At 40.6% G+C, this 72,089-nt stretch overlaps 1 protein-coding gene and 1 long non-coding RNA gene across 2 annotated transcripts; one reads left to right on the top strand and one right to left on the bottom strand.

Annotated features, from left to right (window-relative positions):
• Window positions 1-12,766: 12,766 nt before the first annotated feature.
• LOC123028859 (interleukin-23 receptor-like) lies at window positions 12,767-69,433 on the top strand. The gene is made up of 15 exons (XM_044441158.1): window positions 12,767-12,817; window positions 17,610-17,735; window positions 20,612-20,904; window positions 22,156-22,279; window positions 23,740-23,909; window positions 26,758-26,903; window positions 27,300-27,459; window positions 33,041-33,123; window positions 33,666-33,882; window positions 35,809-36,006; window positions 56,667-56,750; window positions 58,780-58,836; window positions 62,525-62,630; window positions 64,030-64,120; window positions 68,810-69,433. The coding sequence occupies exons 2-15, from the start codon at window positions 17,647-17,649 to the stop codon at window positions 69,431-69,433; spliced, it is 2,442 nt and encodes an 813-aa protein (XP_044297093.1). The 5' UTR covers window positions 12,767-12,817; window positions 17,610-17,646.
• Window positions 41,963-54,824, bottom strand: LOC123028871. The gene is made up of 3 exons (XR_006415785.1): window positions 54,720-54,824; window positions 45,000-45,004; window positions 41,963-42,034 (listed from the first exon to the last, which is right to left on the bottom strand). It is a non-coding gene; the product is annotated as an uncharacterized LOC123028871 (long non-coding RNA).
• Window positions 69,434-72,089: the final 2,656 nt, after the last annotated feature.

The following is a 72,089-nucleotide window of genomic DNA, read 5'->3' as shown; positions in this document are numbered from 1 at the left end:
GATTCCCAGAGAAGGGCATCCGTTGCTGATCACAAGGGGCGGGAGGGCATATATGGGCGCAAGCGTTCCTTTAGATATCCAGGTCCCAAGGCGTTTAGGGCTTTATAGGTCATAACCAACACCTTGAATTGGGCCCGGACTTCAATCGGGAGCCAGTGGAGCTGACGGAGAACTGGGGTTATATGAGAACAATGCCCAGTCCTCATCAGCAACCTGGCAGCTCTATTCTGCACCAATCGAAGTATCCGGACCGTCTTCAAGGGTAGCCCCACGTAGAGCGCGTTACAGAAATCTAATCAGGAAGTTACCAGCGCATGTGTCACTGTCGCCAGGCAGTCATTCTCCAGGAAGGGACGCAGCTGATGTATCAGCCGAAGCTGAAGGAAGGCGCTCCTCGCCACCACCGTCACCTGAGCTTCTAGAGACAGCTCAGGGTCGAGGAGCACTTCTAAGCTGCGAAGCCTGTCCCTCAGAGGGAGTGCAACCCCATTTAGGACAAGGCCCAAGTCCCCCATCCTGAGGCCCGAGCCACCCACCAACAGGACCTCCGTCTTGTCTGGATAGAGCTTCAGTTTATTGGCCCTCATCCAGCCCATTACCTCGGCCAGACACCGCTTCAGCACAGCCACTGCCTCACCTGGATTGGTGGAAAATGAGAAGTAGAGCTGGGTATCATCAGTATACTTATGATTCCGCAGCCCACACCTCTTGATGACCTTTCCCAGCGGTTTCATGTAGATGTTAAATAGCAAAGGGGACAAAATGGACCCCTGCGGAACTCCATGGCATAATTGCCATGGAGCAGAGCCATAGTCCCCCAGCACCACCTTCTGAAATCGGCCATTGAGATAGGAGCGGAACCACCGCCACGACTGCCTGGCGATGGTGCCAGTACGACTGCCTGACGATGGTGACACACGCGCTGGTGACTTCCCGCCTTGACTTCTGTAACGCGCTTTACGTGGGGCTTCCCTTGAAGACGGTCCAGATACTTCAGTTGGTTCAAAATAGAGCTGCCAGGTTGCTGACGGGGATGGGGCATTATGTTCACATGACTTCAGTCCTCCGACAGCTTCACTGGCTTCCCATTGAAGTCCGGACCCAATTCAAGGTGTTGGTTATGACCTATAAAGCCCTAAACGGCTTGGGTCCTGGTTACCTGAAGGAGCGCTTACATCCATATATGCCCAACTGCCTCTTGAGATCTGCGGGAGAGGCCCTTCTCTGGGAACCCTCCGTGAAAGAAATTAGGAGGGTAGGTACTCGGAGGAGGGCTTTTTCTGCGGTGGTGCCCAATCCATGGAATGTGCTCCCCAGAGAGGTCCGCCTGGCGCCATCGTTATTTGTTTTTCGGCGCCAGGTGAAGACATTTTTATTTAAATGTCATTTTAATTGTTAACAATATTCACTTATTCATCTGGCCAAGGCGACTTCTTTTCTTTCCTTTTCTTTTCTTCTTTTCTTTTCTTTTATAACTTTTCTTTTATAACTTCTTTTATATTTTTTATTTATTTATTTTATATTATTAATTTTAAATTTATTTTGTTATTTTTGTATTGTATTGTATTTTATTGTGTTGTAAGCCGCCCCGAGGCTTCGGAAGGGGCAGCATAGAAATGTTCTAATAATAATAATAATAATAATAATAATAATAATAATTAACCATCTGTCCCTCCTTTTTCTATGCTGACCCGTTAGATCCCCCAATGCCATAACTCCCATTGCCCATCACCACCCCGATGGTGGCAGCCCCGCGCTCCCCAAGCAACATCATAATAAAGCATGAGATGCACCAATTAAAAACAATCTAAAACCAACAATTAAAACCATTTAAACATCTTACTGTCCTCCACCTAGACCACCACTAGCCCACAAAGCGCTCGGCCCCCCGAATGGCCCCCCCAAACAGCGACCGCCCTTAGGCCACTGGCCCCAGCCACTGCCAGCGCTTTGTGGCCCACAGGGCCCCTCCCCGTGCCCCACCCCTTCCCGGCGCGTCTCTCACATGCGCCAGGGGAAGCAGGCTGGAGCAGGGTCCTGGCCTGGTGGTCCTGGCCTCTGCAGCAGGGCAGTGGCAGCAGTAGGCAGCAGCGGGCGGCGGAGCAGCGGTGGGGTCTGGGCGGCGCGGGACCCCGCCGCTGTAGCAGCAGCAGCAGCATCATCATCAAAAACAACCAAATGGTTTATTAATACTTAAAAACAAACAGAAAAATAAAACAGGTTTATAAATACATATATCATCACTACCAAGTGTAACAGGAATACAAACGTTGTTTTCCAGATCAGTTTTTCCGATAGAACCAAAGGTGATAGCTTTCCCATACAAGCAATCACCTTTCCAGCTTTGGACAAAAACTTCCAGCTTTGGACAAAAACAATGGAGAATTACTTTCAAGAATCCTTGTAAGCTACACTGGTACAAAAATGCCACCTGTAGATCACTTTTATTGAACTTTCCATAGTATGTGCGGCAGTTGATTTTAGCAGATGGGCAGACCAATTTTTTTTGCCACTTTTTATCATTTATTTCATGCACTAGATTGTGTTCCCAGGCTAACTTAGTTTATAATTAGCAACATCAAGGAGGTATTTGTGGAGAGTCCAAGATATAACAAGTACATTTCAAATTGTGTAAACGGTCTTGTAGCTTGCCGTTCAACATATGCAACCTTTAAAAATGAGTATTTGGTAGACTTGAAGCCATGTATTAGAGATATTAGAAATTCTGTCCTTGTTGTCCTGTTAAATAGAAACTCTTTGTAAAGAAATTTAACAGCTTATGTAAATCACATTGTTCCTAGCCAGCAAACTGAGCTATTTTATCTGGATGGAAAAACAGGGGATGGATCAAAAAATGTATAAGTGGGAAAATTTGTGCCATTTATTTCAACTATGTAAAGTAAATTTCAAAAAGGAATTTTGTAATGTAGCTATCTGTCTATCAGGGTTGGGCAAAAAGAAAAAAATGTCCACTTTGTAGTGGCATCTGCTTTAATTTCTTTCAGTGAAAGGCACCCCCCTTTTTATTTCTCAGGCCTCTTAGATGTTGCAATTTTTAATTCTGTGCTCTTTTTAATCTTAATCTGTTTATTTTAATGATGCATCACATTTTATCATATTACTCTGTTGTTACTTTTTAAAATCCTGATTTTTAAAAGAAATTCTGAAAGCAATCCTGAGAACTTTTTTAAGAGGTGTGGTCTGTATGTATTGAAAATGAATAAATGACTTATATAACACTGTCCCAAAGCAGCATCAGGGATCCATATCTGGTTTATATCTCAGATAGCCAGAAAGTATTTTTTCCCCAAAAAATGGAACGAAGGGCACAATCTAATGTACGTTTAGACAGACAAGTACAACTCTCAAAATTCCAAGTCAGCCATATGAAGTGGGCAATGTGTGTAGGAGGGGCCAGTGGCAATTCCGGAAGTTATTCACCCTGGCACTTCCCCTTCAGAGGCAACAGGTACATTTATTTTTTTCTTTGGTTATATCTGACAGCTGTCAAACTGCAAACTGTCAGATACAGCCAAAGGCATGAAAAATTTTTGCTTTTGAAATGGGAATGGTGATCCATTCACCCTCTTGTGGCAAGTATCATGTGTGAGCACCATGGCAAGGTTCCAGAGTGTGCACAAATGGTTTATAGCCCTGATGGGAATTCAAGCTCAGACAATGAAGATAAGATTGTTGTGGATTCTTCGCAAACTCCAGTATCAGATCAAGGCTAGAGAATGGCTGGGAGCAAGGAGAAGAGGTGTCCAAGCCGATGCAAGTGATGGGCAACCGTTGGCCCATGGGAGTGGGGTGGCAGCACAACAGGGGGGTACAGTTGACAGTCAGGTCTGATGAGAGTCCTGGTCTACCAGCGCCAGAATAGGAGGAGAAGTCAGGATCTGGGCAGGAATTGCATAGTCCACCTGGCACAGGTTCCAGCCCTTGAGGAGGTGATGCCAGTTGCTAGGAGAAAGCACAGGCAGCTAAGAGCATCACAGAAGACCAAGGTTTCAGAGCACCCTGCCTGCTGGGGTGCACAGGAAAAAGCGGTATAAGGAAGTTAGAGACCAAGGGATGTTGGAGGTGGGGCACAACACTTCATTCTGCGTGAACTCGGAGATACAGAACAATTACGTCTTGTGGAAGAGCAACTTGGGAGTAGCATGCTTACTCAAGAGGAAAGCCACACTTCACAATATCAAGAACCTTGTGGTTTGGCATATTTGGATTCATGCTCAAAGGATACTCTCATTTTTGCACTTGTCCCCAAGATTTCACCGCTTTGGAAATATGCAAAATTTGAGCCACCCCAACTACAGGTATACTTTGACAGCAGTCAGAGTTTGAACTCCATTGTTTAAAAGGGATGTAGAAAGAGCATAGTCTAATTTTTTTTCAGAGCCCAATTACCCAAGCAGTGCTTTGCAAGGAATTGGCACTGGTGATTGCCTGGCAGCTGTCTGACAAAAGCAGCCAAAGTATTTAGTCCCTCTTGCCAAGCAGCCCCAGAGCAGATTTCCTATGCCCACAATGTAGCATTTTAAAAGGCATACATGAAGGAAGCTGAATGCTCCTCCATCCCCTGCCTGATCCCTCGGTACTCTGTGGTTACACAGACTTTACTTCTAATATGACATTGATTACAGATGTGGGTAGGACTGAGGGAAAATGTGGCAGAAGCAATGGAATGCGGAGTTTTAAAGAAGGAAAGAGAAGGCTTTGACTCTTCTTTCCTATACAGGTCCTTTCATACCAAAAGAAAGCAAACCTCCATTTCACTCATTCCTTTTCATGTAGGTGAGGTAGACACAGAGAGCATAGGGCACATGGCATCACTATTACATGAACAGGGGCCATTCCTCTTTGGATCATTTCTTAGCTCTTTGGATGCTTCAGCAATGGATTCTAGATAGCATAGACATACTAATCATTTTGAAAAACAACTTTTCAGAGAATTACATACCAAGGACAACATGACTGTACTGTTAGTGAATGCAATAACTTTATTTACAGGAATAAATCTGGAAGCATAATGGGAAAAGGGCAGTAAAGATGGACTGTCTTCATGTGAGCTATTTGTATTCTGCGATGCAGCTAGATTTGATTGTATTTGATTGTTAAGATCCATATAAGAGCAAGTTATACCTTTTTGTAAAGGAGAAACTGGTTAGACATTTACCTTTGGCAAGGCCTTGCCCAGTGCCTTGACAGTAAGGAGTTTGCCCTAGTTTTACAACCAGAGGGAAAGGTCAAATTCATGTATAGAACCCTCAGGGGGGGATGAAACTACAGCATATATAGATGGCAGGATGATTTCATTGTGTCCTACTGTATATGTCAGGGGTGGCCAGACTTGCTCAACAGATGAGCTACATACAGGAAATGTCAGATGCTTGAGAGTGCAAGCGAGTGCCTGAGGGTGGCAGCAGTGGTCAGCAAGTGGAGGAAGCTGTGAGCAGCAAGCCCTAAAATAAACTCGAAGAGCTCCATGCAGCTCCCATGCCTCAGTTCGGCCACCCCTAGTATATATGAACAAGACACTCGGCATGGCCTAGTTTGCAGGCGACATTGCCACGGCATTTTTATTCTCTTTTGCACTGATTTGCATATTTAAATTTTCAGGAAAACTGCACATCCAGGCATATCTATGTACATACACAAGCTTGAGAGGCATCTTGCACCTCAATCTGTACATTGGGATTTGCAAACTTACCCTTAAAAATCTAATCAATAATAACTCATTCACTAAGCTTTAACTGAAAGTCACCAAGCCTTCACAAAACAGTGGGGGGAATGTTTCAAAGCTGAATCCTAACTGTTCTTCAATTCTTACCTCAATCATATCATATTTACTCAGGCTTTTCTTCTCGTACTGCTGCATAACATTAAGTTTGACCGTTACTCTCTGGCTCATGTCTTTGTTCATTCCCTAAGGAGAAAAGGATTGAGGCTTTCTTTAAAGAAAATAAAATTTAGAAAGAAGGGGAAATGATGAAAAGGAGTAAATGCAAAGTGGGGGGGGGGGTTGGAGGGGGTGGACAGTGTAGCATTCCTGACATTTGGCCATGCAGGTTAAAGTCCAAAACATCTGAAGATATACCTTCTGTCCACCTCTGCCATAGACAAACTGGTTTGCCAACATCTGAATTAACTGCAGTTTATCTATCTGACACCATATTCATTAATTAATAGGAACAATTGTGCAGGTACTATAGTGCTGAAATACAGCCACCCCAAGGTAGTGATTTTATTTAAAAGTATTGTCCAAACTTGTGACTGGACAATAACAAAGTCCACATTGTGTCTGAAATCAGTCAGCAGTGGAAAGAAGTCAGTTACACTTACATTTTTCATCAAGGAATACATTATCATATGAGGATGAACAAACACAGTTTTTAGCATACGGTGTTCTTAACTGTTGTGACAATATGGAGTGGCTGGCACATAAGAACTATAGAATTTAGCACATAAAGTGAAACGAAGAAAGAACCTAGGCTCTTTTTCAGGCTAGGTGTAGCATTACTAAGGGCTTGACCTTGCCATGGCCTCACAGTGATCACAAGTAAAGGAAGACCATTCTCTGTGATATAGGATGGAATTTGGTACATTGATAGTTTCTCATTTTTGCATAACCAGCTACACCTACTATATAGCTTTGGATAATGAGCAATATAAAAACAAAATAAGTAAATTCAAAAAACTTGTTTGTTTTAAATGCTGGGCTCCTGTCTTCCAATACATCTTTTCCACAAGCCACAAATAGTAACTCTGGTAACGCTCTCTATGTGGGTCTGCCCTTGAAGCCAATCCAGATACTTCAACTGGTTCAAAACAGAGCAGTCATGTTGCTAGCTGGGGCATGCATAATGCCAGTCCTGTACCATCTGCACTGGCTTCCAATTGATGTCTAGGCCCAATTTAAGGTGGTAGTGGTGACTTAAAGCCCTAAACAGCGTAGGAGCTGGATATCTGAAGGAGCACCTACTTCCATATATACCTGCCCAGCCTCTAAGAACTGGAGCACAGGTCCTTCTTTGGGATCCCTCTTTGAAGGAGATCAGAAGAGTGGCTACCAGAAGGAGGACCTTCTCTGTGGTAGCACCCTGACTATAGAATTGGCTCCCCAGTGAGGTGTGCCTGGCACTGATGCTTTTTTCATTTTGGCACCAGGCCAAAACCTCCCCCCCCCAGCATTTTAAATGTTAGCATTGTTTTTAGTATTGATTTGATATTTCATATGTGATGCTGTGTCCTGTTTATATTATCACCACCCTGAGACAAATCATACTCTGTTCTACTTATCGAAAACTGTCACCAATCACTAGCTGGTGTTTTTTATTGTTGGTATAATCTACTGTATTTCACATTTTACAATATTTTTATATAACTAGTTGCTCATACTGTTCTCTGCATCTTACATTCATTGTTTAATTGACATGATTTCAGTGATATAGTTACATACTTCCTGGTTCAACTTTTACCTGTTTTATTTTATGTCTCTGTGTTATCAGCAATGCTCGCTTTTTCAGATCTTTTATTGCATCCATTAAAGATTGTACCAAAATGTTTGGAAAAAGTTTGTAAGATGGGGTAACACTCATTTCTGGAGATTACTTGCCCTTCATTAATTTGTTTTTGGGTGCTTCATATGTGACTGTGAGTGACTAACCCATCAAATTTCAGTCATGTGGTAATGGTGACATAGGTAGCCAAAAAAGATCATCCCCACACCTCCCATTCTATAAGGTATGCTTTAAGAAACATACAATTATTTATAAAATTGTATACATTCAGGGAATTTCCTAATTGTTTGATGCATATAGAACAATGCCTCTTCTTATTAGAGGCATTGGAGTGCTTTGTGCCAAGGTTTTTCTACAGAAAATAGGTTGCAACAGATGTATGAATTATATTCATGTGGTGAGTCGCCACAATTGTATTCTTAAAAAGTCGTTTAGAGAAGAGAAAGATGAGGACTAGAACAGGAAATATTAACCTACGACTAAATCATTATCTGATAATGCTATAGTTTTTTCTTTGATGTTACAGTTGCATGGAAACTGATGCCTGATATGCTGCTTTGAATATTTTTCCTTGTTCCATTCATGTCTTTTTACTCAGAACTAAGGCCCAGTAAGTTTAATGGGGTTCAAAGTCTGTGTGCAAAAGACTTTCACCTACTATTGCAAATGGACTTGGAAATGGTACCACATGTTACTGCCAGTTATAATGGATACATTTAAACAGACAGAACATACGCTTGACTAAGAAGGAACACAACCCTGTAGGAGTGTGAGACAGCCAGACCAAATAATACTTTAACGTCTAAAAAACCTACACTTTAAAAAGCAACCAACAGTGCCATTTAGCAGACTCAAATATTGCTAGCAGAAGTTGACCAAATCTTTACATTGCATGAGCAATTATGCTTGCACAATGAATTGTCTAATGGGCAATAGGTCCATAACCGTGCATGCACAAGTGTAAAGTTCGATTCTCCCCTTGCTCATAGTTCAAAACCTAATTTTGGCTAGTGCAGAGCCATGAGAAGGATCTTGGGATTGTTGTTGATCATAAGCTAAACATGAGCTAACAAAGTGATACAGCTACAAAAAGGGTAGATGCTATTTTGGGATGCACTAACAGAAGCATCACTTCCATAGAAACAGAGCAAGTCAGAAGGGATCTCCCAGACCATCTAGTCTGACCCCTGGCACCAGCCGGCTCTGCTCCTGACATGCCTACCATGTGCATGCCTAGTCTTTCCTTGAACACCCTCACCTATGGGGCCTCCACCACCTTCCGTGGAAGCCCATTCCATACCTTCGGGTTCCTAACAGTCAGGAAGTACTTCCTGGCATGCAAGTTGAACCTTGGTTCCTTGAGCTTGGCTCTGTTGGAGTGCATCCTGCCCTCCTCTGCAGGGGAGAACAGCTCTCTACCCACCTCCGTATGTTACCCCCTCATGTACCTGTATGTCACCAACAGATCCCCTCGGAGTCTCCTCTTCTCCAGGCTTAAAAGTCCCAGTTCCCTCAGTCTTTCTTCATATGGCTTTCCCTGCAATCTGACCACCATTCTTGTGGCCCTATGCTGCACTGACTCTAACCTGGCTATATCCCTCCTGTAACAAGGGGCCCACAACTGAACACAATACTCCAGTTGCGGGCACACCAGAGTCACATAGAGTGGCAGTAATACCTCTCTCGATCTAGAAGCCACACTTCTGGCTATGCAACCAAGGCTGGCATTCGCCCTCTTGACCACGGACAGCATCAGACTGCAGTCAACTAGTACCCCGAGATCCCTTTCACACCCATAGATCCCTGCCCACTTCCATAGTCTGTCAAGATCCTTTTGGATCTGGAGTACCTGCTCCTCAGTTGTGGCCACTGCCCTGGTTTTAGTATCTGCGAATTTGATCAGTAGACTGTTCACCCCCTCTTCCAAGTTGTTGATGAAAAGACTGAATAGGATCATTCCCAGGAAAGAAACTCTGGGGGACCCCGCTTGTCACTGACTGCAATCCTGATGGTTACCCTCTGCTTTCACCATCTGCTTTCAACCATGCCCTAATCCATTGGACAGTGCACTGGTCTATCCCAAAACTCCTCAGTTTCTCAACCAGGATATCATGGAGCACTTTGTCAAAGGCCTTGCTGAAATCCAGCGAAACCACATCTGCTGCATCCTCTCCATCTAGACACCTCAAAACCTTGTCATAGAATTCCACAAGGTTTGTCTGGAAGGACCTGTTTTTGCAGAAGCCATGCAGTGTGGCTGCCAATCTCACTTCTCTATCTAAGGTAACTAGATCTCTCGCTATTATGAGCCTTTCCATGGTCTTTCCTACAATGGACATAAGGCTAACCAGTCTTAATTCGCCATGTCCCCATTACTACCCTTTTTGAAAATTGAAGTACTAGGTCCTCTATATGTAGCACTAGTCAGACCTCACCTACAGTACTGTTTCCAGTTCTGGGCACCTAAATTTTAAAAACATGCAGAAAAGCTAGAAAGGGTGCAGAGGAGGGCATCAAGGTTGATTCAGGGAAAGGCAAAGCCTTGTGAGGAAAGTTTCAGAGGGCTGGACATATTCGGCCTCAAGAAGAGAGGATTGAGGGGAGATACGTTAGCACCTGAAAGGCTCTCACAAAGAGGAAGGACAAGATCTCTTCTCTTTCATTCTAGAGTGCAGGACACAGAATAACAGACTTAAATAACAGGCTTCAGCAAGGGGCAGCATAGAAATGTAATAATAATAATAATAATAATAATAATAATAATAATAATAAATTAAAAGGAACTGGATTTAGACAAGACTCCAGGAAGGATTTCCTCACTGTCAGAGCAGTATGACAATGGAACCTGTTACCTGGGGAAGTTGTGGGCTCTCCTTTGCTGGAGACATTCAAAAAACATTTGGATAATCATCTAATGGTGTAATTTGGTGTCCTGCAATAGCAGGAGTTTGAATCCAATGGCCTTCTGAACCCTTCCAACTCTACTATTCTATGATTCTATAATTTCTGCTAGTGGAATAACACACTTCAATAATATCTGCTGCTTTCTATGACATTCATGAAGTATTTTCATAGAGAAAATTGTGGCAAGATTCTCTTCCTAAAAAGTTATAGATCTAATTTCTTTGTGGGAATGTTTATTCAGTTATTAAGAATGTATGATTTTTCTTATTTTTCCCATTTATTTTAATGTGTCTTCTTTAAACAGGACAAATGTTGATATGACCCATTACCTACTGTCTCTTACTTTTGCTGAAAGCTTCCGATGCAATATTTTATCATTCATATTTCTTTCAGAGCTGAAGTTTTAATAGCACTTAGCTCAAGAAAAACGCTGACCTAGTAACAATGTTTTACACAGCTTAAACTGCATGTAACTTGTTTTATAATTCACACATATTTCTTCTTAACATATCAAAACTGAGGTTACAAAGCAGTGGTATAGATTTTAATACTCATTTTAAAACACGAGTAAACTAATGCTGCTTACCAATAGGCTTTTCCTTGCCCCCTCTTAGTTTCTAAGGTGTTGCTCTGTTGTGTCCAATGATATAGTGCAAGAAGTTGTCCACTTGTCTATAGAATCTTTCAAGAAAAACCAGATTGTCAATTTCTGAATTTCAAACTGAGAAGCAGAAAAATGGGGATACAGTGGTATCTTGGCTCACAAACTTAATCCGTTCCATGACTCTGGTCACGACCCAAATTGGTCGTGAGCAGAGCCAAATGTCCCCATAGGGTTCAATGTAAATAAGATTAATCTGTTCTGTAAATATTTTTTTTAATCACAGGAAGACAGGCATGATTGCGGGTGCACTCAGGCAGGGAACACAGGTGCGATTGCAGCCATCTCCCCCCACCTCATGACCATGATTGTGCCTGTCTTCCCTGCAGGAGCGTGACTGCAATTGCGGCCATCTCCCCCCGCCCCCCCTCAGCATGACCACAATCGTCACCCGATGTGGAGTTTGCGACCTATTTTTTTCCTAAATTTCTGTTCGCAACCCAATTTGGTCATGAACTGAGGCATTCATGAGCTGAGTTACCACTGCACCTACATCATTAGGAAACAAACAAAATCTATGGTTTAACCAGGTAATTTTCATTTCAGTCCAGGATCATAGGATTTACAATGTAGATAGCACTGGCAACCTAAAATTTTGAATTCTTTCTTCACTTTTAAGGATACTGAGTTCATATGAAGAATTCTTTTATATATATATATTTATTTTAAGCTCATGTAACTGTGATCTCTGGAGTCAGTGCTGTAGGATCTGACCAGGACCTTGCCCATCTAAGCTATCCAACAATTTGGAAAAAGAGTATTTCAGAGTAATCTGCAGAACAATATGAGGCAGGAATGACAGGGACGCTTTTAACTGTAATACCTCTCTGTGTCCCTTCTGTGACATAACTTCAGCTGTTCTCTGAATGTCACAGTCTGTTAGAACCTCTCTACTCTTATTGTGTCACCATCATTGTCTAAAACTATGGTGACTAAGCCAGGTTCCACAAGACGCAGTCCTCTATTGTAACAAGTGTCATATGAGTAGGAGATATAATTAGAGAGAGAATTCTATCTCTCTCCTATATATGTCCACTGTGAAATAAGCCCCATGAAGTTTCTCCAAACTTAGAATACAGTAGATTTTTAACTGACTGAAATTCCCTCTTCTGTGCAATTATAATAGTTCTGTACCTATCCTCTTTTGCACTCTGACTCTAAGAAAGTGGATATAGGATTGCAGCCTTGGAGGAAGTTATTTTGACAAAAAGGATTACAGTTCAATGCATTTTAAAGAAGAGTTTTCTAGGCAGCTCTAAGTGTTCTGTCAGTGTAGAAGTGTGTCTCTATCTGAGCGTGTATGGGCACAATCCTATGTATATTTAAGCAGAAAAAAGTAAATCCTACAGCTCCAATTCTGCTTTGCGCCTTTCTACTCATGCATAGGATTTGCCCTAGGTTACTTTAGATTAAGTTTAGATGCTGCAAAGAAGGTGGGAAGAAAAACAGAAAAGAGGCAGATTTTTGAGAGAAATGGGTTTTCCCACAGACTGAATCACAGAGTAAGGGTTTCTTAAACAGTTTCTTAAAAAGAAGCTGTTCAGCAAGTGAGTGGTAAAGTAGGTCATGGCTCACCAACTGCTTCTCTCTCCTTCTCCCTATTGGCTCATCTAGTACTGAATTCTAAATAACACACTTTCAGGGGGAAGGAAAGTTTCATTCTGAGACTTTGAGTGGTTGAATCAAGTTCAGCACATGAGTTGGACTCTGTGGCCTGATGGAAAATAAGGTAAAAAAAATCCATACATATTTTTAAAAACTGAAAAGGCTAAATTCTGCAAGATTGTTTCTCAGATATTTATTAACTAGATTGAAATACATTTATTTTCTGGACTGTGCTATAATTTACTGCAGTTATAAGTTTATTGTGATTGGTTATAACATGGCAAAGCAAGCAATAATGGGATATATTAGGAGGTTCTGTAGGTTTAAAGGTAAAATTCTCCTCTACATGCTTAGCCAGGAGAAAGGTGTAGAAATCCCAGTATTCCTCAAACAGCACAGCTGGCTGGCAAGGCTGTGAATTTTTCTTGACTAAATATGACTAAGATACTTATTATTAGAGACATCAGAAGTTAAATTGGAGGACTAATTCTTCTTAAGGAATACCAAATTTTTATTAGAATATCTCTGAGTATGTAACTATTCTTTGGTGTTAAAGCTTTTTTGATAGATTCCTTAGTTCATAGGTAACTATGTATTTCCTCTTCCAAATCTGTTGTTTCCAATTTTAGTAGCCTCTCATTAGGATTTATGTTTAATCTTTAATCTAAATCAAACTGGCCACATAGTAATATAATTTAACATTAGTTACTGTGAGGCCTCTTCTCTCTTTTTCATCTTGTAAGATTTTACACCTGATCTTTGGCTTTTTCCTGTTCCAAGTGAAAATATTCAATTGTCTTTGCCATTCTTGAAGGATTTTTCCCTGTATAAAAATGGGTAGAATTTGGAATAAAAAAATTAATTTAGATAAGACACTCATTTTTATGATAGAGATTTTTCACAACCATGTCATTGTTGTAAGTTGCTCTGAATCTTTGTCCAGATTATCTTATAATAATTATATTGAAATAGTGTATCATTATGTCGTCACATTTCTCGCCTGATACTTAATTGGTGGGTTTTTTCTTCCTGTTTCATTACACATTTTGATATAATTTTCATTTTCCTCTCCTTGATTTATAACTGGAAGATCCATTTTTTAAAAATTTGGTCTGTTATATGTTGCATTGATAAATGTGGATTTAAAATAATCAAAACTGCATCATCTGCATCATATTTCATTCTGTATTATTAGTTGCTTTCAGGCCCTTAGTTTTTGGATCTTGTCTTATTTTCGTAGCGAAAACTTCCAATATGAGAATAAATAAAAGCGGCAATAGTGGACATCTTTGACATGTTCTTTTTTCTCTTTGGAAACTTTAATGTTAATGTTCCTTTTATCAAAATTTTCATATGTTGTTTAGTATATATTACCCATATCCAATTCATAAAACATAGTCCACACTCTAGATGTTGAAGAATTTTCAATAGAAAGGACCAAGACGCATTATCAAAGGCCTTTTCTGCATCTAAAAAAAAACAAGATAAACACCACCTTCTTTTTCTTTACAAACTCAATTGCATTGATAACAAAACAAACATTATCCTTCACAAGTCTCTTCAGGAGAAAGCTGGTGTGATCTGTGTGAATCTGGGTTGTTAAGGATTTTCTTAATCTTTCTGACAATATTGAGGTAAAAAATTTATAATCCACATTTAGTAGTGAGAAAGGTCTGTAGGACTGCAGTTGTGGGATCATCACCTCCCTTATGTAGCAGTCCCGTATGATTACTGTTGGGATCTCACTTGTGCAATTTAGTTTAAAAACTCCAAATCTTTTCACACTTTTTCAAATCTTCTTGTAATAAAAGATTATCATTCAATCTCCCTCTTCTCCTAACTTGGACTTCTTGACAAATTATTTCTAGTGGATTATGGTCAGAAAGTATCTTTGGTTGGATTTTCACTGTCTCCATATTCATAATTAATGGTTTTGACACATTAATTAACACTTGTTAATTCTTGAATTTGGTGTCTATAAGAAAAAAGGAGTAGTCTCTAACTTTTGGGTTTTCAAACATCTTCCAGTTGCAACATCTCCATATAATTAAAGGCATTTTGTAGGGGTTTACCCCCTTTGATTTTTGTTTAACTTGTCTTTGTTTGGTTCTATGAGTCCATTGATATCTCCAAGAATCAATATCTTTCCCTCTTGAAAATCCAAAAAAATTGAAAAAAGTTTCCATAAAACTTAACTATGAAAATTAAATTAAAATTAACATGTCAGATTAAAGTGAAAAAGGGCATATTAAAATAAGTTTAATGATATTTGGGATGTATTTATTGAGTATGATTTTAAAAAGTGGAAAGAACCTCAGCCTTCAAAAGAGTCATTACAGTGTTGCAAGGGGGGGATGTCCTGAACTGTTTGAATGAGGTTTTGTTGTTTTGTGATTGCAACATGTATCATTGGTGCTGGTTTTGATGGACACTGTGTTGCAAGAATTATTTTAATTGTATGTTTAAATTTATTTTTTCCTATTTTAAAAAATTACAACCAGAACTCAAAAAACAGGTCCACCTGTCAATATCCATATGGAGGGGTAAAAAGAAAAAATAACTTCCGAATGACATTTTCAGCTTGGAAACATCCTCCAGTAAAATCAGTTCCTGTCAGCAATCAGAATTTGCTACTTAGGACAAACTGCCATTTTTCCCCACTGTTCAAGAGACAATCTCTATTTGAATATCTGGGCCTTGTAAATTGCTGTTCCTGTTTTATCACTGTTACTGGTCACTGGGAATGCCTTGTTAACATTTTGTTAGTGTGAGTTGCCAGAGTGGAGGATGCATCTTGTCTCAAGTGAACATAATTATAAAATGTGCATTAATATCAAATGGGCAAGGAGCTGGAACAACTCTCTGTTAGAGCTGAAATATCTCTTTAGTATAGAAATTAGGTGAGTCAGACATGCCTCTAAATCTATTGAGGATAAGTCTGTCAATGGCTATTAGCTATATTGCCTCCAGCATCAGAAGCAGTATGGCTCTGAAGAACAGTTGCTGGGGAACACTGGTGAAATGGTCCTATTACATTCAAGTCCAGCTTGTGGATTTCTCATGCTCATGTGGTTGGCCACTGCAGAAAACAGAGCATTAGTCTAGCTAGAGCTTTGATCTTATCCAAGCATGGTTCTTCCTATGTTTCCTGGGAGTTATGAGAGGGGTTCTGTTTTTATCTGTAAAATGTAGAAAGGTGTACTGGTATTATTTTCAGTATTTATACCACCTGCTTAAGAATTCAGCGCTGAATTGATTAAGGTAAAGAAATGCAGGCAAAAGGAGGCTTCAGTAATGGACAAGGAGATGCTGTAGTTTTGGTAGTAATCCAGGTGTGATAAGAGATTCTGAAACGGCACAAGTGTAGTTACTTTCATCTGAAATATTGGAGGCTATTAGGGTGCTTCACCTCATTTCTGTTTGTTCTTGGTTCACTTTCTGAAGATACTCTTAATAGACCTCTTTAACTTGGAAGAGATACATGTCAGCTGTCCTGTTTCATGGCTAGTGAGCAGATGCTAAAAACCTGAGAAGTCAGCTAACTGGGGGTAGGATTGGAATTGCCTAAAACATTGCATAATATTTGCATGTGCTAATTTCTGTGAATAGATACACATTTTAAAATAATTACTATAATTTAAATAGAAATACAGTGCATCTAGCTTGATGGAGATCCTCTATACTTCACACCTCAAAAATTTAAAGCTGGACCAGACATTGCCTATATTGTAAGCAACTGACATACACTTTACAGAATTAAAATAAATAGGCACCAATCAGAGTCCTGTGGCCAGTAGCCAGTTTAGGGGGAGGATTCATCAGGATCACATATTGTGCAGTAGTGATTCTGTCTGTGATTCCCTGAAGTGACTTTTCTTTTCTTTTCTTTTCTTTTCTTTTCTTTTCTTTTCTTTTCTTTTAACAAGATACTTATTCCAGGTGTTCATCATGATACAATCAATCTGAGAATGTAGCCTGTAAACTATGTAGGGCTCAAACAATTTAAATGCAAATATCTTTGCATTTGGAATGGAAAGACAATACCTTGAATAGAATATACCAACATACAAGTGCAGAGCACAGAATGACTCCCTGTGTACTCCTCCCAGAGCTTAAGGGAGCTCAAGTTATGGTAACTTACTGTTGATACATTCAGAGCTGGGTTGAGTTTGAAAGGAAGTGGAATTATTTTATTTATTTATTTATTTATTTATTAAAACATTTTTATGCCACCCCATTTGCCGAAGCCTCGGGGCGGCTTACAACAATAAATTAAAATAATTATAATCTTAAATTAGAGAGAAGCGGGTATGAAGAAGCCAAGGATGGAATCCTATGGCCTCCTGACATCATCTGAGAGGCCATAGGGTTATTCAGAATCTCAGCTCCAGGATCCTGTGATCTTGGAGCAAGGACTTCAAAGGCCAAGCTCCAACCACTCCCTCCCTCCTCTGGCATGGAAAGAACCACACTGGCTGCTCCTTCCAGACGCAACTGGGACTCAGAGGGGGAAGAAAGGGGTGTCCCAGCAGCCAAGGAAGGGAGCAGAATGGAGCCATGGACTTGGTTCTTATTGACATTCCAGCCTCCTTCACTCACCATCCCCAGTGCTTTATCAAGATGGCTGAAAACAGCAGTCTCAATAAGATTCCCAATGTGAGGCATGGTAGAGATGAAGACTGCTGCTTCAGTGCCTCATTCCAGGCATAGGATACATATAAGCATCCAAATTTGGAAGGTAACATATAACAAGGTTGTAGGGTATAGGATTGCATCTTAAATATTCAAAGTCAAGCACACCCCTTCTACCAGATTAGGTCTAAGCTCTCTGTTCTGTTGTGGTTTTATGTAAATGTTTTTGTAAAAATTGGAGATCACTAGAGAAACCCTCCCAATTTTGTTTCCTTTGTTTTTAGGAGTGCTTTTTTACTGCTGCCCAGCACCTTTTGAATGATGATTGCACCAAATGTGCTTGTGGTTTTATTCATGTTCTTCTACAAGATCTACCCAGTCATCCTTTCTCATCACTGTTCAGCAGCTGCAGGGACAGTTAAGTATTATTGCTAATGAAATAATGGAAGACAGTAGATTGTCAGATTTCCCAACTCTGTTGTCAGCATGCTGTATTTTTAATAAGCAAGCAATATCAATATGATTAAGAAAATGTTAAAGAAGGCATCAGTATTCAATTATCAGTATTCAGTGATGTCTGTGTGCCCATGGGATGCACTACATCTTCCTTCTAAAGCAGTTGAAAATAAACTTAAAGACTTATTTGCAGAATGGAACTGATCAGTGTGAAGAGCAAAAGAGAATTGCACTGAACTCCCCCATTCCAGATAGGGGCATTCTCACTCGATTCTGTAGTTGCTCTAGGAAGCAGTGCCTTTCTGTTGTGGTAGCAGTGAGTCCTGCTGGCATGATGTCCTCAGCAGAGTCACAGCAGCAGCATAGGATGCTGTTCATTGGCAATAACTGTAGAATTATGTAGAACATGTGGGATTGGGCCTTATCGCAAAACAACAGATAGGCATAGATCAATGCAGATGTCAGTGTAACTGCATATTAGTGAAATGCATACTTTAAGACTGCAGTTCTGAGCACATTTTCTTGTGGTGCTGGAGAAGACTCCTACGAGTCCCTTGAACTGCAGGGAGGTCAAGTCTTCGAGGAGCTTAACCCTGACTGCTCTTTAGAAGGTCAGATACTGAAGATGAAACTCAAATACTTTGGCAACCTAATGAGAAGGAAGGACTCCCTGGAGAAGAGCCTAATGCTGGGAACAATAGATGGCAAAAGAAGACGGGGATGGCAGAGAATAAGGTGGCTGGGTGGAGTCACTGAAGCAGTTGGCATGAGCTTAAGTGGACTCTGGGGGATGGTGGAGGACAGGAAGGCCTGGAGGAATGTTGTCCATGGGGTTGCAATGGATGCGACTTCGCAACTAACAACGAAGTTTAATTAATTCAGTAGGACTTGAATGTGTGTGTGTGTGTGAGGGAGGGACTGGCTACAAATGAATGTTTTTCCTTATAATTGTGTGGACAACAAAGCACCATAAATGGTGTTCTCACCCAAACAGGGCTCACCTAGATAATTTGACAACAGCAGCAGTGAGATACTTATGAAGGATATTCATGTTGTTCTGAGAATATGCAGGGTCCAGGAGTGAGATACTTATGCCTAGTGGCTAATGCAAGTTGAAAGTGACATGTTGTACAAATGCACCATTCCAGGAAGAGCATCCTGTCAGTACAGATGTTATACCTAAAAATAATTTTGTCAGCACTGGTGCAAATCTATAATCTGATTTGTAAAACAGCAATTAGACTTTCAGTAACTTAATTTACACAGCTGCTTCCTTTTTGATCAAAGTCACATAAAAGGTAATTTTACCTTAGTCATGTGCTTATTCATTCATTCATTCATTCATTCATTCATTCATTCATTCATTTAAAGCTTTTCTATACCATCCTCTTACCAAGGGTCTCAGGACAGTCTTACAATAAAAGCAAGTAAAGCACAGTATCATCTTCTATAAAATCCCAATTAAATGTGCTTGTTGGACATTTAGTGTAAGGTATGCAGAATTAATTAATACAGGTATCAAGATATTCTTTGCTGTTTCTTGGCTTAGACCTTCAACATGATATTATTAGAAGCCAGTCCTGCCAGATAAACTATACATGTTGTGGGAGTTCATGTTTTGGCACCCTAATGCCATGGGTTGATCTATTTCAACTCTTCCTTCTACTAAACACAGAGGAAAATCTATGAACCATCCAAATTTACAGCAGCTGGGTTCACATGACACAGTAGCTCATTGTGGGAAACTAGCCATGGACTGATTCCTGTGGGGTGATCGGTTTGTGAACAACAACCCACCCCAACAAACCATGGTTTATCCGAGGGTGCTTTGTGCCCACAATAGGTTGTCATGTTATCTGGACCTGAGCAACTGACCCCATTGTGCATACAGGGGAGCAATGAGTGACCAAATCAGCAAGAGCAGCAAAAAAACCCAGTGAAGCAGCATGCTGGAATGATCATCATTTATGCAGTATTCCCCATAACATATGTGACCCGATTTGGGCTCACTGTGACCTCCCCACACTACTGGGTGTTTTTTCCTCCTGGAGTTCACTTTTTGCAATCTCTGAGGTCATAGCCAGTGATGGCCCCTTTTCAGGTGTCCAAGAATGCAAATATTTGCATTCTTTTGTTTAAAAAAATGGTTCAGGTTGGTCTTGCACAAGTCTGGAGATGCACATTTGTTGGAGACACCAATGACTCAGGAAGATGCAAATGATTTTATTTTTTACATTACAGTTTCTTGATATCTGTCAAAAGATGAACTATCAATGGAAAACAGAGCTGTGAGAGATCTTTGCTCACAAAAAGGGGATGAAGAATCTTTTTCCTTTCACAGTGAGATCCTCAGGGTTGTTAGTGTTCTTTCCCTAACTGCCAGTACTTCCCCTGTTTCCATACTTTTCAAAGACTATGTGCTCAAAATAAGGCTTCATTTTAAAACAGGGATTTAGACAGGGCTAAACAGAGTTGCTTTAACAAGCACATTCCTATGCATGTTAACTTCCACAAATCCCAGAATTCCCCAGCCAGAATGTCTAAATATGCATAGAACTGTACCCCTAACATGAATGTGGCCTTTGCTTATTCCACATCTATCCTAAGCTTTAATGTGGCCTCATTCTTGCTTCTAACCAGAAATTGCAATTCACTATCAATGCAACTTATTCAGTTTGCAGTGGCTGCTCTATCTTTCCCAAACTGCACGTAACAGATTTCAAGATTTGATGAATACCATTGTAATAATATGACCTGATACTCAAAACAGTGGAATGTTTTTTTCAACATAATTTCTTAGAGACTTATAATAATTAATTTTTCCTCTCCTCCCAGGTCCTATACTGTGTTATGGGCATGTATGGACAGAACCAGCAAATATCAATCAAATTGGGCAGGATATTTCTATCAACTGCCATTCTGATAAAGAATTTTGTGAAAATGCCAAAATATATATGGACCTAAATGAAGTCCGTGTTGAAGACAGCAATTTGACAGTTATAAACAAAACTACAGTTCAACTTCAACTTCATAATTATGGAGAACCATTTTCTAAAGTGGTATGCAATGTCCAGTGTTCTAAAACAAGGGTTGTCATATGTGGAACACAATTTTGCATGGGCTGTAAGTAATTTATGTATATACAGTATGGGTTTTCTTTTAGTTTAAGATCATTTCAATTAATGTGGAATAGTCACAATTATAGAGAAGACTGACATTCTGGAGGTGGCATTGTGTATTATTATTTTAAAAATACCAATTTAGAGTTTTCATCTTATACTTCAATAGACTTAAACATTCTAAACTCAGGAAGCAAGCCTCACTGAATATATTGGAACCTACTTTTGAGTAAATCTGCATAGGATTTCCTATTAAGTAGATTTACCATAGTGTAAATTTCACTGGCTAAACATACTATCTTACACAAGCTCAGACAAAAAGAATTCCTACAACTTGCAACATACCCCAACCACTTAGGGTGGGATTTGTAGGACCTTTTTCTGTCTGAACTTGGCTAGGATTGAAAATTAAGTGACATATGCAGCCCAATCTTAAATTGATTCAGAAGTAACATCCACTGGGTGCAGTGGGGCTTACCCCCAGCTAAATATATACAGGACACCAGTGTTATTTCCAATGGGATGCTACCATGGTCAATAATAATTTCAGCACATCCTGCTACTTGTATAAAGAAACAAACTGTACCAGTACCAGTTTCATCATCAAAAGTAAAAGTCCGTCCATGTAGTGGCTAGCCAATCAGCTCCCACCTTTGTTCCCCAGCAACTGGTATACATAGGCATACTGGAGGTTGCCTGTTGCCAGTCAGGACTGACAGCCATCAACAGCCATAGCCTTTGTGAGTTCATCCGATTGCCTTTTAAAGCTTTCCAAATTTGTGGGCATCATGGCATGATGTGGAAGTGAATTCTACACATTTGCAATGTAATGTATTTTGCAACTTTTAAAAGTCCTTTGCTGACAGTCATTTTGTAAAACTGGTGATCCCCTCCTGAACTGCAGACCTGTGAGTGAATCCCAGTCATTTCAATGGAACTTTCTTCCACATTAAGACTGCTTAAGATCATTCTTTGTGTTGTCCTTTATTTTCACAGGAGAAAAGGCATCGTTGTGCTTAAAATTATTTGCAAAAAGTACTGTTTAGTCTGTGATCCTATAGACACTTACTTGGTGATAAGTTCTATTGAACTCAGTTGACATACAGTAGACAGTAAGACTTGCATAGGACTCTATTGGTAGAATTATAATAGCTACCATTATAAAGTATTTGGTTACTGGGGGTGGGGCAGGTAGGCATTAACTATCCTTATGCATTTTGAACCCTCATAACCTAACATGCTCTGTAATTTGTAGATCTGCCGGACAGGCCAGCCAATTTAGCCTGTGTCATACAAGAGTACTCTGATTGTATGATATGTACTTGGGATCCAGGCAAGGACACCTATTTAAACACTAGCTACAACCTATATTTGAAGAGGTAAGACAGGTTGCTTGAAGTATGCATCTCAAACCAGAAGCACTGCATGAAGTGGCCTTTGTACCATGGCAAGTCACCTAAACAAATTGCAAAAGAAGAGTGAATTAGAGACAAAGAAATCTCACTAGTTTGTTTCTCAGTGATTCTGATGTAATGTTTTGCATGCAGGCAATCTTTTGGACATTTCCTTTAATAAAGCACACAGCAATATTTGCCTGCTGTCTTGAGGCACAAATAACACCACCACAGTCAAAATCAGTATGCACTGATTTTTATTATATTACTCCCCACTTCAACATGGAAGTTGCACAAAAACTGGGTTCACTCAGCAAGACAATCCACACTTCTGTTCGCTGAGGTAACAGTTGTCACTTTTTTTCAGATGCTGTGTTATGTACATATCCCTGTGGCTGGAATGGGTTACATTGTGACAAACAAACATTTATAAAATTGAAAGCAGCTGCAGGAGGCTGAATTTTTTTTTTAGTAAATTACAATGGGCAAGGACAGCATGTTTAGTTCTTTACCACCAGTCATTTTGTGGCTCAAAATATACTGGTTTAATTGTTTCAGGGTGCCAGATACTTTTTTCTAAAAGCAAATGGAAGAAGGAAGCATCTGGGGTGGATTTTTAGTGTGAAAATGTATAGCAAGAACATATATCTAACCACTGATCTGCTCAAAACAGCCTTGAGGATCTGATTTTCACTTAGAGAAAACCAAGAAAATGTTGGGGGTTTATAGCATGCACTTGCCTCTAGTATCAAGTCTATCCTTAAATAGGTTAGTTGCAGGTTCAACTAAGAATGAATATATGACAATGCTGTGACTGTGCTTGTGGTCTGCCTATGTGGACTAAACTGGTGGTTAGAGACAGCACCACAAACCAAACACCAGCTTACCCATTCCGTAGGTCTGTTGACTGGAAATCTGAAGTGTCCTACTTACATTTTTGAAAGACCTGTCCTAATTCTAATCCAAGGAAATAACAAAAGAGGTACTTTTCTGTTACCACTGATAAAACACATCATTATTACATAATTGCTATTAGGCTGGAGAACCTGCTGTTCTGCCTTAGCTGAATCTCTCTGATTTAAATCTATGTGACTTTAGTACACCTGGGTCATGCTCAAAATGCAGGCTTGTGCAGTTGTATGGCTTGCTATAGTATAACCCTGCAAACTCAGGTGTGGTGGTGAACCCTGTTCCATTGCATGCATTGAGGTAATCTTCAGCTGCTACTCCACTAGGATTCTGTATGTGGCATGGAGGGAGCACTAGATTGTCCTTTGCCTTAAGCAGCTCATTTCTCGGGTGGGTCCAGGTATCATATTCATACTGAATATGTTTAAATGTTGCTTTATTAATGGTCACATGTTCCATAACCTGTTAATGTTTTAAAAGAAAGCTACGTTGGGTTTTTATACTTACAGTGGAATGATATGGTTTGATCTTTATAGTGTACAGACAAAAGAAAATAAAACCTTTAATGCAAACAGTGCCTTGAACGGTGTAAACATCCCCCTGAACCAACTGCAGAAGAACCAGACCTTTTCTGTTTCAGTCTGTGCTAAAAATGCACTGGGCGCTGCCCATTCAGATCAGCTGCTGGTTGAACTCCACAATATAGGTATTTGATTTTTTTTAATTGCTGGTTTTCTTTTACCCTACTATATAACTAAAGTGATAAGACTGTAATCTTAATGAGAGTGTCAAAATGAAACTAAGACTGTCAGGATACAGTTCCATAAATGGAAGTAGGATAGCTTTTAAGATTTCCTGCCAGTCTTGTCTCTTCCAGCAGGCCTTTTCATCCTGGAAATGGGTTCTAGATCCACTGAGTATGAGAAAAGCTTTTTGCAAAGCAGTTCAAGGGAGGAGGCAGGACATACACTGAGAGCAGCAACATGCATGTATCTCACTGTGTGGGGCACAGGGTATAGGGGAGTGACAGGCATGAATTTGAGCTCTCCCACAACAGTGGGTGTGGTGGTCCCAAGCACCTATGACAATTCTAGAGAAAGAAGTGTGAGCAGGGTACTCAAGCTGTGAGGCCAGACTATTTGGGGAAGCACTCTCTGTTTGCATGATGTGTCCTTCTCTCTCTCTCTCTCTCTCTCTCTCTCTCTCTCTCTCTCTCTCACTCACACACACACACACACACACACACACACACGTATTTCAGAGCTCCTGTTTGTGGGCTTTAAGTATGCATGTGTTGAGGCCAGGGAAATAAGGTGCCATAGTGTGTCCCCTATCATCTGAAGTGTGGTCTCTCTGGATTAGGTTTATATACTGGTGGTGGCTGTCGGCTGTGAGAACTGGTGCTGTGACTGACAGATTTCATCCTTGAGGTCTTTAACTCACCACCTTACCAAGGCTTCTGCTTTCAGAGTCTTTGCAGGTTTAAGATTGGCTCCTTTACATGCCCCCTACCCCCCAGGCCTCTGTTCCATTGCACAGTCACAGAAATTCAAGAGGATTTTGTAGCCATTCAGAAATATGACAGACGTTCCATATTAGGATAAAGCAAATACTGTAATGGTTGCAAAGCATAGGAGAGTCCCTGGAGGATGAAGACATCAGGCAAAGCATCCACAAACTACCATGAGTGAAGAATACAATAAACACCTCATACAGAAAGGCTTTGTGTGATAAATTCCATCATGCCTTAATTTCAGTGCTACAGACTGAGAGCAGCTATGCTACCAAAAGGGAGAAACTTTTCTTGTGCCAGGTCTGGGTTTAGCATAAAGTTGCACCATCAATATCTGTTCAGTGAGCATATATGCATTTCTAGTAGTGGACTGCTGTCTGTGTGTGTGTGTGTGTGTGTGTGTGTGTGCGCGCGCGCGCGCGCGCATTCTATTCTGGGGAGTTGGGATCTCCGGGAATCGAAACTTGTTTTCCTGACATAGTTCCATCAAAAAGAATCCTCAGTTTTGCTAACCCTTGATCTAACATAGTTAGATAGTTTCATAACATATTTTCATAGTTGACTGAAATAGAAGGGGGAAGGTAAGAAAGGTAAGGTTTTTGTATGGTTTTACTGTTTGTAACCCACCCAGGGGACCATTTGGTGGGATGGATTGTTGTTGTTGTTGTTGTTGTTGTTGTTGTTGTTATTAACAGCAGGGTGACAGGGTCTAAGGAAGTAGTGTTTCCTCTAGCCCAGAAACTCCACTTCCCACCACAGGATTGCTCTGGCCAACAGAAAACCCTGCAGTATTAGGTTGAAAGATTGGTTAGAGAAAATAGAAACAGAGTTAGTCAGAAGGGTCCTCCTAAGCCATCTAGTCTGAGCCCTGGCTCTAAATAAAGAGTAAAGAAATGATACAAGCAATACTGGGACAGGATTAAGTAAATTGGCATAATATACTTCAATTAGATTATTGGACTAAAGATTGGTTGAAGAAAATGGTAAATGTAGAGAATGTACTAAATTGGAAGATATGATTTTTCAGAAAGAAAAATAAGATATGTGGATGAGAGGAATGACAAATACAATTTATAATAAAGTTACTAGAATGTGGACGATTGATATGATCCTCTTAAAGAGTCTTGGAAAATAGATTTAAAAAGAAACATTACTATTGAAGAATGTACTAATCTGTGGGATAAGAGAATTTTAAAATCATCTCAGTAAGAAAGATAATTTTTACAAACTGGTTTGGAAATGGTACTTAACTCTGGTTAAACTGAATTATATGAATAATGAATATTCCAACATTTGTTGGAGATACAGCCAGGAAGTGGGTACATATTTCCATATGTGGCAGAAATGTAAATATATAAATGAGTTTTGGGAAATGGTTTTCAAAGAAATTAGTAAAATATGAATTTAAATATTAAAGCTGACCCTGGACTAGCATTATTGTCATTATTTAGAGAACAGATACTAAATACAAATACTAAAGAATTGATGATAAATTTATTAACAGCAGTAAGATTAATAATAGCAAAGAACTGGAAAATAAAAGGTGATTATCAAATAGTTGGCTAATATAAAGAAGTCTGGAATATAACTATTAATGATAAGTTAACCTGTGCTATTAAATGGAGAAAAGGTTTGATAAGTAAAAATAATTTTGAGAATATTTGGAGACTGTTTATTGAATATGTTTTGATAAAGGAAAGGGGTGTGAACAATCACAAGACTCAGTGCAGTTCTGGAAAGGGTAGTGGAAGTGGAGCAACCTGAATGACTTACATTAAGTGACTTGATCTGTTGGTCCTTGTGGAGATAGCACTGGTATTATTGTATTTTTAATTAAGTTTATTAGTAATGTTTCATTGTTATTATATTAATTGAATTGTTTTTGCAATAATAATAATAATAGGAGGAGGAGGAGGAGGAGGAGAAGGAGAAAACCCTATCTATATCTATGATGTTGACCTGGAAGCTTGGAAAAAATAAACTTTAAGGTCTGCCTTTTTATCAGCTTAGACAGGATTTAATATTCTTGTATCTCCTTTAGTGATACCAGCTTTACCTGTTATTACCCAGAATAAAACTATAGACTCTCCGATACGTAAGACTATAATGCAGTGGGAAGAGCAAAGTGCATCCAATGAGACTTCTTGTGAAGAGCGATACAAGGAGATGGCAAGTGAAAAATGGCATGTGAGTCAACCAGTTCTTGTCTGTGTTTCATGTATCAGTAGCAGCAGCTGATCACTCCTCCTCATTGATGTCAGTATTATTATTCTTTGCATTACTATACTGCCCATAGCCAAAGCTCTCTGGGCAATTTACACCATTAAGTCACCCTCTAGGTTTCAACCAGGCCTAACTCAGTTTAAGCTTCCAAGATTAGCAAGGTTAGGCAGGTCAGGCTCTACAGAGTTCAGCAGTATCAACAGAACCTGATTGGAAGGAGAAGTCACCACAGGAAATCATACAGAGATGCAGAAGAGGCCTCTCTGATGGGTAGAACACTATCATAGAACACTATCTGGGAACCGCTAATTCAGGCTGAGGACAGATTACATGATTGGATTCTGCTGCTTCTCCCTTTAGGTTCGAGAATGGGATGCAAGTATACAGAGGATGCATCGCACAGAGTACAACTTAAATGCAAACACAATGTATGAGTTTCAAGTTAGATGCAAATTTACTCATGTTGGAAGCATTTGGAGCAAATGGAGTGAATCTGTTGTATACAAGACTCCAGAGGCTGGTGAGTTTTACAACTCCCACATTTATTTATTTATTTATTTATTTATTTATTTATTTATTTATTTATTTATTTAGGTCATAGACCATCATAAACCAATGTGGGGCAATGTAATGGATTAAACAATGCTTTTCTATTACTCCTACTAAAATAGCAGTTTAAAATAAAAACAAAAGATAAGCAATGGACACTAAAAAAAATTAAGAGAGCTTGGGTCACATAACTAAAACACATAATGCCACAAACATATAGAATGGTAGTACCTATAGAACTTTTGTTTAAATCCACTGCAGTTTAGTTGTTTGAAATGTATAAATTTATAACTAAGTAGCATAAGATTTTCTTAGCCTCAATATTGCCCTGCAGAAACTGGCTACTTGATGCATGATCTTAGGAACTTTACCTGATAGAAAAAACTCAAGTTTGGTTTTATCAGAAAGAATCAGATTATCCCAAAAGAATGCAATGATGAGCTCATTACATACTTGTTTGTAATAGGGACACAATTAAATCAATCAATCAGTCCCAAAGTTTCAGCCTCCCCTGTCTGGCAAGTATGAAGCCTTTCAGCAAAGGGGATGTTCTTGTACTTGCCTTCAAGAAGAGCAGAAGGAAGTACCTGAAAGCACCTGGCAAAAGTAAAGGCCCTTTAGCTTCCAATGATACCAGATAGTTTGCCAGTTCTGCAAAGTATTTAACATTTATCCTAGCCATTATATGATAAGCTGGCATGATCAATTTGATGTTCCATATCCTTGATTCTCTGCTTAACCAATTGTTTAGCATGATCTAGTTCACAGAAGAGACGCATTTGAGGGGAAAGACCAATTATCTGCAGATGGCTCTGAACAGCCTTCTGCCAGTTTGACTGAAAGTTACCATGAAATACCAAGAGGAAAAGGCCTTGTGGGTTACGATGTCCATTTAACCACATAGATAGATAGGTAGATAGGTAGATCGATAGATAGGATACAGACCCAGGCTTTGACTTTCATATAGCCTGTCTCCAATCTCACCCTAGCATTTGACACATATCTAGGGACCTGCAAAATGTTTCTTAGAAACATAGACTGGACTCTTTTCTGTGGAGCAAAACACAAGCTGGTTGATCCCATAAAGGAACCATAAAGCAATTGGACCAATGTCTTGCTTTATAAAGTTTAAGAGCTGCAGGGACAAAGAAACCCAATTGTGCTTGGTGAAATTCCACAGTGTTGTTTGTGGATCTTTCTCCTTTGCCTGCAGCATAATTACTGTGTTGCAGTGTAGAGCCTGAGGCCTGTAGGACCACTCCCAAATATTTAAAGCTATTGGGTGATTGAATATGATTGCCATTAATCAAACATGACCAGATCTTCAGCCTGTGCCCAAAAGCAACTATCTTAGTTTTCTGATGGTTGATTTTAAGGGATTCATTTTCACAATTTTGGGAAAGCTTCTACAGAGTCCTCCTCAAACAACAGGAGTTCTAGAAAGCAGCATTGTGCCACTGGCATATAATTGAACTGATACAGTCCTATTGACAAGTTTAGGAGAGTGATGCACAGGTGAATTTAGCCAGCTTATTGTATTATTTATATAAAAGATAAATAATGCAGGTGCTAATAAGCATCCTTTCCTAATACCTCTAAAAGTTGGAATGGGTTCAGTAAGATGCCCTAGCCTGCTACATTTAACCCTAAGAAAGGTTTGCTCATGTAGGGCCCATAAAAGGCATAACAGCCTTCCATTGATGGAGGAATTGGCTAGTTTGTCCCAGAATGTCACTCTAGATACAGAATCAAATGCAGATTCAAAATCCATAAATCCCTCATAAAGAGAGATTATTCCCTTAGAGGAGTATTTCTCAATAAGATGTTGCAAAATCAAACATTGATCTACTGTAGATCTCCCTGGCCTGAAGCCTGCATGTTCTGCCTTTAAGATATCCTCTTGCTCTAGCCAGTCTAGAAGTTTGTCCAGCAAATGCCTCTTACTTATGATGTTCAGTAAACTAACTGGCCTATAATTTGAGGTGTACTCCCTCCTACCTTTTTTGTGAAAGGGAACCACTATGGTCAATCTCCAAGATCTTGGATAGGACCTGTATCATTGATATATGTAAGGTGGGGGGCAGGAAAGAGGCCCACCAGCCCTTGCTTTCTTTCAGGAGTTCTGGTGGAATAGCATCATATCCAGGGGCTTTGGCATTCTTCACTTGATCTATATACAATTTGATCTCACCTGAAGTGACAGGTGGCCATTTACATGTGTTTTCTATTGCTGTTGAAGGGGGAAGTTGAGTTGAAGGAGGACACCCATTTGTTTGGCATGATACAGGAGGATGTTGAGGATTTAGATCTTGAAATTCTACCTTCAATTAATTTCTCAAACAGGGCTACATTTTTTTTGGCTGTGCAGCTTCAATCAGTTTCCCTCATGATTCTCTTGTGTATTTTTTTTTTTTTTTTTTTGCTTTGCTAAATCTGTAATTTATACTCTCTTTTTTGAATCAGTAATTTTGTCAGGGCTTCACTTTCACCCTGATCTACACTCAGATATTGCTGATACTTTCAGTCTAGTGCTTTCTTCACTACCACACAGCTATGTCTGAACCATGGTTTAGAGCGGTTAAAAGATTTCTGAAATTCGGCATTGTGTAAGTGAACAAGATAAGAATTTAACTTTTGTGTAAGGTTTTCATAAATGGTTTAAAGGATCTAGAACAGTTTTGGGATTTCCTGGCAAATATTGAGAATCTAGCAAATTCGGTTAGGATTTATTTAGGCTTTGTGCCAGATTAGGTGACCACCTTACTTGACAACCGCATCTTTCTAAAGGTGTATCTGTCACAACTGTCACATTCTTGACCTCTTAAGTGTAAAGAAGGTTGCAACTGAAAAGCTTCAAGCAACTAGAGATGCCATAAGGCAGCCAGAATGGCCCTCTGATCACTTCCTCCTTGTCACTTGACTCAAATAGGTGCTATAAAAATATACCAATGACTGTGTCCTTGTTTCCTGTGTCATTTTCATCATTTCCACAGATATATAGTTCTAGAAATATTGCACATGTCACCATATTGGGGCATTATGAATGTCAAAAGTCTAAGAAAAATCCCCAGGAAAAAGATCTATATATGCAAAAAAAATCCTATGAGTTTTAGTTTTACAATGCAACATGAACTGAAAATGTCTGAATACGGTAGGATCAAAATGATTGTGCCTATCCTGCTCTTTTGGTAGAGGAGTCAAAAACAACCTCTTCCAGTTCAGCTTGTATATGCAAATGAACCCCATTCACAGCACAAATGCACACATGTCTGTTCAGAAGTAAATCCTCTCAAGTTCAATGGGGCTTATCCCCAAATAAGTGGGAATTGGGTAACACCTTAAGCATCATACCTAAACAGTGTTTGTGGCATGATTCCCATAAATCCACTGAGATTAAGCTTCACTGTTGTTTTTAAGAACTACTTCTATTTTGTACCTACCAGTTATATAACTAAACCGTCGATGTTAGGAAAGAGCTAATTCTCCTTTCTGCCCACTCTTGCCCCCTAAGGGGCTGTGAGGGGTAAAGAGACAGTGAGAAGAAATTAATTGCTACTAAAATAGAAGAGTTTCCCTCAAACCTGAACCAGGATAAACTTAGATTATTAAAAATAGTTACCTCTGAGGGGCATGGAAGATCTATGCTGCAGGAAACAGTGGAAAGGCATAAACCGTGGCTTTGCAAAGTAAGCAATTCTTTGCAAGGAAAAGTGTCATCACCTGCCAAGAGATGCTGAGAAGGTGAGGTGGAACCCTGGCCTGTCCAGCCCTCACCTTTCTTTATATTTTCTCAGCTGCAAATGGAAGTCTTAGACCATGAGCACATGTCATTTTTGTTGGAGCATTAGTGACCCCTCCTGACAAAACTAGTTATAAATCTCAAAACATACCAGCTTCTGTTTCTTGTCTTCTTTCTTTTTTCTTCTTTATTGGTTCCCTTTCAGGAATATGCCCCACTGTTTACCACTATTTTTTTGCAAGGCTCTTGAACCATTAACAACTGCAAGGTGGGCAACAATTCATCAGGGAGAGCTATCCCTGCTGGAAAAGCTACATCTGTTAAATGTGTTAACTTTCAAAAGGACAAGCCAGACTGAATGTGGAAGCATTATGAAAGGGAAGTAAATAGATATTGACTACAATTTATTTATTCTTTGGGTTTTCTTTTTTAAGTGTCAAAATGACCTGGCTGGACTTGAGTACTGTGCACCTTGACTTGAGTTGAGGTATGGCCCAGAAGCAGCAAAATGTGTTGCGGCAACTCTTAGAAAACACAGATGAGCTTTTGGACCCTCAACACAACATATTTGTATTTCAGTTGAAATCCTGAATGTATTGACAGAGCCTTTCAGCTGGTGGCTCTGTGCTGCTAAATTAAGAATTTTTTTTATAAGCCACAGTATTATCAGTTGGGTTCCAAGGCCAAAGTCACTGAGAAGACACATCAGTTTTGGAGGTGACTTCCCTGCCCACTGACATGGCCAGAGAATTCAGAAGTAGTTCCTGACATCTGGACAGGATCATGCAAGAGGTTCAGTGGGAGGAACTTGCAGGTCCTTAAGGGCTCCAGCACATGAGTGTTGCTATGCTGAGCCTCTGATATGAAAGGGTTGGTCCACGCCATGGTGCACACTGCTGTTTTTGCCCAATGCTATGAAGCCAAGCTGAAGACAGACATAACATTTTAAGGCTGTGATCCTTTCCTTGCTTATTTAAGAGTAAATCCAGTTGAGTACAATGGGACTTACCTTTGCTTAGGCATTTACAGGATTGCACTGTTTGACGTAGATGTGCTTGATAGCCAGTTGCTGCCCTCCAAACAAATGTGCACATTTTCTGCTCTGAGCCAGGCTCTAAAAATGACACAATATGTTGTAGGATGCCAATGATGGATGGCTGTGATAGACAGATACTATTTCTAAAATGAGGAACTGATATTTCCAAGTGTACGTATGTGCATACCACTTTAAGCTTTTCTTAAGGGGTGCAGAAGTGGTGGGACAAAACTGAAGCTGATGCATCTTGCTATAGAAAGCAAACAACTCATTCACCCAGCACAGAATGTGGTGGCTTTTCTATCAGTAACATAGGTTGCAAACCTGGGATCACATCCTGAAAGAAGAACCAGTTGTGATCTTCCTTGAAATGTTACATGTCTCTTACCACCATGAGAAATGTTAAGGGTTCCTGCATTCACAAGCTGTTGCCATCAGGTGTCAAGGGGAAAGTGGATCATAACTCCACTATCCACAAGGAACCTACATATGGAGCCTACATAGTGACAATGAGTAATATTTTTAGAGTAGGTATTCCTTCAAGTATAGTAGTAGACTCCACTGCTCTCAAAGGGGATATTTTCATTCTCCAAACCACCATGCTTCAGCATGAAAAAGCAGAACATTTAATTAGCTCTGAATGTTTATACCTGGGATCCTGCAAAAGATACATATGCTGTTTACTTTACATGCAAAGCAAGACTACAAGTAATTTAAGAAGTCATACTGTTTCCCATAATGTTCATCTGAAATCAGGTCCTCTTTTGTTTAATGCAGAACCATCTTCAATACTTGATGTGTGGAGGTATCTGGGACCAACTTACCAGAATGGTAGCCAAGAGGTGACCATCTTGATCAAGGTGATGCTGTTCTCCTTTCCAGTTTACAGCCATATCAAAAATTGCAAAAATCAAAATTGCATCTTTTCATTAAGGGAAGGAGTAAATCTTAAAAGCTGGAGCTGATATTGGTCTTATTTTCATGAGTATTTTCGTGAGTACAGAAGAATATTTTACAATGACAGGTAGGTTTCTCAATTTGGAGCCAGTACCTGGAAAATTCATAATGGAATTATATGTTTCATTAATTATTTGTGCTCTAAACAGAGAAAATATTTAATCTCATAATGGGAACAGGAAAACTTTCTTCTCACTTGACTGATGAATATATAAACACTAATAAAAAGACAGAAAGAAACCCAAGCAGTATTTTACTATGGTGGGGGGAAATTGAAGAGGTGGAATAGGCATCTAGAGGTGGAATAGGCATCTATTGTTGAATGTGGGCCTCCAGAGCAGCTCTGTCTGTTTAATCAAATTTTCACATTAGACATTGTGCTTTCAACGCTGTCCAAGCAAACAAATGCTGTTTAGAAAACATTATTGTTATGCTATTTCCTTAGCCATTTCTTCCACATGAGAGCAGAGGAAGAATTCTGGGTTATAGAATATTCTATGAATGCCAAGGAGAAATGATAGATTTATGTCAAACAACAGAAACAAAATGCAAAGTGTTGGTGCCTCCAGCTGTGACCATTGTCTATGTGACAGCACACAATTCGAAAGGAAGTTCTAGTCCAGCAAATATTACAATGAACCAACAACCCCAACATTACCATGGTAAGCTAAAGCAGTACATACAAACTTGTTAGAAAATGGATGTTGCATTGTTATATTGGGTTAAAGAAGAAAACATTTTGATGGGACATTCTGAAATTAATTTCTCCACCTATTTAGACCCCCACTTACTTTAGAACTAATTTTACTCCTGGCTTGCACCATGTAGAAGCAGAAGTTGTCAAAAACAAACAAAGAAACCCAAAAACAAACCAAGCATACATGACAAATCCCAGGTTCAGGGGCACCCATAAGCATGAAATCTAGGGCAAAAGTTGACATCTAAAAATATTACATTTTATTAAAAAATACCTGTCTAGTCATGTCTATTTCAAAAGAACTGTTTAGAAGCAACAACTATTTCATTCAGGTTCACTTGTTGACACAACAAGATATCTAATACAGTTTTAGCTCTTTACCTTCATCAACTTAGGTTATAAGCTAGTCTAAAAATGCTAGGTCAGAACATCGACTTTAAAAAAATAACAATATAAAGGTACTCTCTGGGCAGCTTCTGGACCTTTATTAAGCTTGTAAATTGCCCATAACTTTGATGAGCTGCACTGGAATGTGTGTGTACAGACCTATTAACTATATCTTGCTGGGCAGGGAGTACAGGAGTAGGGAATGCTGCAATACCTTACATCTTACCTGTGGATGACACCACAGGTAAGAGGCTGAGGCTGGCCTCTCCCATCCCCTCTTTTGGTCATTGAATGGAATCAATAATATTGGCATTGCAGCTGACAGCAAGCCAGGAGGAGATGGAGATGTTCTTGCAAGATGTATTATTTGCTTGACCCTTGATGTGCTTCCAGAGAGAGGGGTCCTAGCCCTTATAGTAAGGAGGCAATGTGCAGCTAGCTAGTCTGCCATTATTCTTAACAGGTATTCCATGGTAAGAAGCATTACAGAAGGAACATTGGGAAAACATGGGATAGGGTTTATAAGTAGAAGGTTATGATATAGAGTGATGGCAGGATAAAAGCCTTATCTAGAAGTGCCCTTGGTCTTACTTAGTCTTCCATTATGTACCCAGAAACACTCAACTAGCTGATAAACATGAGGAAATTAGTCACAATCCTACATGATGAATTTTCCTGCTGCAGAAAGGTTAGACTCAGTCAATCACATTCAGTCAAGCAAACAATCAAAGCACAATGTTACCAGTTCAGAAAAGGGGCATCCCAAAAGTAAGATCATATTAACAGTTCAGGAATCTGCAGCATAAGAGGTAAGTCCAGGGAGAGGCAAGATTTCAAGGCAGCAGAAGCCGAAGTACAAGTGTTGTTTCAGTAGCTAGCAGGTTATAATTCAAGACTTCTCTAGTCATGTCAGCCAGTCCACACCCAGGTAGAGGTGCTTTATGGTTTCCTTACTTCTGAACAGACTCTGGCTCTTAAGTAGGCAATTATTCTGAAGTAGTCCAATTGCAGCAGTTTTGGAGACATGCACTTCACATTGGAATAGTGGCCAGTATTTCCTTCTTTTGGTGCAGGCATCCTTTCAGGGTCAGCTAATGCTCAGTCTCCTCCTCAGACTGTACGGGGAATGTATGTCCCTCAGGATCTTGTACAGGGTTCCTCAGAGTCCACCTTTGCTGGAGGACACACAGTAGTTGCTCTGGAGATGCTAAGAGTTCTCATAGTTCCAAGAGAATCCACAGGTTGATTGGACTCCACGGCATGTCCAACTCCTCATCTAAAGAATTCATCCTGGCTTGGGTCTGGTTTGGACATGACATAAATTTCCAATGTGCTGAGAAATATAAACTGTCTGCTCTAGTTCTATTCTTTACAAGGTTCAAGAGCATTTCTTAACTCTTGCCAGACATAAGTGATTTGAGATATCCAACTCGTAGTATTTCTGTAATGGGAACTACATCCAAAATAATAAGCTGTTATGCCATCCCTGCTACTTTCCTTATAGATTCTCTACCTCCTACCAATATGCAAATAATTGAGGATGAACATAAAGGAATTTCTGCTACATGGGAACCTCCGAAATCCATTGGAAAATCAGTATTATGGTACATAGTGGAATGGACACCAGCAGATTTCAGTCACAACATTCATGGCATTATGTGGGAAAAGGTCCCTGTCCAGAACACAACAACTTATGTCAAAGGTAAAATGCTGATATTGCTGTCGTTCAGAGCCATCAAGATGTCCGTGACTTAAATGAATGTCCTGCAAAATGCCCTGCCCCTGACAGTCCTGCTGAGGACCTGTAAACTCCAGGTTGTACTTCATTTCTGGATTTGTTCCTTTCCATAGTTGGTCACTTCTTCTTTTTCTGTCTTTGACTTGCCGTAGCATCATTGTCTTCTGCAGTACATCTTGACTTCTCATGATGATCCCAAAGTACAACAGCTTCAGTTCCGGCTCGATTTGATCTAGTACCTACTTGTTTGTCTTTGTGTTAATCCAGGATATCCACAAGCTCTCCTCCAGCACCATGTTTGAATGTATCAATGTTCTTCCTTTTCCAAATTTACTCTGATTTTTTTAAAAAAATTAATAGTTTATACTCACTACCACAATTGGCTCCTGGTCTTAGAAACATAGAACAGAGAAACAAAGCGAGCCAGAATGGGTCTCCTGAGCCATCTAGTCTGACCCCCAGCTCCAACTGGCTCCACTCATGCCTAAAATGTGCATGTCCAGCCTATCCTTGAACACCCTCATCAATGGGGCTTCAACCAGCTCCTGTGGAAGCCTGTTCCATACCCTAGGGGTCCTAACTGTCAGGAAGTACTTCCTGGTATTCATCTTGAATCTTGGTTCCCTGAGCTTTACTCCACTGGAATGTGTCCTGCGCTCCTCTGCTGGGGAAAATGGGTCTCCGCTCCACTGGAACAGGTCTCTGCCCACCTCCATGTGGCACCCCCTCACATACCTATATGTTGCCAACAGATCCCCTCAGAGTCTCCTCTTCTCCAGGCTGAAAAGACCCTCCTGCAGTCTTGCTTCATATGGCTTTCCCTACAATCTGGCCACCATCCTGTGGCACTACACTGCACTCATTCCAAATTGACTATATCTTTTCTGTAATGTGGAGCCCATCACTGAATACAAACTGTGGGTGCACCAGAGTTATATAGGGTGGCATTAATACCTCTGTCGATCTAGACGTCATGCTTCTGGCTATACATCCAAGAGTGGTGTTTGCCTTCTTGACCACCACATCACACTGCTGACTCATGTTTAGCCTGCAGTCAACCAGTACCCCGAGGTCCCTTTCACAAGTGCTGCTCTCGAGACACTTGTCCCCTAACTTGTACTTATGACGCCCATGCCTATGCCCCAAGTGCAAGACTTTGCACTTATCTGCATTGAACGCCATCCTGTTGTCCCCTGTCCACTTCCATAGTCTGCCCAGGTGCTTCTGGATCTGGAGTACCTGCTCCTCATTTGCGGCCACTGGCCCACTTTAGTATCATCTGTGAATTTGATCAGCAGACCCCATCTCCCAGGTCACTGATAAAAAGATTGAACAAGGTCAGTGTATGATAGGGACACTCCTGTGCATGGCCCAAACCTGCTGCTTCTGCTTTTGGATTTTGTTTAGCATTATTGCTCTAGAGCAGTGGTGGCAAACCTATGGCACATTTGCCACAGTGGGCATGCAGAGCCCTCTCTGTTGGCAAGCAAGCAAAGTCACCCCAGCATCACCCCAGCAGCCGAGTATCAGATAAAACCACATGTATGAAACATGTGCATGATAGGAAAGCAGTAGCGGCACCAGGCAATGATGTCATGAGCCACGACTCATTACCCATGACTCGACTGAACTTTTGAATGGCCAGTCAGTGTGCTGCCAAGTGTGTGTGTGTGTGTGTATAAAAATATATGTATATTTGCTTGGACTGGCTGTGGGTGCTTCTTTCTAAACTAAAACCTCAGTTTTCAGGTTTTATTGCAATGTTGGCACTTTGCGATAAATAAGTGGGTTTTGGGTTCCACTTTGGGCATTCAGTCGCTAAAACGTTCATAACATTAGGTTCGGGTTAAAAAAACAAGGTGTCCTGGCAAGATTTTGATGGTTGGAATGTGTTTAGAAGGGGCAGACATGATCAGCTGTGCAGCGATAGGTACTCAAGGAAGGCATTTTCAAAATTGCCCTATTTTCAATGGAACTCTCGCCCTGTATTAGAATTAGGGCTGTGCCAACAGGGTAGGGTTAGGGTTAGAAAAATGAGGTGTCCTAGCATGATTTTGATGGGTGGAATGTGGTTAGAATGGGCAGAAATGATGAGCTGTGCAGAAATAGCTACTCAAGGAAGTCTTTTTCAAAATCTCCCTCCTTTCAATGGAACTTTCGCCCTAAGGTTAAGGGTGTGCACAGGGGTAGGGGTAGGGTTAGAAAAATGAGCCGCCCAGGAATGATTTTGTTGGTTCGAATGTGTTTAGAATGGGAAGAAATGTTGACCTATGCAGAAAGAGCTACTCAAAGGAGACATTTTCAAAATCTCCCTCCTTTCAATGGAACTTTCACCCTATAGAAGGGTTAGGGGTGTGCACCAGGGCAGGGTTAGTGTTAGAAAAACGTGGAGTCCTTGCTTGATTTCAATGGTTGGAGTGTGTTTAGCATGGGCTGATATGATGAGCTGTGCAGAAAAAATACTCAAGGAAGTCTTTTTCAAAATCGACCTCGTTTCAATGGAACTTTCACCCTATACAAGGGTTAGGGGTGCACACAAGGGTATTTATTTATTTATTTATTTAGAATATTTATATGCTGTCCTGTCACAAAGACCTCAGGACGGCTTACATAAATAAAATAATATAAAGCATAACACAAATGAATTACAGATCCTCACTTGCTGCAGTTAAAAACATATATAAACCAATATTAGAAGTTATTAAAATATTGTTGGAATAAAAATGTCTTAACCAGGCACCAAAAAACAAACAACAACGGCGCCAGGCAGACCTCTCTGGGGAGCGCATTCCATAGACGGGGCGCCACTGCAGAGAAAGCCTTTCTCCAGGTACTTTGCCTCTTAATATCTTTCACGGATATTAAGGGCCTCTACTGTCAATCTCAGGGGGCGGGAAGGCAAATATGGAAGAAGATGTTCCTTTAGGTTTTCAGGTCCCAAGCCGTTAAGGGCTTTATAGGTAATAACCAGCACCTTGAATTGTGCCCAGACTTTGATGGGAAGCCAGTGTAGCTGATAGAGGACTAGGGTTATATGAGAATAATGCCCAGTTCCTGTCAGCAACCTGGCTGTTCTATTTTGCACCATCTGAAGTATCCGAACTGTCTTCAAGGGCAGCCAGGCAATCGTTCTCCAGGTAGGGACACAGCTGATGGATCAGTCGAAGCTGAAGGAAAGTGCTCCTCACCACAACCGTCACCTGAGCTTCTAATGACAGCTCAGGGTCGAGGAGCACTCCCAAGCTGCGAACCTTGTCCCTAAGAGGGAGTGCAACCCCATTCAGGACAAGGTCCATGTCCCCCACCCCGAAGCCCGAACCACCTACCAACAGGACCTCCGTCTTGTCTGGATTGAGCCTCAGTTTATTGGTCCTCATCCAGCCCATTACCTCAGCCAGAGACCGGTTCAGTACAGCCACTGCCTCACCTGGATTGGTTGAAAACGAGAGGTAGAGCTGGGTATCATCAGCATACTGATGATTTTGCAGCCCACACCTCCTAATGACCTCTCCTAGCGGTTTCATGTAGATGTTGAATAGCAAGGGGGACAAAGTGGACCCCTGTGGAACTCCATGGCATAACTGCCATGGCGCAGAGCCAAAGTCCCCCAGCACCACCTTCTGGAATTGGCCATTGAGATAGGAGTGGAACCACTGCAAAGCAGTGCCTCCAACTCCCAATCCCACTAGCCTATCCAGAAGGATACCATGGTCAATAGTATCGAAAGCCACTGAGAGGTCCAGGAGAACCAACAGGGACGCACGACCTGTCTCTCTCCCTGCACAGGTCATCATACAGGGTGACCAAGGCAGATTCAGTACCATACCCGGGTGTGAAGCTGGACTGAAATGGGTCCAGATAATCAGTTTCATCCAAGAGTGCTGGAGTTGTCCCGCCACCACCCGCTCTAACACCTTGCCCAGGAACGGGATGTTGGCCACCGGTCTATAATTGGTGGCCATCTCTGGATCCAGGGATGCCTTCTTTAGGACTGGCCGGACTACCGCCTCCTTTAAAGGGGCAGGTACCCAGCCGTCCCTTAGAGAGGCGTTGACAACCTCCAGGATCCAGGTCCCTATCCTGTCCTTGGCTTTCTTGAGTAGCCAAGATGGGCAAGGGTCCAGTAAGCAGGTGGTAGGATGTACTTGTCCAAGCACCTTGTCCACATCATCAGGCCATAACAACTGAAATTCATCCATCAATTTGGACCAGACGGCAACATTGGCACCTCCCCCGAAGGCTCTGAATTACTAGTGGAATCCAGCTCATGACGAATCTAAGTGATTTTCTCCTTAAAATGCTTGGCAAAGTTGTCACAGCGGGCCGTCGAGGGCGGTACAGGGTCTTTCTTGAGGCCAGGATGAACCAGCCCTTGTACCACCCGAAAAAGCTCCGCCGGACGGCATTGTGAGGAGGCAATGGAAGCAGAGAAGAATTTCTTCTTTGCTGCCCTCACCGCCACAGCATAGGCCCGATAATAGGCTCTTAAGTGTGTTCGGTCAGATTCATCCCGTGATTTCCTCCACCTATGCTCTAGTTATCTCCCAACCTGCTTCTTCGCCTTAGCTCGGGTGTATACCAGGGGGATGAATGGACTCTGCCAGGCGGGAGAGGACACTTAGGAGCAATCGTGTCAATAGCCCTGGTCCTTTCCCCATTCCACAGTTTGACCAAGGCATCGACAGGAGCACCAGCTTTATCAACCGGAAAATCCCTCAGAGTCTTCAGGAATCCATCTGGATCCATCCGGCTCCAAGGGTGGACCAACACAATAGGGTACGCACCCTTACAGAGGGAAGGGCCGGCATCGAGCTTGAACCTCATGAGGAAGTGGTCTGACCATGACAAGGGAGTCAGACACAAATTCTTCACCCTCAGATCACCCTCTTCCTGCCCCATCAAGAAAACCAGGTCCAGCATGTGTCCACGTTCATGGGTTGGGCCTATGACATGTTGAGACAGCCCCATGGCTGTCATGGAGGCCATGAAGTCCTGAGCTGCCCCAGTCAGAACAGTCTCAGCATGGAGATTGAAGTCCCCCAGTACCAACATCCTGGGGGTCTTCAACACCAGGTCTGAGACAATCTCCGTCAGCTCAGGCAGGGAGTCTGATGGGCAAAAGGGTGCACGGTACACCAGCAGAATTCTCAATCTGTCTCGGTCGCCCAACGCCAGGTGTAAGCACTCTAGACCTGGTCTCAAAAGAACAGGAAGCCCCGCAAGGGAAATAGAAGCTCGATAGATTAAAGCGACCCCCTCCCCTCCCCTCTGGGCATGGCTGGTGCTGGACCAGATACCCAGGTGGGCACAGTTCAGAGAGGGATACATCCCCCCTCTCCCTCCCAGGTCTCTGTAGTGCAAGCCAGGTCGGCCCCCACATCCTCAATTAAGTCGTGGATGAGGAATGTTTAGTTATGGACTGACCTGGAATTGAGCAGCAGCACCGTCAGGCCTGAGGGGCAGTTCATAAGCATACCCGGAACCTTCCAGTTGGGGGGATAACCAGAAGGGTAAACAGGTGTCAGCCATCTGTCTCTCCTTCTTCTATGCCAACATGTTAAACCCCCAACACCATATCGAACATTGCCCAACACCACCCCAATGGTGGTGCCCACATGCTCCCCAGGCAAACCCATAGTAGCAGCCAAATGTGAATTCATTAAAACAATCCAATAAAATACAATTAAAATACAATTAAAACCCTCCAACCCACCCAATTACAAAACATACACACACACACACACACACACACAGAGTACCTGGCCAGCCCAGCCCCAGCCCAGGGTAGGGTTAGGGTTAGGAAAACAAGGTGTCCTCGCATGATTTTGTTGGTTGGAATGTTTTCATAATGGGCAGAAATGATGAGCTGTGCAGAAGGACCTGCTCATGGAAGCCTTTTTCAAAATCTCCCTCCTTTCAATGGAACATTTGCCCTATAGAAGGGTTAGGGGTGTGCACCAGGGTAGGGTTAGGGTTAGAAAATCGTGATGTCCTCGCATGATTTCGAAGGCTGGAATGTGTTTAGCATGGGCTGATGTGATGAGCTGTACAGAAATATCTACTCACAGAAGTCTTTTTCAAAATCGCAGTCTTTTCAATGGAACTTTTGCCCTATATTAGGGTGGGGGATGTACACCAGGGTAGGTTTAGAGTGAGAAAAATGAGCCATCTGGGAATGATTTTGATGGATCGAATGTGTTTAGAATGGGAAGAAATGTTGAGCCATGCAGAAAAAGCTACTCAAAAAAGGCATTTTCAAAATTGCCCTCTTTTCAATGGAGCTTTCACCCTGTAGAAGGGTTAGGGGTATGCACCAATGTAGAGTTAGGTTAGAAAAAGGAGTCTCCTTGCATGCTTTTTATGGTAGAAATGTGATTCGGATGGACAGAAATGTTGAGCTGTGCAGAATAAGCTACTCAAGGAAGGCTTTTCAAAATTACCCTCTTTTCAATGGAACTTTCACCCTATAGAAGGGTTGGGGTGTGTTCAAAAGTAGTGACTTCCGGTTGACATCGTGGTGAGACAGCTGTGAAGAACAGGGGCTCCCATAATCACGCCAGTAATTTGTTCCACAGTGAGCTGTGAGAGGCTCATCCAAGCCTTGTTGGGGCAGGGAATAGAAGCCCGAGCATACTTCTGGGCGCTGTGGGGTGGTGGTTCCACATTTACTGGGAGAAACTCGGGATTTTCTCAATCGAACAACACAGGGGAGAGATTCGCTCCCTGCAAGCCATAGACAACTGGGTATAGCATAGAATAACAGCTTGAAGTTCATTGGACCTGCTGGGTGAGCATTTCTACCTTTTCTAATATTACCCATGAAAGAACTGAAGCAGATACTAATCGGGACGAAGAAGAAAGAAAAGCCCCCTTGACGGAGAGAGGAATTCCCCTCCCCCACGGAATTTAAGCCGCGACTAATCTAGGGGAGAGGAACTGAGATTTGGGAAATATGAGGCTGGAAGGAAAGGTCTCTTTTTTTTTATCTCCCCAAGGGTGAAGAATCAGAATAAAAAACTTTTGTAGATTAAGTGATAGAAAAACAAACTTTACTTATCTTGACAAGCAGACGTTTTCTTTTTTCAGTCCTCTTTGTGATGTTACATAAAGACAAAATAATTCTTTGTTGCCACCCTGTGGCTATTGGATTTACAACAAGTCTCCTTCCTCTTTTCTCTTGGAGATTTTTTTTTCTTTTCTTCTTTTCTTTCTCTTTTTTTGTTGCTACCTTGCAATTACTAGCAAAAAACTACCATCACTATGAAAAAAACACACTCTTCCTCCTCTTCAGCACCTACATCAGCTGTTCAGAGTCCAACTCACCAGTATAAAGCCGCAGATGCCGAAAAATACCAAAAAGATCTACAAATGACTCTTGGGCGATTCAAACATCTTTAACAGCTATGCAAGCATCCCAAGAGGCTATGCAAAATTCTATATCAAAATTAAGCTTAGAACAGAGGAATATATTAGCAGAACAGAGGAACATGTCAGCTGAGCAGAACTTTGCAAATGAATAAAGAGAACGTCTTGACAAATTGGACAGCTCTATAAAGGATGTATCAAACCAACTGGCAGCTTTTCAACTCAAAACTGAACAGAATACACAAAACATACAACAAGCCCATGAAAAAATTGAAACAGTAGACAAAGAAACACAATTAATAAAACAAACAAGCAAGTCATTATGGGATTCACTTGCTATATTAATGATGGAGAAGGCATCTAATTATCTGAGATTACAGACCATACTCGAAGGAAAGAATGAGGACCTAAGGGAATTAATAATTACTATGCTGGCAGAGGCATTGGATCTGGAAAACAAAGAGGTGGGCATAAACATTGACCTTATTTATAAAGTGAATGCAAGTTATGCTAGGAAACACAAGCTTCCGAGGGAAGTCCATGTTAAATTTGCAAAAAGGTCTATAAGAGACAATGTTTTGAGGGCTGTACATGATAAACCTTTAAAGGCTGATGATCATCATGAAGTGACTGTTTTGAAGCAAATACCATGGAGGATTAGAGAAGGATGAAAGAAATATTTATTTCTTACTACAAAGCTGACTAAGAAAGAGATCATGTTTAGGTGGCTAATGCCAGAAGGAATATTTTTCACCTGGAACTTTTCAAGATACAAGCTGGACTCAATCTTCAAGGCACAAGAGTTTTATGAAAAATTTAGAAGCACATTTGAAGAGGAAGAATTGGTTGCTCCAAAAGAAGGAGGGAAAGGTGCTGAACCAATGGAACTAACAGCATACCACTCTGAAGAAGGAGAAATAGGGAATACAGACTTACAACAAGAGGAACAAACACTGGAACTAAAGGAAAAGAAAAAAGGTAGAAGTGTAAAGGTGAAACATAAGTAGATAAATATGTATTCTTTAAATATGGCTTTCAAAAGGGAAGGAAGAATTGAACTGCTCTCTTTAAATGTAAATGGACTAAATGGACCCTCTAAGAGGAGAATTTTCTCTCAACTTCAAAAACAGAAATTAGATATAATTTGCCTACAAGAAACACATATTAAGAAACAACATAGTAAGCTTTTGGAACATTTTAAGCTTGGAAAGCTATTTATATCTTCCACTTCGCAAAAGAAAAGAGGTTTAGCATTATACATCAAGGAAAAATTAGACCCTAAATGTATATTAGCTGATGAGGATGGTAGGATTCTGATGGTTGAAATCACAATGAAACTTAAAAAGGTGCTTTTACTGGTGATTTATGCCCCAAATGACCATCAGGAAATGTTTTACCAAAAACTACATGCTTTATTCTTACAATTGGACTACCAGACCATGTGTGTAATGGGAGACTTTAATGCAATTGTGGACAAGAAAATGGACCATAAGAGTGAGATTAAGGACAGAAAAGGCAGGAGGCTACTTTCAAAGTCTTGTTCTAATATGATTGAAGAATTTAGATTGGTAGATATCTGGAGACATAAAAACCCAACCTCTGCTAAATATACTTTCTATTTGAATAGACTTAGGTCATGATATAGAATTGATATGGTTTGAATAACCCCAGACTTAGTACCAGACCTGCTAGAAGCTGAAATAGAGGCAAATGTCTGGGCAGATCATAACCCTGTATCTATGTCATTGAAAGGGACAGTAAAAATGCCCAGATGGAGGTTAAACAAAGCCTTATTAAAGGATAAAAAAAATCACAGAATAAGGAAATATGTATTTCTATTGATGCATTTTTGTGGATTGGAAGCCGCCTCGAGGCTTAGGCGAATGGAGAGGCAAATAAGTTGTCTAAATAAATAAATAAATAAATAAAATGCTAATATTCTTTCAAATAAATAAAACTGAAGAAACCTCTTTGTAAAATGTCTGGGATACAGCCAAAGCCTATGTCAGGGGGCTGATAATAACATACTCAGCAAAAATAAATAAAAGGAGAAAGCAGGAACAAGCTAAAATAGTAGAGGAATTGACAAAATGTGAACAAGAACTACAGGAAGATCCATCCAAAAAAGGCCTTAAGGTACAAATGAATATTCTAAAACATAAACTGAACCTCCTGGATACAAACGAACTCACTAAGCAAATGAAATTGACCAAACAGAACTTCTTTGAAAATGTGAATAAACCAGGGAGATGGTTAGCTTATAAAGTAAAGAAGGAAAGAGAGAAGAGACCAATAAGTAAATTGAAGGATGGAGAAGGACGACTGCAAGTACAAAGTATACATATCAAGAAAATAGTGGAAGATTTCTTTGCAAAGCTATACCAGAATGATGAGATTTCAACAGAGAAAGTAAACGAATATATCCAAAAGGGAGACCTGCCAAAGTTACCGGAGCAATACCAAAAAGTATTGAATCAAGAAGTAACAATCACAGAAGTAACAGAGGCAATTAAGAGACAAAAGAATGACAAAACTCCTGGCCCAGATGGGCTACCAGCAGAGTTTTATAAATCCTTTGAAGGAATTTTCGCTATGCTTCTTAAGGATATATGTAATGCAGCATTGTTAAATGCTAAAATACCAAATACTTGGACAGAGGAAAATATTACATTAATACCGAAAGAAGACATGGACTTGATGCAGATTCAAAACTATAGACCTATATCACTATTAAATGTGGATTACAAAATTTTTGCCTCCATAATGGCAGAAAGATTGAAGAAGTATTTAACAGACTTTATTCACTCAGATCAAAATGGTTTTTTACCTAAAAGACAAATAATATGAGAATTATCCTGGACATCTTAGAATATTACGAGATACATACGGAAAAACCAATGGCACTGTTATTCATGGACGCACAGAAGGCTTTTGACAATGTTAATTGGCAATTTATGAAGCAACAATTAGTTCAAATGGAGTTTGGTGAAAAGTTCATTAATGCGATATTAAGCATCTATCAGAAGCAGTCTGCTAGGATTATAATCAATGGAGAATTTACAAATATTATAGATATACAAAAGGGTACAAGACAAGGATGCCCGCTATCACCACTGTTGTTTATATTGATCTTAGAAGTGTTAAACAGAAATATCAGGGATGATATGGACATTAAAGGTACTAGAATTAGAGATGAAAGCTATAAATTGCAAGCATTTGCAGATGACCTAGTTTTCATAAATGTGGAACTCTTAGTAACAATGCCTAAACTCCTACAAAGGATTGAAGAGTATGGCGAGGTTACTGGGATGAAAATAAACAGAGAAAAGACGAAATTGTTAGTAAAAAATCTCACACAGGAGCAGAGAAAAATTCTGGTGGAACAAGTAGACTTTCAGATTGTTAAAAAGGTTAAATATTTGGGAATTTATCTTACAGCTAAGTGTACCACTCTGAAAGAAGACAATTATGATAAACTATTTAAGGATATTAAGAGTGATTTGGAAAAATGGGCTAATTTGCAATTTCCCTTGCTGGGAAGAATAGCACTAGCTAAAATGAATATATAACCAAAGCTTTTGTTTCTATTCCAAATGATTCCCATAAAAGTTGATAGAAAATTTTTTGATGATTTAAATTTTCATATCTCGAGATTTATATGGAGAAAGAAGAAACAAAGGATTAAACTAAAAATACTTCAAGAGGCTAAAAAGAATGGGGGCTTTGGTCTCCCTGACTGGATGCTGTATTATCAAGCTTCTGTTTTAACGCGGCTAAAAGAATGGATAACCTTAAGAAATAAGAGAATATTATATCTCAAAGGGCATGATTTGCAAATGGGTTGGCATGCTTATATGCGGTATGAAAAGGGTAAGGTACATGGTTCTTTTTTAAGTCATTATATTAGGAAATCATTAATGTCAGTGTGGGAAAAGTTAAAGACAAAATTGTATAATAAATTACCAAGATGGCTTTCGCCTATGGAAGCTCTTGTATATCCAAATGCATTGAACTTTGAAGCAATCGTAAGATATGATGACATTTTGGATAATAATGGAGGATTGAAATTGAATCAAGAAATACAAGAACAGGGATCTAATATTTCTTGGTGGCATAAGGTGTAGATACAATTGAGATATGCTAAAGACTATAGAATATGGGGCTTTTATAAAGATTTAACAGCATTTGATCAGGTGATGCTTAAATCAGATGAGAAAATTATTAAAAGACTATATAATTTCTTACCAGACAAGAGAATGGAAGATGAACAGGTTAAGAAAACTATGGTAACGTGGGCACAAAACTTTGGATATAATATTGAATTAGAAAAATGGCAAAAGCTTTGGAAGAGAAATATTAAGGTAACATTAGCAACTTCACATAAAGAAAACTTGTATAAAATGTTTTATAGATGGTATTTGTTGCCAAATAGACTTGCCAATATGTTTCCAAATATGTCAAATGGATGTTGGAAATGTAAACATAAATTGGGTAACTTCTATCATATGTGGTGGACTTGCGATAAAGTGAAAAAGTATTGGATTAAAATACATAAATGGCTTGAGGAAATGTTACGAAAATCCTTAGCTTTTAGACCTAAAGTTTTCTTATTAGGCATTATACCTGTTGATATTAGTAAACAAGAAATGTACTTGATTTTACATCTAATTACTGTGGCGAGGATTGCATTTGCCCAACACTGGAAAAGTGAAGAACCACCTACTGATGAACTGATCCTAAAAAAGATCTTGGACTGTGCAGAAATGGAGAGATTGACTTTGTCATTGAAGGAGAAAGAAGATACTGATTTCTTTCAAACCTGGGACTCTTTTTATTATTGGCTAGAGAAACAGGACTTCATATAGACTCAAATACGTTTTTAAGTTATCACAAAAAGAAAAAATGTGGGGGCTGATACAGCAGGTCCAATGTTTCTGATGATTGATGTTGTTTTTAGTTTTTCTTTGTATTAGGGTTATTTAGAATAAAACTTTCAAATACTTTGGCCACCTAATGAGAAGGAAGGAGTCCCTGCAGAAGAGTCTAATGCTGGGAACAATAGATGGCAAAAGAAGAAGGGGATGGCAGAGGATGAGGTGGCTAGATGAAGCAGTTGGTGTGAGCTTGGGTGGACTCCGGGAGATGGTGGAGGACAGGAAGGCCTGGTGGAATGTTGTCCATGGGGTCGCGATGGGTCGGACACGACTTCGCGACTAACAACAAGAATAAAACTTATTTAAAAAAAAAGGATAGGGCTAGGTTTAGAAAAACGAGGTGTCCTTGCATGATTTTGATTGTTTGAATGTGTTTAGAATGGGCAGAAATGTTGAGCTGTGCACAAAAAGCTACTCAAGGAAGGCTTTTCAAAATCTCCCTCTTTTCAGTGGAACTTATGCCCTCTGAAAGGGTTAGGGGTGTGTGCCCGGATAGGGTTAGGGTTAGAAAAATGAGCCATTCAGGAATGATTTTGATGGATCAAATGTGTTTAGAATGGGAAGAAATGTTGAGCTATGCAGAAAAAGGGTAGGGGTAGGGGTAGAAAAAGGAGGTGTCCTCACATGATTTTGATGGTTGCAATGTGTTCAGAATGGGCAGATATGATGTGTTGTACAGAAATATCTACTCAAGGAAGCCTTTTTCAAAATCACCCTTTTTTAAATGGAACGTTTGCCCAATATTAAGGTGAGGGGTATGCACCAGGATAGGGTTAGGGTTAGGAAAACGAGCCATCCAGGAATGATTTTGTTGGTTCGAATGTGTTTCGAATGGAAAGAAATGGTGGGTTGTGGAGAAAAAGCTATTGGAGGAAGGCTTTTCAAAATTGCTCTTTCTTTTTTTTTTTTAAGAAATTTTATTAAAATTTTAAACTAATACTAAAAACATCAATCATCACATACATCGGACTTACTGGGTCAGCCCCCTGCTACATATTTGTTAACATTCTATAATCATATTCAAATCAGTTTATAATAACTTAAAAACATCTCTAAATCTATGCCAAGTCCCATTTCTCCAGCCAATCATAGAAAAAATCCCAAGTTTGATAGAATCAGTGTCTTCTTTCTCTTTCAGTGATAAAGTCAATCTGTCCATTTCTGTGCAATTCCGAATCTTTCTTAGATTCTGTTCATCGGTGGGTAGTTCCTCACTTTTCCAGTATTGAAAAATGCAATCCTCGCCGCTTTGATTAAATGTAACATCAAATACATTTCCTGTCTGTTAATATCTTCCGGTATGATGCCTAACAAGAAAACTTCAGGTTTAAAAGCAAAGGGTTTTTGTAGTATTTCCTCCAGCCATTTATGTATTTTAATCCAATACTTTTTCACATTATCACAGGTCCACCACATATGATAAAAATACCCACTTTATGTTTACATTTCCAACATCTGTTGGTTGGCGGATCGGGCTTCGGAGAGGGTGGATTTGACCTGGTCCTGAATGGGGTTGCACTCCCTCTTAGGGACAAGGTCCACAGCTTAGGAGTACTCCTCGACCCGGAGCTTTCATTGGAAGCTCAGGTGACAGCGGTGGCGAGGAGCGCTTTCCTTCAGCTTCGGCTGATTAATCAGCTGGGCCCCTACCTGGAGTATGACTGCCTGGCAATGGTGACACACGCGCTGGTGACTTCCCGCCTTGACTTCTGTAATGCGCTTTACATGGGGCTTCCCTTGAAGACGGTCCGGATACTTCAATTGGTTCAAAATAGAGCTGCCAGGCTGCTGACGGGGACGGGGCGTTATGTTCACATGACTCCAGTCCTCTGTCAGCTTCACTGGCTTCCCATTGAAGTCCGGGCACAATTCAAGGTGTTGGTTATGACCTATAAAGCCCTAAACGGCTTGGGTCCTGGTTACCTGAAGGAGCGCTTACATCCATATATGCCCAACCGCCTCTTGAGATCTGCGGGAGAGGCCCTTCTCCGGGAACCCTCCATGAAAGAAATTAGGAGGGTAGGTACTCGGAGGAGGACTTTCTCTGCGGTGGCGCCCAATCTATGGAATGCGCTCCCCAGAGAGGTCTGCCTGGCGCCGTCATTATTTGTTTTTCGGCGCCAGGTGAAGACCTTTTTATTTAAACATCATTTTAATTGTTAACAATATTTGCTTATTTATCTGGCCAGGGCAACTTCTTTTATATTTTATATTTTTTATTTATTTTATATTGTTAAATTTAATTTTATATTATTATTTTTGTATTTTATTGTATGTTATTGTGTTGGAAGCTGCCCCGAGGCTTCGGCAAGGGGCGGCATAGAAATGTTCTAATAATAATAATAATATTTGGAAACATCTTAGCTAATCGACTTGGTGACAAACACCATCTATAGAAAGTTTTATATAAATTTTCTTTATACGAAGTTGCTAGTGTTACCTTAATATTTCTCTCCCATGGCTTTTGCCAATTTTCTAATTCAACATTATATCCAAAATTTTGTGCCCATGTTATCATAGTTTCCTTAACCTTCCATTTTTCTGTTAAGTAAAAAATCATATAATCTTTTAATCATTTTCTCATCTGTTTTAAGCATCACTTGATCAAACGCTGTTAAGTCTTTGTAAAACCCCCATACTTTACAATCTTTAGCATATCTCGATTGCATCTGCACCTTATACCACGAGGAGATATTAAATCCCTGTTCTTGTATTACTTGATCTAGTTTCAGGCCTCCATCCTTATCCAAGGTATCATCATACCTTATGATCCCTTCAAAGTTCAATGCATTTGGATATACAAAAACTTCCATAGGTGAAAGCCATCTTGGTAGTTTATTATACACTTTTGACTTTAGCTTTTCCCACACTGACATTAATGATCTTCTAATAAAATGACTCAGAAAAGACCCATGTGACTTAGCCTTCTCATACCACATATAAGCATGCCAACCCATTTGCAAGTCATGACCTTCAAGATACAAAATTTTCTTATTTTGCAAAGTTATCCATTCTTTTAGCCAAGTTGGAACAGACGCTTGATAATACAACATCCAATCAGGAAGACCAAAACCCCCGTTCTTTTTGGCTTTCTGAAACATTTTTAATTTAATCCTTGGTTTCTTTTTTCTCCAAATAAATCTCGAAATTTGAAAGTTTAGGTCATCAAAGAATTTTTTATCAATTTTTACAGGAATCATTTGGAACAAAAACAAAAGTTTAGGTAATATATCCATTTTAACAAGTGCTATTCTTCCCATCAAAGACAATTGTGAATTGGCCCATTTTTCCAGATCACTTTTAATATCCTTCAATAATTTATCATAATTATCTTCTTTCAAAGTAGTACATTTGGCTGTAAGATAGATTCCCAAATACTTAACCTTTTTAACAATCTGCATATCTACTTGTTCCTGGAGTCTTTTTTTTTTTTTCTTCCGTGAAGTTTTTAACTAACAATTTTGTTTTTTCTCTATTTATTTTCATCCCCGTAACCTCACCATATTCTTCAATCCGTTGTAAAAGTTTAGGCATTGTTACAGAGGGTTCCTCCATTATGAAGACCAAATCATCTGCAAATGCTTGCAAGTTGTAACTTTCATCCCTAATTCTAGTACCTTTAATGTCCTCGTCATCCCTGACATTTCTATTCAGTACCTCTAAGATCAAAATAAACAACGGGCAACAACGGGCATCCTTGGTCTTGTGCCCTTTTGGATCTCTATAGGGCTTGTAAATTCTCCATTAATTAGAATCCAGGCCGACTGTCTTTGGTAAATACTTGATATCGCATTCATAAATTTTTCACCAAACTCCATTTGGGCCATCTGTTGCTTCATAAATTGCCAATTAACATTAACAAAGGCTTTTTGGGCATCCATAAACAGTAAAGCCATTGGTTTTTCAGTATGTATCTCATAATATTCTAAGATATCCAAAAGGGTTCTCAGGTTATTCTTCATTTGTCTTTTAGGCAAAAAGCCATTTTGGTCTGGATGAATAAAGTCTATTAAAAACTTCTTTAGCCTTTCTGCCAATATGGAGGCAAAAATTTTGTAATCCACATTTAATAATGATATAGGTCTGTAGTTTTGAATCTGTGTTACATCCATATCTTCTTTCAGTATTAGTGTGATATTTGCCTCTGTTCAAGTAGTTGGTATTTTAGCATTTAACAGTGCTTCATTACATATATCTTTTAAAAATGTAGCAAAGATTCCTTCAAAGGATTTGTAAAACTCAGCTGGCAGACCATCTGGGCCAGGGGTTTTATCATTCTTTTGTCACTTAATTGCCTCTATTACTTCCGTAATTGCTACTTCTTGATTCAATAGTTTTTGACATTTTTCTGGTAGTTTTGGTAAGTCTCCCTTTCAGATGTATTCTTTTACTTTCTCAATTGAAATCTCCTCCTTCTGATATAACTTTTAAAAAGTCTTCCTCTATTTTCTTAATTTATGCACCTTGTACATGTAGTTGTCCTTCTCCGTCTTTCAATTTCAAAATCAATCTCTTCTCTTTTTCTTTCTTTACTTTATATGCTAACCATCTCCCTGGTTTATTAGCATTTCTGAAGAAATTCTGTTTGGTCAACTTCATTTGCTTAGTAAGTTCATTTGTGTCCAAGAGTCAATTTGTGCTTTAAAATATTCATTTGGGCCTTAAAACTTTTATTTGATGGATCTTCCTGCAGCTCTTGTTCCCGTCAACTCCTCTACTATTACTGCTCACTCTTGTGTTTTCTTTTTATTTATTTGTGGTGAGTATGTTATTATTACTCCCCTGGCATAGGCTTTAGCTGTATCCCAGACATTCTGTAAAGATGTTTCTTCCGTTTTGTTTATTTGAAAGAATACTTGCATTTCTTTATTTATCTTTTCTGTAATTTTTTTATCTTTTAACAACGCTTTGTCTAGGCTCCATCTGGGCGTCCTTACAGTTCCTTTCAATGATAAAGATACAGGATTATGATCTGCCCAGACATTTGCCTCTATTTCAGCTTCTATCAGATCAGGTACTAAGTCTGGAGTTATCCAAACCATATCAATTCTAGACCACGACCTATGCCTGTTTGAATAAAAAGAGTATTTGACAGAGGTTGGGTTTTTGTGCCTCCAAGCATCTATCAATCTGAGTTCTTCAATCATGTTGGAACAAGACTTTGAAAGTACCCTCCTACCCTTTTTTCCTTTACTGTCATTCTTATAATCCATTTCCTTATCCACAATTGCATTAAAATCTCCCATTACACACATAGTCTGGTAATCCACTTGTAAAAGTAACGTATGTAATTTTTGGTTAAAAGTTTCCTGATGATCGTTTGGCGCGTATATCGCCACTAAGAGCACCTTTTTGATTGTAATTTCAACCATCAGGATCCTACCATCCTCATCAGCAAGAATATATTTAGGGTCCAGTTTTTCCTTAACAAACAGTGCTAAACCTCTTTTCTTTTGAGAAGCAGAAGATACAAACAATTTTCCTAGCTTTAGACATTCCAGAAGTTTAACACTTCGTTTCTTAATATGTGTTTCTTGTAGACAAATTATATCTAATTTTCGTTTTTGGAGTTAAGCAAAAACCCTTCTTCTCTTAGAAGGTCCATTCAGTCCATTAACGTTTAAGGAAAGCAACTCAATTTTCCCTTCCCTTTTAGAAGCCATGTTTAAGAGAATATGTGTGTGTGTGTGTGTGTGTGTGTGTCTACTTACTCTTCACCTTTACAGTTCTACCTTTTCTCTTCTCCTTTGGGTCCAAAGTTTTACTTCTTGTTGTGAATCAACAATTGCTATTTCTCCTTCCTCAGAGTGGTACACTGTTATTTCCATTGCTTCAGTATTTTTTTCTCTTTCTTTTGAGACACTGGGTTCTTCCTCTTCAAGCATAACTCTAAATTTTTTGTAGAACTCTTGTGCTTTGAGAATTGAATCTAGTTTATATCTTACAGTGTTCCAAGTGAAAAATATTCCTTCTGGTGTTAGCCACTTAAAGATAATCTCTTAATCAGTTTCGTAGTAAGGAATAAGTATTTCTGTCATCCTTCTCTAACCCTCCATGGTATTTGTTTCAGAACTGTCACCTCATGGCAACCATCTCTCTTTAATGGCTTCTCAGGTGCGGCCTTCAAAACATTGTCTCTTATAGACCTTAGAGCAAATTTGACATGAACTTCCCTCAGGAGTTTGTTTTTTCTGGTTTAACTCAAGTTGACTCTATATATTAAATCAATTCCCATACTCATTGCCTCATTCTCAATCTCTGAAAGCTCTGCCAACATGCCAGTCACTAGCTCTTTTCACCCTCTTTTCAATGGAACTTTCGTCCAATATTAAGGCGAAATCAGTGTAGGGTTAGGGTTAGAAAAGGAGGTGTCCTCACATGATTTTGTTGGTTGGAAAGTTTTTAGAATGGGCAGAAATGATGAGCTGTGCAGAAATATCTACTCAAGGAAGCCTTTTTCAAAATCGCCCTCTTTTCAATGGAGCTTTCACCCTGTAGAAGGGTTAGGGGTATGCACCAGGGTAGGGTTGGGCTTAGAAAAAGGAGGTCTCCTCACATGATTTTTATGGTTGAACTGTGTTTCGGATGGGCAGAAATGTTGAGCTATGCAGAATAACCTGCTCATGGAAGCCTTTTTCAAAATCGCACCCTTTTCAATGCAATGCACCCTTTTGCCCTATATTAGGGTTAGGGGTATGCACCAGGGTAGGGTTAGGGTTAGGAACATGAGGTGTCCTGGCATGATTTTGATGGTTGGAATTTGTTTCAAATGGACAGATATATTGAACTGTTCGGAAAAACCTGCTTATGGAAGCCTTTTTCAAAATCTCCCTCCTTACAATGGAACCATCACCCTATGTAAAGTTTAGGGGTGTGCACCAGCATAGGGTTCGGGTTAGAAAAACGAGGTGTCTTCGCATGATTTTCATGGTTGGAATGTGTTTAGAGTGGGCAGAAATGTTCAGCTATGCAGAAAAAGCTACTCAAGGAAGGCTTTTTTAAAATCTCACTCCTTTCAGTGGAAGTTTTGCCCTATATTAGGGTTGGGGATGTACACCAGGGTAGGGTTAGGGTCAGAAAAATGAGCCATCCGGGAATGATTTTGATGGTTTGAATGTGTTTAGAATGGGCAGAAAGGTTGAGCTGTGCTAACTAGCAACTTATGTAAGCCTTTTTAAAAATTGCCCCCTTTTCAATGGAACTTTTGCCCTTTAGTCGTGTTAGGGGTATGGTTGGGGTTAGAAAAATGAGGTTTCCTGGCATGATTTTGATGGTTGCATTGTGTTTCGAATGGGCAGAAATGTTGCACTGTGTAGAAAAAACTACTCAAGGAAGGCCTTTTCAAAATTCTCTTATTTTCAGTGGAACTTTTGCCCTATATTAGGGTTAGGGGTGTGCACCAGGGTAGGGTTAGGGTTAGAAAAACGAGGTGTCCTGGCATGATTTTGATGGTTGGAATTTTTTTAGAATGGGCAGAAATGATGAGCTGTGCAGAAAATGCTGCTCATTAAGTCTTTTTAAAAATTTGCCCTCTTTTCAATGGAACTTTCGCCCAATATTTGGGTTGGGAGAGTGCACCAGGGTAGGGTTGGGACATGGCACACATGCTGCAGCAGGCATGCAGCCCCCTTTCTATGAGCACTAGAGCTAAATCATCACAGCATCTCCGCAGCATCCGAACATCAGATAACAGTGCACATAGGGGCCTTGTGCATGCTCGGAAAGGAGTAGCGGCACCAAGCGATGATGACACGAGCCGTAACTCATTATCCATGACTCAGCCGAGCTTTCACATGGCTGGTCAGTGCACTGCCAAGGATATATAGATATTTTCTTGTACTGGCTGTGATTTTTTCCCTCCTCAGCTTAAACCTCAATTTTCAGGTTTTATGGCAGTGTTGGCACTTTGCGAGAAATGAGTGTGTTTTGTGTTGCAGTTCTGACACTCGCTCTCTAATCGGTTCACCATCACGGCTCTAGAGTAACACTTCCCTGTACTTCCTGGCTTTGTGCCAGTTTGCAAACGTAGCTGCCTCCCAGAAACAAACCTTTTCCCTTGCTGGAGTCCTTGCCACCACCCCATGTACAGGATTTGCCCAGGCTGGAGAGGGTTGGCTCTCCTACAGCGAGACACACAGGGGGCATCTGCATGGGCACCTGAGCCAGGAAAGGAGGCAACTGGGGATAGTTTCCTACGGGAGCATATGCATACATCTGCCTGGGGAGGTTTCTTGGCTGGGTGTTGGGAATGCCTTTGTCCCACACCTGTTGTGGGGAGAGAGAACAGTGGGGCTTATTGACATCAAGCAAAAACATTCTTTACAGAGGATCTCCAAGTGGAACGTGACTTCAACATTTCAGTATATGCAGTGTATCAAGACAGCACCAGTGAGCCCTGCACCCTCCAGAGTAAGTACAGTGGATGTGAGTGGGGACTTGGTATATGGTATGGTGGACTCACCCCCCTGACTTCCTCAAAACCTGAGGATGAGGATTCATTACAGAAAGTGTGGTGCACTCCTGCTTTGTATACTTGCCCACAGTATCCATAGAAGATTCAAGAGCCATAGTAACCTTTTTATGAATGCATGGCCACTGAGTGTGCATATCTCAAACAACAAATAAGGCCCTTGTTCACATACAGAGAGTAGAGTGGACAATGTGCATGTGCAAACTAAGTTCTCCTTTGGGAAAGACTTCCATTAGTGAAGCCAATAACACTTCTCCATCAGGTAATATGTTGGGCTCTTACATAAAAGAGGCTCAGAGTGAGCTCTGTGTGGCAGGCAGAAAATGAGCAGGTGCAGCTTTACCAAACTTAAATGCATAAACATGCAGTTAACTGCCTAGGCTTGATAACATCAGCCAAAGATATTAAATATTTCACAAAATCTTGTAGGAAATGTATTCCTGAGATTGCTTGTACAAACCTCTCATTAAATGTATAAAATGAAATAAGAAATTGAGAAAATGATGTTTCAATTGCTCTGATGATTTATCCCCACTCCTTTTAGGGTCTAGGCATTCCATAATTGTGATAGAATTTTCTGTGGTCCCTGAAGCCAAAACCAGGAATCTGTGATCCCTGAAGCATTTCATTTAAAAATTCTAGTAACTGGATCACTTTTCATCCACCTATCTAGCTTTCTGTTGTTCATTTTCTTAAGTGTTATGATGTTGTGAACTGTCACTGATTTTTCATTAATCCAAGCACAAAAGACATTTTGGCCCTATGAGATTATGGAAATACAGGGAGAACTAATATATTATTTGGGACTTCTAAGAATGACTGTCAAACAAATCTATATGCTGCTGGTGTTACTTTTTTGGTTAGAAAAGGAAAAAAGCAAAAGGACTTTCTGGACTCTCTCCTGCTTTCTCTTTTGAAATGCTACACAAGAAATGGCACACTCCTGGTATGTGCTTTCTGAGGGATGTTTCCTATTGCTTCATGGCAAGGCTGAACCAACTGCTGTAAATCCACAAATCAAGGGAATATAACTGAATAAAATGGACATGATCCAGAGTGAGGTACATGCACTTGTCCTGACTATTATAGACTATGTTCTGGGCAGGCTTGTGGCCTTTTGATATGGTGGCAGCTTAAGTAAATTTATTTGTTTCAGTGATTATTTGGCTAAATTTACATGAATTGTTATATAAATAAAACAATTGATCAGAGGTTAAATGATAAGTTCATAGTCTGAAAACAAGCATTAATTAACTCTGGAAATTTGAATGTACTGTAACCCAACACGGATATTGTGGCTGAAGTTGGGCAGACATCCACCCCAAAAGCAGTAATGCTAAAGGCTATGTTGTCTGGATCATACAGCTATAAGGAAGGTACAGTTCCCCAGGGAAGAAACCATAGTGCACCTGTAGAGCACATTCTCTACATGCAAAACGTTTTTGGTTCACCAGAATCTCCAGGGAACTCCCAAGAGATCTATTGCCAGTCAAAGTACACCAGCCTTCCCCACCCTAGTACTCTCCTGATGTTTTGTACTACAATTACCACTTTTCCTGACCATCAATCTTCATACCTGGGGCTACAGCCTCTAACATCTAGGGAGTACTAGGTTGGGAAAGGTCAATATAGACAATATAGGACTAGTGGTCTGACTTATTTTAAGGCTGCTTTCTATGATCCTTGTGTGCTAGAGTTGCAGTTTTGCACCATCACAGGCTTTGATATTTTGACTTTTTCTGCATAGGTTAGGTATAAGCAGCTGTAGGTAACAAAGAGAATAAAAATGGCAAGATGGTGAGATGTCTTTTTAGAAAACTTGCTTTTGATAAAATAGTTTCAGTAAAAATGCAGGAAAACAGATCCAAGGGAAAGAGCATGAACTGAAACAGTGCTTCATTTGTTGTATGTCACAGTGGAAATGGTTTTCATTTTTGTTTCTTTTTTTCCCACTCATTCTCTGTATAGAATTGGTGAAAAAAAATGAAGCTAGACAGACTGAAAATATCTCTACAGCTACCAACGGTAGGAAAGGGGTGGTTGGGTTTTCCAAAGGAGAGGGTTTTCTGTTTGGTTTTCTAAACCAACTAGTGATGACATCTTAGAGTGGTTGGAACTGACTGTAGTAGTTGATGATGTGATCCTAGGGGGATGAACGTTCAGGGGATTTTCACACATCAAAGATCTGACCCAAAGTCAAGTCATTCATATACTGGAGACATCCAGAGCTGATTTTATAATATAAATTGTGTTTGTTCTTGTTTTAAAATTTTCGGTTCAATGGCCAATACTGTATAATACAGAGGAAACTTCATGCATGCAAAACAACATGGATATTGAGTAGCAGTCTTTTATTTTTACTCATGAGCATGCCCGTAAAGTCCACAAATGCCAACTTGCTGCATTTTTCATGGATCATCAGATTGGCATGAAGAGGTCAACTCAAAACATGATGAATTCACTGTGTCGGGTTTGTATGTCACAACAAGCAGCTCTGAAAAGAACAACCCAACAACAAGCCATGGATTCTCAGTGTGGCTTGTACATAGAAAACCACTCACAATAAAAAAGTGCTGTAAGTTTGGACTTCATGAGAAGCTACCCTGAAACAGCTCAGTGTGACAACTCAGTGTCATGTAATTTTATTTACTTTTTTTTTTTATTTATATCCTGCCTTTTTCCTACAAAGGGCTCAAGGCAGCTTACATCATTCACCTCCTCCATCTTATCCCCACAACAACAACCCTGTGAGGTAGGCTGGGCTGAGAGTCTGTGACTGGCCCAAAGTCACCCAGTTGGCTCCATGGCTGAGTGGGGACTAGAACTCAGATCGTCTGAGTCCCAGTCCCATTCTCTTAACCACTACAGCACACTGGCTCTGGTAATCAGGCACATTTGATTTCCAATGGGGAAACCCCTAAAACTGAGGCAATGAATTAGAAAGAAGCTGAAAGGAAACATTAAGAGCAATTTCATGGCACATTTAAAACCACTATACTAGAATCCCAGACTGTGTGGGTACTTCCAGACAAGGCCTTTGTTGTGTTATTATGCAGCTACATTCACAGACTTTTATAATGAGTCCAGACCACATGGTTTCAGTTTTTGGCCCTCCTATATTTTTCCACTGCTTCTTTTGCCTTTTTTCTTTGGAAAACGAAGTCCATTAAAAGGAAAAAGACAGCACTGGTGCACAATGCCCTTTGATTGGTTAATGTAACTAGCCCTGTTTCTGGAAGCATTCTAGTGGACAGATTTGGGATTTTTGAGAACAGGAGTTGCTTTAATGGGTGTAGAATACTCAAACAGGGGTTCCCAAACTGGGGTGTCCACACCCCCAGGGGGTGCGAGATGGCATTTCAGGGAGTGCAAGAAAGAAGAAGGCTGCACTGTGATTCACCGAAAGTTTGCAAAGCTTTTCTTCAAAAGTTATCCCAGTAATAAAATTCTTTATTATTCTGCTTGTGCTTAGATTTAGTCAGTGCTTTTTTTGTAAAAAAAAAAAAAAAAGGTGCCGGAATTCATGTCGCCGGCAGTAAGTGTGCAACCACACACTCCAATCCCAAGCCGAACAGCAGAGCAGCATCCCAAGCCAAGAGCAGCCCTCACTATCTCACTATCAGATAGCAGACACAAAAGCAGCCTGCAGGCACTATGTTAATGATGTTTGCTGCTGATCTGCTACGATTCAAAATCACGTCGTAAAATCCTTTGGAAAAAACGGTGCCGGAACGCTGTTCCGGTGCATTCTATGACAAAAAAAGCCCTGTATTTAGTTATCTTTTGTCAATCAAGATGAAATCTAGGACTCATCTGAATCCTCAGGCAGACTTGCAGATTGCAATCAAAAAGAAAGTTCCACATTTTGACAAAATCGTAAATGAGAAGCAAGAACAAGGAAGTCATTGAACTTGATGTTCACAATTGGGACTGATTTTACTGTTTTCTAATTGCTCAAGTTATATTTAAGTTTTATGCGCTGAGTTAAAAGCTTATTTTTTTAGCTCAATTTGTCCACCCACAGTAGTGTATGTGGTTCAAAAATTAGAAATTTGACTTCCTCATCTTCAAATGTGATGTTAGTTTTGTAGGGTCTACAAGCATAAATCAAACATTTTCTAGGGCACAGAAAAGGTTGGGAACCTCTGTCCTAAAGGATAGGATTTGGGTTGAAGGTTAGAAAAAATATTTTGATTGTAAGAACTATTCAGCTATTTTTATGCATTTATTCTATTTATATCCTACATTTTCCCTGCAAGGAGCTCAAGACAGCTTAACTTTTGCTAAGAACAGTATATAAAAGCTATGAATGAATGATCCTTTTTTTCTTCATTTTATCTTTACAACAACCCTGTGAGGTAGGTTAGACTGAGAGTCAGTGACTGGTACAAAGCCCATCAATGAATTTTATGACCAAATGAAGATTAGAACCTGGATCACCTGGTGTCCCAGTCCAACACACTAATCACTGCACCACACAGTGGAGTCAATTTTCTTGAATTCTTCAAGTGGAGGGTGGGTTGCAATATGTTGGGGATGATTCTAATTCTGCATTTCTTGGAGAAGCTGGGGGGTTATGCTAGATCATGGGTCCTCGAACTACGGCCCGCAGGTCAGATCCGTACACAGAAAGAAAGGAAGGATGGACAGACAGATGGACAGAAAAGAAACTTGACAGTTTGGAAACCATCCCTCAGTGCCTCAGTTTGACCATACAGTGGCTGATGTGGCAGAATGTGAATGGCTGTTAGTAAGCACAAGGCAGTCCATTCCTACAGTTCTGATGTAACTGCATTTTAAAAATTGGGCAAAAGCAAGAATCAAGCAATAATGTTATACAGATTAGCATCACAAGCAACCCACCAAGTGTCATAATGTACAGGCATGTGATGCCCACACCAAGTCAGTGGTGTACTAAATTTTGAAAGGCAGCAGTATATGCACAAATACATGTCAAACAGTAGTCATACATGACATGAAGATACATTATACATTCTGAGTGCAGACTTCCGCTCCTGCAGTGGGACTTCCCTTTCTTCTTTTTCTGTACACCCACCAAAGCTGGTCCAGCTGGTTCCTTAATGTTTTGGAGCAGATTTGGGAGATAGAAGCTACAGTGAGAGGTAGAAAGCATTGTATGGACAGATTGGCACCATTTAATATAACTGACAATTCTCAATATATCTGGATCGATATGACTGCAATTCTAATCATAATTACCTGGGACCAAGCTCTGCAAAATTCAGTGTTGCTAAGTTAGGGCCACATAAGATTAGCTTGTGAATTACATTAAGTTTTATCAAAAGTTCTTCAACTATCTGAAACCTCTAGCTTTTAATGAGAAACACAAAAACTATTGCTAAAGAGTGCTACCACTTAAACTACTAGAATGAAACAGGAACAAAAGAACCATTCAGTCTTTGCTTAATTATTTTCCAGACGTTTTGATTTTCTGTAAGGTTTTTCACAAACAATAACAAAACAGGGCAGGCTTATTACTTCATTCATCTGCTAGAACCAGGAGGGCCTGCATCTCACCATTGCACTCCAGCAGATGTTGTCACTGTTCCTGATCCAAAAAGAGACCCTAGAGCTGTACTTCCTCACATCCCCCCTCTGCACATTCCCCCTCACTGCCCTGGTTTTGGCCCAGATTCCATTAATGGGATGTAAAATGAAAATGCTGATCACTGTTTTTTCCTCTCTTTTAAAGGTGATGTTGATACAGATGTTGGAGTGCTCTTGGGGATTAGCTTTGGAGTGGCCTGTTTCTCTGTATTTACTTTGGCTTTGGCTGCTAAGAAAGCATGCAGGAAAAGGTAACGATTGGAGTATTTTCTCAGATTTTTCCCCACTTGTCTCCTTCACTGTCTCAGGGACATGGACACTTAATTTTAATGAGACTTGCTTACTGTAGTATTGGTGAAAAATGGTCCTTAGCTTTCATATCTGAAAACTCTTGGTTTGTAACTGATAACAGACAGATCCATCCATCCCCACCACTGTGCTGATTGGCATATCTGCATCAGGCAACAGAGTGGGAAGCTAATTTCACCGCCCTCCCACAGCCACCCTTGCCAGGAGGATGTCTGGAGAGCAGGGCCATCCCTTCTGGAGCAAGGCAGCAATAGGCAGAGCTTTCAAGAGCAACCTGCTGTCTATAAACCAGCTGCTGCCTCTTACTGGGGGCAGTGGCTGCCATTCGCCCACCTGCCCACTTGGCCGGCCAGCCAGATGACCTGCCCAGACATTCCTGCCATGAGCCCCACCTGCAGGGCTTCCATAAATGGTTGCCGTAACTGCTGGGGACCCTTTAGCTGAGGCTCAGGGCAAGAGTGGCTGGACAACCAGGCAGGTGCAAGTAGCCAATGGTGCCAGATGGGTGAAAGCAGTGGCAATGATACCACACATGAAGCAGTAAGGCATGATATGATGGCAGAACTGCATCTTCAAGTGTGGGTTACCACCAGGCACCTGGAAAGTAGGCTATAGAATGACTTTGTGCAGACAAATAATGAGCAAGAAGATGGTGCTGATCCTTTTCTCCACTTATCCCCTTATAGTATCTTCATCACCAGAGGCTCACCATTCCTTCACCCCTGTATGCTTGAGGTGGAGGACTCCTATTGCTTCTGATTAGAAGGCATTATGCACTTCTATTTTCCATTGGACCTTAACTGATTATTTGTGGTATGAAAACTGACTGAATAAAAAGTAGAAAAACACTAGGGGATTGCAAAACACAATACCCCACACCTAAAGGTTGTGTGTGAGGTTTTGTTGAACTGTGGGTTGTCGCTGAAACATGGATTATTGTGTGGTCTGAACCCAGCCATGATTGATTGATTGTACTTGTATGCTACCCCATTAGCCATAACACTCTCTGGGCAGCTCACAACATATTAAAGAACAATCAAACAATACAATACAATTCACAATGAGGAGAAAGTGGAAGGTCAATTGACTTGGGAAGGTCTGTGGCGAAAAACTTACAAGCAAAAGAGAGGTTCAGCACCCCTGCCTGCCAGATGCTCTTCACCCTTCCACCCTTCACATGTGCTTATTGGTGACCTGCATGCAATGACACGGGCCTATGGCCACCATGTGCAGTTCTGCCATCAGCCTTGACTGAAAACCCCATAAGTGTTTTCCTCCATAATGAGTGTCAAAAAGTAAAAAAATGCAATTAATATGATGTGCTTCTTCTTCTTTTTAAAGAGTTAAAGCAGTGTTTAGTTCAGTAAAACCAGCATGGCTTTTTGAAGATTATCCTAAACTGCAGAACAGCAATGTGATCAGATCACTTCAGGTAACTTCCCAGATAAACTTTCTGCTTGTTCAATGTATTTTAAGAAACTGGAGGGGATGAAGGCTATATTTGCTCCATTTGTACTCCACCATTGCTACAAAGAGCCCTACACAGAATCCATACTCCTCTTCCTTTCTAATTTAAGCTGAGTGTCACCCAGTCACCCCAGTGGCTGACTTGGGACTAATCCAGCACTCTAACTGCAACACCACACTGGTTTTCAAGGTTCCTCACATCTGTACAAATCAGAATGTGACATGCTTAAAAACTGTGCATGTATGTTTGTGATATATTCACATTATATTATTGACCCATTTGGCTGTTAATTCTACATTGCAGTTCTCTGCATGCTAAGACTGAATTTTTACAGGCCTTCCTTATATCCCCCTGCTTTCCCCTTGACACTTGTCCTGCTTAATTTCTCATCCAGAAGATCCCAAACATCACTCTTCCCTCCCACGCACATTCTGAGCAACCGTCCCTCATGTGAAAGGATTAGATAAAATGTTTCCATTGGCACTAATAGGGTTTTTTTTTTTTTATCAAAACCTGCTAGCCATTCTTTCTGAAAGGGTTCAGTCCAGGCATACTGAAGAAGGAACTAGATGTGCCTGCCCTTCCCAAAGTCTGTATTCCAGGCTATCATTTGTAAGGATGTTTCACAATGGAGAATTCCTAGCCCTAACGTTCAGAAGGCATTGGGCAGCTTTATAAATGTTGTCCAGTAAGTAAAAATAGATAAAATAAAATAAAATAAAATAAAACAAAATGGAGGAACTGGGAAAGCATGGAAGGGTTATGAGTCAAAGTTGATGTCATCTGCCTCCCATAAATGATGAGCGACAATGGTGTAATGAAAGCCAGTTTGAAGCATTCCATTGAGTTAGAAGAAAACCTAATCCATGCTACATATCAAATGAGCATCTAGTTTGGCACTTGAAAAGCATACAAAGCCAAACCTATGCTTGACTGCACACCAAGCTCTTAACCTTCCACTTTACAGAGATGCCTCATTCACTGAGTTCATGGGGACTTTTTGCAACACTGTCAAAGTTTTTCCTCATGTTTTCCAAACATTTTCATTGGGTGTCTTGTCTTGTCTTGTCTTTGGTGAGGGTGAGGAAAGTCAGCCATTAAGTTTAAAATAATGACAAATGGGAACAACATTTATTTAATTATTAGATTTATATCCTGCCTTTTTGTAACAAAGAACTCAGGGCAGCTTACATCACTCTCCTCCTGCTGCTTATACCTTACACCCACAACAACAACCCTGTGAGGTGGGTTGGGCTGAGAGTCTGTGTCTGGCCCAAATTCACCCAGTTGGTTCCATGGCTGAGCAGGGACAAGAACCCAGACCACCTGAGTCCCATTCCTGCTCTCTTAACCACTACACCAGAAAGTCTTGTGTATGGCTGAAAATTCACTATATTGCACCTATGCCACAGTGCTACTTTGTGGTTGGTTAACAGGATATACAGAAAAGCAGAGAAAGACCCTTGTAAAGGATGCACGTTTCCTCCTGCAATTAGAATGGAAGAAGCAGCCTCAGAAAACTAATGGGTTAAATCCCTCATGTAGAAAAATCCATGTGGTTTTCTTTCCTGTTTTTTCCTTTCACAAACTTTCACTATGTTCCATTACCCAGCCACAAAGGGGCAGTGCAGCAGAATGGAACTGTAAACATATTCAGGCTGTTCCTAGCATGATTCCCTGAGGCTTTCCTCAATCAATCAATCCAAAAAAAAAAAAAAAAAAAAGGAAATTGTTGCAAAGCACAGGAGGAAAGACCTTGGAAGACGATGGCATTGGCTGGGTTCACATGTCACAACAAGCAATCCTGCATGATTTCCACAGTGTGCATTTTGTCTCTAGGTGCCTGACAGGTGGTTAAGCGATTTCCACAGTCTCCACTGTCTTTTCTCCGTTAGCATGAGAAAAGCACTGTTAGCATGCATCCCATCAGCCTCCATGCCTGAACCGCAGTCCCATGTTGGAGAGCTGGAGCAACTCCTATAGCAACTGCCACTCATTCCAGGAGACTCTGTGATGGCACAATGGGAAGCATGATGCCAGGTTTGGACAAGCAGAGAAACCCATGCTGAAACACTACAGTGGTGTTCAGACAACACGACAAACAATCCTGTGCAAGAAACCATGATGGCTTGTCATGTTATGGAACCCACTCATTGTGTGAAGCACCTACAAACTGTAGTGAGTGCAAAATCATTAGCACACAATAATACCTTGCGTAGAGAAGTCCTGTATGGCACCACAGAAGCTAGAGCTGTCTGAATGGACCTACTATTACTAGCATGTAAGTCCCATAGTCCGCCTGTGTTTCACAGTTGTTGTTCCCTTACATTTAATTGTGACTCACAAAAGGTAGCTCTTATGTGATTAAGGGTGCAGTCCTATTCATGTTTAGATAGAAGACTAGCTGGGGAATGCTGGGAGTAATAAGACTTCTTTTGCTTAACCGTGCATAGGATTGTTCCCTAGATAACCAGCTCTATTAGTTGCTTAGTTAAAGCAAAAAGGTAAAATAGAGCTTACAAAAAACAAGGAAGAAATCCCGACCTCTGTAGATTGTAGCCTTCCATGCTGAGGCTGTGAAAAAGAAGGGACTTTTAGAGCCAGCACTGAAATAAGCATTGATTTGGGAAGAGCCCACAGCTCAGAGGTTAGGACACACTTTCCCTGCAGGAGGCCCATTCAATACTAGCATCTTCAGACAAAAGGATCCAGGTGGCAAGTGACTTGTTGGAATCCTGGTGACCTGCTGCTACTCAGAGTATATAGGATTGGTTTCGATGGACGGATAGTCTGACCAGATAAAATGCAATTTTCTAGGCTTGCTTTTACCTGAACATCATACTTAACATTCAGAAATTACTACATAAAATTGCCTTTAAAACCATGGCTTGGATGCAGAGTAGCCCTTCCAGAAACAGAGGGCCCGTTCTGTTCACAGAAAGGACTCAGATCCAGGAGAGGCTCTTGATGTCAGCATCCAGCTTGGGGTGACAATTGCTGGGTCCCTTTGGCCCAAGGAGGCCTAGCACAGCTGTGGTGAGCTGGCTTTTGTATTGCTGCTGCTCTATCTATCTGCTGTTTGAGCCATCACAAGCTCCTGCCACTCAGTGCTCCTAGTTCACAGGGGATCATAGCAGTTAGATAATGATAGAACCTGGTCTTAAAGTTCTTGTGCCCAGCTGTAAGGTACAGAACTAACATGTCTCCCCACCTCTCCAGCCATCATGACAAGCTTTAAAACCAGTTCAATATTCCTGGTATGTTAGAACAACAACAAACCTGTGCCAGCCCTGAGGAGGGGAGGGGACGGGAGGGGAGAGAGCTCTTCCGATTCTCTCTCCCCAACAGCTATTCACCCCAACTCTCTGACTGCTCTGAAAAATCCTATAACCACTTCCTTCTGTGAGGGGAATATTCCCTGAAAGGAACCCCACTCACTCTGTCTTTGTTACACAGTTTCTCTGCTATTTAGTTTCACTCTTAGTCCCTCTGTGCAGCAGCTGTTCTTCCTGCCAGACTTACTTTCAAATCTAGCTCTTTCCCCTCCCTTTCCACCACCACCTGCACTCACCCACCCACACAGGGAGGCCCCCTAGTAGCAGAACACAGATGACTAATGTATAAATCCAACTGCTTACTTACCAATACTTTTAACTAGATTTGGTCTACATGCATTGCACAGAATTTGCCTGAAATTCCATATTTCTTATTTGTAAGTATTTATGCATGTACACACACACGTGTGTGTGCATGTGCATGTGCGTGCATGCGTGCATAACGTTATTAACACACATTTAAAAGCTAATGTAGTGTCTAGGCCAGGGGTCACAACCCGTGGCTCCGGAGCCGCACGTGGCTCTTGAACCCCTCTGCTGCGGCTCCGTCGCTCAAAACACACGCTGGCACAGCCGTTGATCTGCTCAAAGCTCCGCTCAGGAAGGCAGCGCTAGCTAGTTAAGTAAATCAGCTAGTTAAGTAAATCGCTACATTCCTCCACAATTCACAGCACTTGACTGTTTATCTGCTAATCAGTCACTAAACACACCTATATCTCTGGCACAGCCACCGATCTGCAGATCCCCACGGATTTACTGAGCTCCCCCCCACACCTCCCATAGGCCAACCATGGATAAATTGAAGAAAAGAAAAGTTTCTGAAGAAAACCAAACGTTTAATGATATGTGGGTAGATTACTTTGCTTTTACTGCTGACGAATTTCTGGGGTTTGCTGTTTAATGAATGCAGCCCTTTAGCACTGACTTTGACTCTTCAGGAAGCTGTTCTCCTAGCCAAAATATATGAAAGGAGTCCTACTAGTTTATAATGTAAGATTAAAAATAGCAGTTTTTAGTGACTGAACAAGAGCTACAGCTAAATCATAATGAAGATATACATAGCATTAAGGTAAAAAACGGTATATGCAGCGTTATCTTCATTTTAGATGTCAAAAGGGTTTTGCGGCTCCCGGTGCTTTCTTTTGTGTGGGAAACGGGTCCAAATGACTCTTTGAGTGTTAAAAGTTGCCGTTCCCTTGTCTAGGCTGTTGTTTTAGATTAGAAACTGAATGGAGAAGTGCTGCCTCCCCTTTTCTTCATTTATTGCATTAAAACTCCAGTTCTTGAATCATCAACATGTTTCATAATTGTTTCCCAGGGAAAAAATAGTTCTGCAGCCCACGATGCTGCTCCTCTATTTGCGGATTATGCAGATGCTGTAGTAACTGAAGTGGAGGAGATCATGGTACACAAACAACATAAAACTTTGGATGATGAAAAGGAAACCAGGGAAGACATTTCTTTGAAAGTTAATTTCCCAGAAGACACGGCTGTCGGCAATTCAGACATGCCGGAGGAAAATGGCTACAAGCCTCAGGTTTTCAACAAGACATTCCAAGGAAGTGTATTCAATGGTGGGCTTGACATACATTCTCAAAACCCAGGTGTAAAATCAACTTTGCCCATGAATAGTTTTGTAAGAGATTACACAAATCCCATGATTGCTTTATGCCCTGTTGCTGGAACTGATGAAAATATGTTTTTAGTTGAGAAAATCAGTCTTGTTTTGAACAACAGTAGAAATGAACAGAACAATATGGTCAGCTCAGCAGTTGAAGAATCAGATACACCAATGGCAAACCAATGGAAGTCTCTGCTTTCAGGTGAAGATATTCAAGAACAGACTTTAATACCAGATGAAATGCTTTCTGGCTTAAAAGCTGTGAATTATGGAGGTTCTCCCAATGTGATGGGTTATTTTACTCAGAACACTGCAAAATGATTTTATTATGAGGACTGGAGGAGCACTGGATGCACATTATCTTGTGATTATGTTATATAACACTGGTTTTACTCTCAAGCAGAATAACTCAGTGACCTTGATATTCTCAGTCTGCTGTCTTGAATGAAAGTAAACATATCTACAGCAGCAATTGAACTATTAATCCCTCATGCCCATTCATTCTTTCATAAACCCCTGCCATCATGGGAATGGCCAGAAACTATGGGTCTTATAGTCCAAAACAACTGGAAAGCACTATGTTGTCAACATGTAAAGCAATTGATATATTGAAGTAAAGGAGCTGGAGGAAACCAGAAGGCCATCTAGTCAGGCCTCTCTGAGAAAGGCAAAAGAATTGATTATATAAACCCATGAGATATAAACCTGTATAGACCTACATGGAAGCACCACATGGTAAACCCAGAAAACTGATGTATTGTAGGACGTACCTGTGGAGAAAATAACTCTAGATAATCCAAGTGAAGAAGCCAAAGCAAATATTTCATAAAGCCTTCAATATCTCAGTGTCACTATCAGTTTGGCTGCAGGAGGAAAAGACCCAAATTAAGATGTTCAGCCAGCTGAATGTTGCCAAAATCCAGCCATGGAGGAACGTTTATTCAGGCCCACTGCTACATCCCATAATATCCTGTCTTCAGTTGCATCAGTCTTTAATCCCTCAAGGAAGTTTGCAAAGCAGGAAGAGGGGATACTATTTTTGTGTTTTTCTGTTGTACGACTACTTCTCACATCACTGAATTATATCAGACAGATGCCTTTTCTACCAGCATCAGTGGACATCTTGAAGGGGTGACGTGATGCAGACTTTTCCCCACTTTCATCAGTATAGTGAAAGTCAAGCACAAGGAGGCAAATTTGCATTGTACCATACAGGTCTGTGGAGCAACCAAACTTAGAATGCTGTGTACAGTTCTGGATACCACACCTCAGAAAAAGGATTATAGAAATGAAAAAGAGGAAGAAAGGATACCAAACTGATCAGGGGGCAGGAACAACACCTCTGTGAGGAAAAGTCATGACACTTAGGATTATTTAGCTTTAGAAAAGGAAATGGGAGGAAGAAATATTTGAGGTGCAAAGAAAGTAGATGAAGGCTTTTTGCCCTCACTCCAGGCACTCTTGCAGGAAACTGACCATAGAAACACAGAAACAGAGCGAGTCAGAAGGGGCATCTGGGAGAAAGAAATCTCCCATAATTACTGTGTCCCTCCCCCGAGATATCCTTTGAATCTGGTCTGGGCCATCTGGATCCATTTCAGTTTCAGGCACAGTTGTGGGATTGAAATTGCCTTGGTTGCCCAATGTGATGACTTCTGCCAGAAAAGGAACAGGAGGAGTGCATCTCTGTTGGTTCTTCTGGGCCTCTCAGTGGCTTTTGATACCATTGACCATGGTATCCTTCTGGATAGGCTGACCAAGTGGGGGTTGGAAGCACACTGCTTTGCAGTGGTTCTGCTCCTACTTGGTCAGCCAATCTGAGAAGGTGGTGTCAGGGGATAATGGCTCTGTACCATGGCAATCATGCCATGGAGTTCCACAGCAGTCCATTTTATCCCCCATGCTATTTATCATCTAAATGAAACCGCTAGGGGAGATCATCCAATGGTTTAGGCTGAGGTATCACCAGTATCCTGATAACACCCAGCTCTATTTCTCCTTTAAATCTAATCCAGGTGAGGCAGTGATTGTTTTGAATCAGTGTTTGGATGGTATGATGTTCTGGACGAGGGTCAACAAATTGATCCAGATAAAATGGAGGTTCTGTTGGTAGGTGGGTCAGCTGTCCTGGTGAATGCTACTTGCCTTGTTCTGAATGGGGTTGCATTCCCCCTATGGGACAGGGTGCATGGTTTGGGAATGTTCCTTGACCCAGAGTTATCCCTGGAATTCCAGGTGACTGCTGTGGCAAGGAGTGCCTTCCACCAATTTCAGCTGATTCATCAACTACATCCTTACCTGGATGAGCAGAGTCTAGTAAAGCTCACCCATGCTCTGGTAACGACCCAGTTGGACTATTGTAATGCACTCTATGTGGGGCTTGAAGATGGTCCAGATGGTCAGCTGGTACAAAATAGAGCAGCCAGGCTTGACCATATAATGCCAGTTCTGTACCATATGCACTGGCTACTAGTTTGAAGTCTGGACACAATTGAAAGTGTTGACTTGAATGTACAAAGCCCTAAATAGTTCAGGGCCTGGATATCTGAAGGAGCATCTCCTTCCGTATATACCTACTCTAGCCTTAAGGTCTTCTACAGAGGTCCCTCTTTGGGAGCCCTCACTGAAGGAGGTTAGAAGAGTGGGTCCCTGGAGAAGGGCCTTTTCTGTGGTAGCGCCCCAGCTCTGGAACCTGCTTCCCATAGAGGTGCGCCTGCCACCAATGCTTTATTCATTTTGGTGCCAGGCCAAAACCTTTCTATTCAACCAGTATTTTAAAGTTTGATGACATTTTTTTAAGATGGAAATTTTATTACATGCTTTTATATTGTACTTTAATTTTAATTGTGCTGTTACAGTTGTGAGCCATCTTGAGACCTATTTTAGTATAGACAGGATAGAAATGTTTCAAATAAATAAATAAAACCAGAAGTGACCATCATCCAATAAAAGCTGAATAGTGGGAGATAAAAGGAGG

The sequence above is a fragment of the Varanus komodoensis genome, unplaced genomic scaffold, assembly GCF_004798865.1.
Source record: "Varanus komodoensis strain SLA01 unplaced genomic scaffold, ASM479886v1 scaffold1, whole genome shotgun sequence".
NCBI lineage: Eukaryota > Metazoa > Chordata > Lepidosauria > Squamata > Varanidae > Varanus > Varanus komodoensis.
The sequence above is the reverse complement of the archived record's forward strand: the minus strand, read 5'-3'. Positions and strand labels throughout refer to the sequence as shown.

Bases quoted from the DNA above. Each gene is read 5' to 3' on its own strand.
- LOC123028859 (XM_044441158.1), top strand. From the start codon at position 17,647: ATGATTGCACCAAATGTGCTTGTGGTTTTATTCATGTTCTTCTACAAG. The intron at 33,124-33,665 runs GTGATGCTGTTC...CTATTTCCTTAG, and splicing joins AGGTGACCATCTTGATCAAG to CCATTTCTTCCACATGAGAG. The intron at 58,837-62,524 runs GTAGGAAAGGGG...TCTCTTTTAAAG, and splicing joins TATCTCTACAGCTACCAACG to GTGATGTTGATACAGATGTT.